General features: G+C 41.6%; 1 protein-coding gene across 1 annotated transcript; it reads right to left on the bottom strand.

Moving 5' to 3' along the window:
* Nucleotides 1-41,854: 41,854 nt before the first annotated feature.
* DLEU7 (deleted in lymphocytic leukemia 7) lies at nt 41,855-60,991 on the bottom strand. Its single transcript, XM_027064459.2, is given in 5 exon segments — nt 41,855-42,323; nt 58,529-58,661; nt 58,663-58,725; nt 58,727-58,978; nt 60,807-60,991. Coding segments are annotated over 5 exon segments (900 nt in total). The 3' UTR covers nt 41,855-42,056.
* Nucleotides 60,992-72,089: the final 11,098 nt, after the last annotated feature.

The following is a 72,089-nucleotide window of genomic DNA, read 5'->3' as shown; positions in this document are numbered from 1 at the left end:
AGTTGGAATGCCAAATAGTCATTACAGCTCTATCTCCAGCTATAGAAAGGATCACCCATGACAACTTGACCAAGAGACTGCAAAGCTAAAGAACAAATTGGGCATCTATCATTGTCAGAAAGGCTGAGTGGAAAACACTCCTGACACACCACTTTTTTCCTCTCTTGGCTATAGTCAAATTTCCTGACTTCGGGAGTTTGAGTTGTCATCCATGAAATGGAGATAAGCATCTCAAAGTATAATGGGGAAAAACTGTTTTCTTCAAGAGCAGATCATTTATCACCAATACTCGCTGAAGTTCTCAGGGGACAATCTGCTGGTAGTTCAGTCACAGCAACAGCTATCTTTCCCAGGTCTCTTTATCTGATGCTTTCGTAGCCTAAAGGCAGAGACACGGTTAGAACAACAATAGAACAATAGAACAATAGACCAATAGCTTAAATAGGAGGAAACCGCCAATTATAATTGCTTCAAAAGATTCTAGCATAAGAACCAGAATTAACGTAAGAATTAGGTATGGCAACTGAATGCAGCTACTACATTATTTTCAAGGAGAACGTGGATGCTGGAGAGTTGGCAAAAGGGAATCTTTATATAACATCATTTTGCATGTCCAACTTTCCAAATATGAATTCCAATGGCACAGGGTTCAGAAAGACACCTAATCCTTGGAATTTTCATAGGCCCTCACCCCATCATCAAGGAGCCTGCTTTTCACTTTTTCTGGTTTCTCCCTCTACAATGGCAAGTATACTCGGTTCCCCATATGCAGAGGCAGCCATAGACACCAACTGAAAGAAAAAGGCAAATTCTATGAATGCCCAGAAGAGTCCTTGCCTGACTGCTTCTAGAGCCTGGGCACATGGACAAGAGCTTGCTTTTAAGCTTGTGCTATACAGCCTTAATACAATATACCATGAAGTAGATTAATTCATAACCTGCCACATAGTAGCAGATCCATATATATTTGCTAAATGAAATAAAAAAATCTTTGCATTCAGTAGGAAGGGAAATATGGAAAAGTCAAGAATAGAGAAAAGTGTTCAATAAATATACATGGGGAATGAATAAGGAGACTTTTCTGGAACTAGAATACCTGAGTTTAAATCTCAGCTGCAGTACTTGTATCTCATTGACCTTGGGCAAGTTCCATAACTTTTCTGTGCCTCAGTTTACTCATTTGTCAAATGGGGATAATAATTTTCAAAATGCAATTTTCAAAAAATATGAAATCATTGATTTTTACATTCATTAAAAATGAAATAACTAGTAAGATGTTATGACTGGTTCAAAGAGCATCTGAGAAACTAGGACACTTACAAGAGAACTTAATAGAGAAATAGTAGGATAAGGTCATTGGGTTACATATGACCTGAGTAATGCCCAACATGTCGTAAATCACTGGGGCTATGTGTTCCACTTATGATAAATTATTTGTAAATCTCCTGGGTCAAAGTCTTCAAATGCACAAATGACTCCCTAAGTCTGGGAACTTGAATCAAGATTAAGCAATGTGGCAAACCAAGAACATTCCTGGAGAAAATCCTTGGGCGGCCTTTTCTCTCTTGCATTGAAAGGACATGTTGTCCACCTTTTTGCCTTCATTCTAACTTTTGGATAATTTTTTCTGACAGCACCTCCTTTAACGGGTTATTAGGATTAGAAGGCTATGGGGATTAAATGAGTTAATATGCGTACAGTCCTTAAACCGGGGCCTGGCATTTACTTAGTAAAAGCTATTAAAGTTACTCTCTGAGTTTGGCCGGTTAAGTCATGTCCACCTAATAATGCCCAGGAGGGGATTTAGAGCAAAACTCAGAAATGTTATGACTAGCTACATTGCCTTCGCTTCGCTCAGGAGACTCCCCACTATTTAGTCAGAGGAGAAATGAATACCATTATCTGCTCTTATTACCAATATTAAAACTAGCATTTTGGGATGGGACTAAACCAAACATCAGAAGGTGGGGAGGGTGAGCAAGAAGGGGACAAACAGAGAATCAAAGGGCCAAGTCCTTCCCCATCCAATCAGCCACCAAATCCTTGGAGAAGTCTTCCATCACCTCCCCACTATCTGCTCTGACGTTTGTTGCCCAGGGTGCTGAGGCGGGTTCCTCACCTGGCTCCCTCCTCCTGCTGCTCTCTGACCTCCCCTTCATCCTCCACACACCCCCAGAGCCTCTGCCTGTAATATGGATCCATCTGTTCTTGGCACACCAGTTCCACCCTCCGTGTCCCCCAGCTGGTTCGGGTGGCCTCACTCCCCATTCACGCTGAAGTGCCTGCCACCCTCGCCTCTCCTCATCGCCACGGCCCCCTTCTCCTCCCCACAAAGTCATACTCACAGACCCACTTGAAAGCAACCTCTGCATCGAGACCCTCCCTAAGCCCAGGGAACAGGCAGTTCCCTCCTGTCTAGTCTCACGTCTCTGTTGACACCACCATCTTGCTGTATTATGCACATGCGCTTAGAGGAACTGAGAGCCGGCTCTGCCTCTGAACTGTGAGTTTCACTTCACCTCCCATTTCCCGCCTGTAGCCCAGCGCACGCAGTCACCAGCAGTAAATACTCACTCGCCGAGTGGTCTAGCCTTGCTCCGGTGCTCTCTCTAGGGCACAGCCTGGCTGGATGCTCAGCAAACGTGTGTTCTCATCTCTCAGGGTGCCTGGCGAGACCACATGGCTCAGCCTCCCTTTGGAATATGAGCGGAAAAGTGTGCCTCAGTTCCAGGCTTGCCCTTGACATCACCTACATTCGCCTCACCCCTAGTCCCTCTGTGTCTCCGTGTGTTTCTGGAAATGCTGACAAATAATACCGAGGCAGTGAGAAGAAAGGATGAAGGCAAGAAAAGCAACTCCTGGCCTCTGATTGAAAGAATTCCTCACTGCAGGTATACTCTTTAGATACTGGGCCTCTACCACCATCATGCTTTCTGTGTCTCCGGCTCCCATACGTCACTTAGAACACAGAACTCTTAACACGGTCCTCTGTTCTCCGGACTGAAAAGAGCAGTGGAACTATATCACTTTTCATGGTGTCAAGAAGTGAAAATATTATAAGGGGAGAAATATTTCCTGAGAGGAAGAGAGCATCAAGGGCCTGAGCCTGGGGTTTTCAGATGTGGGAACACCATACATGGGAAAGAACCTCATGCAGGGCTGATAGACAATCGGTGGGTCCAGACGTCTACCGGGACTAAAGACTTGCTTCTAATGCAGGTGATGTGAGAAGGGCAGTCTGCTCCCTGTTTGTCAGAGTCCTCACTGAGGGCCACAGCCCAGGGGAAAAACACGAGGAAGCAAATCCCGCGGGCTGGGGGATATCCTCTACGTGACTCTCCCAGGGACAGTTGGGGACTGCCACACCACCAACAGCACCTCACTGTCAGCCCTAGACAGAGACAGGGAGCTCGGGTTATGTCAAGGGGGAGAGCAGCTACTAAGAAGTCTGCAGCAGATGGACGTTTATCTTCCCTTGGTATGTCTGTAAATAAATGGTTTTAATTTGGGGAAACATACATCTGGAGTATCGCTGCATTGCCAAACAGACAGAGTCTTGTCACAATACGACAACAGCATCCAGAAGGTTGTCTGTTTCTCGTGAAATGTCGCCTAGAGGGTGCTCGGTGTCTCAGAATTCGGCGTGCTCCGTGGATGCCCGTCACGTGGGCACGTTAACATGTTATTTTGGGGGAAGAGTTAGCCAGGAAAGGACTCGGGGGATGTTAGGGTCAGGGTGTGGGTCTAGAGTCTCCAGGGTCCTGGAGCTGCCCTGACTTCTCAGTAACCCCATTTAACCTCTCTGTGCCTCAATTTCATGCCCGGGGAAATGAGATGTAAAGCACCCTGGATTAACATACCTCCTTCTTTAAGAAAATTGAATTTGACATCCGAGACAAATAGGGCTCTGCAAAAAGCTTCATCATGAGATTCTTGAAAGCAGAAAACCCCATGGTATATATAAAATGGATGTTGATTCCTTTTCAAAATGTAGATTTCATTCACATTCTCAAGAACACAATTGTTTCCTACAGAAAAGTGCTTTTCTGAGTTATACAGCCCTGTTAGTGGTTAATCAATGCCTGGCGACTCGATTACAAGGCACTTAAAAATATATAAAACAAGACAAATGTTAACCGAATGTCAAGATAATGTTAACATTATTCGTATGAGATCATAGAGCATTAGCCCTAGAAAGGATCTCGAAAATTGTTTTGTTCTAACTTCTCACATTGCCGCCGAGAAAACAAAGTAACATGAATCACTGGCCACTTCTATATCAAAATATGTTGCCTGTATAAAATTCTTCATGATGCTAGTTAAAGTGCTGCTCAGGTAAGCTGAAACATCTTAGAATGGAAGAGACTTCCACAAGCCTCTGTTTCCCCAAATTATCTATTCACACGACTATTGGGTGTCCACTACCATTAATATATCTTTCTTTTGCTGAAAAAACAAACAAACAAAAACAACAACAAGATCTGAAGGGGGAAGGATCCAGGGTTGTGGGGAGAGAAGTGTGTTTTTCTTCCTACAGATCCTTTTTTACTGCTTCCGTGGAACATTGTGGATGTTGAGATTTCCTCCTCAGCCCACAGGGTCGCGTGTGAACCCAAAATAATGCTCCTTGTCTAAGGAGACCCCTGTTGCTTTTGCTTGTGATCTCTGAGGCATCTGCCAGGAAGTCTGATGTCATCCTTGCTCAGAGTCAGCTCTGAGAAATGTTCGGTCTCACAGACACTAGTGGAAAGGAAACACGTCTAGGGAAAATCGGGAATGGCAGGGAGTGTGGAAAATTGGGATGGCCAGGCCATGGTTAGGCTGGGATGGTTGGCATGGGGGGTGCAGACTTGCTGGCTAGGAGAGGAAGAGGACAGTGGATGCCATCACTAAGCCCCTGTTACAGATGAGGCAATAGCAGTCAAAGAGGCTGCGTGTAGAGATTTGTCATGGGTGCTATCTTTGGGGTCTCCTGCATTCTGGAAGGAACGGCCAGGACTGAGCTTCGGTGCCCATTAGAAAAAAGTGTCCCCTCCTCAAGCTAAAAAAAAAAAGTGTTTCGTGTATTACTGGCCAACCTAAATAAACTGACTTGAGCTGTACGCAAGGAAAAGCATGGTAGGTGGTAGAGAAGGAGTCAGGGCGAGCCCCTCCTCCATCTGAATTAGTGGCTCTGGACAGTGGCCTGTGAGGGGGAAAGGAGTGGGGGAGGGGAGGGGAGTAAGGACTTAAAGGAAGAGTCAAGGGAAGTTCTGGCTCTGGGGCCTCAGGGGTAAAATTTACCATAAATGTACCCAACCTCTGCTTCCTTGAGTCACTCTCTTTATTAAATCAATATATGAGTCCCATTGGATTCAGGAGAATTTCTGCTGCATAGACACGTCCTGGGCTTGGCCAGGCTCTTCCCTGTGCCATCTACAGGGACAGGCAGGGCTATGCACGTGCCCAGGAGCACCTGAACTCTTTCCCACTCACAGACCCAGCACCTGCCCTGTGCCCCCGACCCCACCCTAGCCTCCCACAGGAGGCGACCTTATGGGGTGCAGGGAACATGGGCAGTGAGGCTTGTAGCTCCAGAAGAAGCAGCCCTGGGGCCACCTGAGGAGTAGCTGAGAGAGAGTAGAGCAAGGTGCACGTGTGGGTACGAGTGGGTGTGTGCACCCTCTCGGCCACACCGGATACACCCGAATCTCCCCTCAGCTCCCCGAGGGGCCAGCTGCAGGGGTGGATTTGAGCTTTGTGGAGTCTTAAAACTACACAGTTAAAGGGCTCTCCTTAGGAAAAAAATATAAAATTATGAATAGCAATTTGCGTGGAAATATTTATCTAGAATGAGAAACGAAATTGCCACAGACGACAACTTTAAACATCTGGCAATGAAATATATTTTTATCAGTTAAAATCTAGAAACATATTTTAATCAGTTAACAGCCTGACATCTTTATATGTTTCCCACATTTTCTTGGCTGCTTACTGATCTTCTTTTCCTATGACAATGATAATGTCATAGCATTTTCTACATAGAGAATGGGAAGATGATTCCGTTTCAGGCTTTCCTTTCTAGTTGAAAACTTCAGCTGCACAACTTGTTGGGAATATTTTACTTTTTTTTTTTTTTTTTTAGAATTGCCACATGTGGGAAAACCTCTGTGAACTTCCTTTCATATGTGAGCTGCAGGATTTAAGGTCATTTCAAGTTTTCTTGCGCAGTGGCTAAGCCTAAATATTCTTTAAATATAACATTCATTAACCAGTATATCATACATCCTGTCGTAGTGGTGAATGTATTTCCTGATTTCCTCATCGGTGTCCATATTTATGTCAAAGAGGCAAGAAATGGAAACCTTTTCAATGTGTTTGAGAAATCATACGAATGATTTACTCCGCTTCATTAACTGAATTATCAAATAATCCAAGTATCTGCCCATTACTTCTATTCGAAATTCCATCCCGGAGGATATGTCTACACAGGAAATGTACTAGCTCAATAACTACACAGAGAAGTGACCGTGTGTCACGTAAATATACCTCACCAAACCCAAACTAAATGAATCCCCGGGGCAACTTCCCTTTAGCTGCTTCCAAAAACGTCCTCAGCCACTCCATCACCGCTCAACACAGCAGAGGTGTGATGGAGGGAAAGACAGAGTGAAAATAGACAGCAGGCTTAACTGATCGCGATTTAAATACCCTCCCTTTGCAAATCGTACTAAAACGTATGACCCTGTGAACGTATTTCCTCCTTCTGGGGCCTTGGAAGTTCCCTGGAGATGTGGGGGCCCTGGGTCGCCAGCTCCCAGCTTCACAGTGAGTGTGCCCCTGGCTAGTAGATCAGCAGCAGGTAGATGATGGAACAGGCAGTCTTGGGCGAAGCACCCCCCTGACAATACAGACGACCCGTAGGAAGGAAGGGAGGGGTGGAGGAAGCCTTTCTGAAATAAAGCTCGCCCTGCTCACTGGTCACTGGTAGTTGTAGAGCCTGCTTGGGCAGAAATGGCAGTCAGACTCTGAAAGATAATTTTGTCAACAGGCAAAATGTCATGTCGACACTAGTCTCCTTCTCACACCCCAAACATGGCCTGTGGCTCTCTGGAGGGAAGATAACTCGCCTATCCTGGTAGCCGAGGCATTACACGAGGAGACGGAGATTTTAGTGACAAAGCTTGCCCCACAGTTCACCACTGGAGGTGCCCGGTCTCACGCGGGAGGGAAGGTGAGGCCACACCAAGTGCTTGCTCTGCACTGCCCCGCCCTGGGGCAGAGAAGGGTGGAACCTCCCTGAGACACGATGGCCCCTGGGCACAAGGGTTCTGGGACATTGCTGACCCCCACTAGCAGTAGTTTCTCCTTGCCCCGAGGGGGGGCTGATTCTCAGAGTGTGCGTGATAATCATACCCCTCAGAGCCTTGGTTACATGATTGCATCTAATCACGTAACACACGCAGAGGCATGTCAAAGACTAGAAGGGAATACAAGAAAAATGGAAACATCTGTGGTGGCGAGGTAGAATTATGGGTGATTTTTAAGAATTCTTTTAATGTCATTATAGTCTTCTTTAATGCCTTCTTTTCCTTGGTCTGTTTCTTCCTTTTGCTTTCCCGCCCTGCTTCTCTGGCCACTTCCAAGAAGAGAATTTAACTAATACTTGTGGAGAGTTGCTTGCACAATCACTTTCTGTCACTCTATTGTGTATAAAGTTCTAATAACCGACTATGTCCTTTGTATCTCAGCTCAAATGTCACCTCCTTAGAAAGGTCTTCCTTAACTAACCAGTTTAAGCCAGACCATTTTCTCCATATTCACTCTTCACACTGTTTAGTTTTTTAAAGTTTATTTATTTATTTTGAAAGAGGGAAAGAACGCGCAAGTGAATAGCGGAGGGGCACAGAGAGAGGGGAGAGATGGAGAGAGAGAGAAAGAGAGAACGAAAGAATCCCAAGCAGGCTCCGCGCTGTCAGCACAGAGTCCGATGTGGGGCTCAAACTCATGAATCATGAAGATCATGCCCTGAGCTGAAATCAAGAGTTGGACCCTTAACCAACCAAGCCACCCAAGTGCCCCCATGTTGCTTAGTTTTTGAACTACTCATAAGTATTTCAAATCATCCAGTTTATCTCTTTACTGGCTTATTGTTTATATCCTTCTACCCACCTTGCATCCACCACTGCATCCCAGCTCCTCAGTGGTGCCCAGCACAGCAGTTAATATTTGTTGAATGAACATGTCACCCCCCTTGGGCCCCTGTCATAAAAGTTTGGGTGATTTTTAAAGTTGCATCAAAGGACCCAGTTTAACATGAAGGGATTGATAGTAATGATAGAATTACAAGCACCGAGTCTTAGAGAAGCCCTGGGAGGTGACTGGAGCGGGGATTATGTTCTTTATTTTACAAATGAGGAGCTAAAGTGACTTGCCCAAACTCACACAATTGAATTGAAGCCAAGTTTGGTATAGAACCCTGGGGTTCTGACCCCTATTCCTGTGCTTTATCTACCACATCAGGCTGTCTGACTACCTCGGGCATGTGGTAAAAAAAGTTTAATTCTTTTTAAATGAGGATCATGGCACTGACTTGCCACTCGTTGGAATTGTGCTTGTAATAGTGGTGAATTTGTGCTCAAGAGGAAAGAGCAGGTGTTCTTTACAGGCTCTCCATCCATTCTCGCAACAACCTTTGGTGTGGACATTATTAAGTAGTTCCATCTCACTGAGGCTCAAATGGATGAATTTGCTGCAGGGCACAATAAAAGTCAAATATAGAATTCAGATTTACCCCCCACAAATGATTCTCACATACAAACAAACCCCTTGCAGATTAAGGCCTACATTTAAAAGCCGACTGGCTGACTTGGGAATTAAGTACATGGTTATCCGATAAAATAAAATTATTTGATGAAAACTAGACTGACTGTGATCTCCATCAAATTAAGAATTAAGTGTGGGGGCCCCTGGGTGGCTCAGTCAGTTAAGCGTCCGACTTCAGCTCAGATCATGATCTCGTGGTTCGTGGGCTCGAGCCCCACGTCAGGCTCTGTGCGGCCGGCTCAGAGCCTGGAGCCTGCTTCAGATTCTGTGTCTCCCTCTCTCTCTGCCCCTCCCCTGCTCACGCTCTGTCTCTCTCAAAAATAAACACTAAAAAAATTATAAAAAAAAAAAAGAAAAGAATTAAGCATGATAACACCCACGGATCTGGCTTCAAAAACAATACACAGTGGTCCCAAGCTGTGGTGTCCTTGGACTGCTTTGTGAATTACCATTATTAACCAAAAGTTGGAACTATAGCTCCTAACACCTATAGAAAATCTATGCATGCTTTCCTGGCGAAGGGGGCTGACGTGAGAAAACCAGCTGCTGGTCAACGGGTTATATATCTTTAGAACAAGATCTTCATGAGCTCCAGTGGCCTTCTCCCAAGAGTCCTTGACTGTGAAACTAGGGACTACAGTGAGATGAAAGAAGGAAATTCACCTTGAACTTGTGCTGCCACGATCCCCCCAATGCTGTCCAGTACCTTGCTTAATCTCCTAGTCATCTAATGCAGCTTGATAGTAAAAGAAGAGTGGTAATGTGGGATGAGTCTAAACTAGGAAGGGACATGACTTTATCCTGTTTTTGGTCAGCATTTCTTAATTCAAATTATAGTTAAAATACTGAAATTCTCAAATTTCGAACCATTAGGTACCATAAGGATGTAACACGTATTTGGGTTTTTATTAAATTCATTAATAAATGGCAAATGCTACTTATTTCCTTAATGTTTATTTATTTATTTTGAGAGAAAGAGAGAGGGGGGAGAGCACGAGTGAGGGAGGAGCACAGACAGAGGGAGAGAGAGAATCCCAAGCAGGCTCCATACTGTCAGCATGGCACCTGACATGGGGCTAGATCCCAGGAACCATGAGATCATGACCTGCACTGAAATCAAGAGTCGGACGCTTAGCCAAGCAAGCCAGCCAGGCACCCCACAAATGCTGTTTAATATGCTTTTAAATCTAAAACCTAAAATGTTAACTCGCGTTGAAATTCTTTCAAAGCAAGTGACGGAATTGAGATCACGTACATAAACTGGAAGTTGAAGATAATTAATATGATTGCTATGATTGATCTATGCTCACTCCTTTCTCTGTTCTTACAGTGAGAAAAACGAGACTGCAAATAAGAGTTAGGTGAGATCACAAGGCCATATCTCGTTAGGGGATAAGTTGTCTTATGCATCAACAGACACTTTCGGCCTAAAAGCGTTTGGAACTACTTAACTTTAGCGCCTCGGTTTACTAGTACTCACCAACATGGACTCTCCTCTACTTTGTCAGCATGCAATCAGATTAATACTCCTTCCATTTGAGGGTGGTTATGGAGTCAAGTTCTAGTCAATGCAGCGTGAGTAGAAGAGAGGAGTGCCACTACTTGTCCTGCTCATAAAAGACTCCCGTGTCCAGTCCTTATTTTTCCACCATCGTCTGGTTGAACGGTGAGGTGTCTGAAGACCCGCACTGAATGGTGTTGTGAGCAAAAAGTAAACGTTTTGTGTTCGGCCACTACAAATTTGGGATGTGTCGTTAGTGCAGTTAGCCTATCCTGGCTGATGCATTGAACAACGTGTGCCGCAGACATGCCTCAGGGAAATTCTGCACTTGAAAATGGGATCCATTAGAGGTTTTGCAACAGACTTGGGACACGGTCAGGTTTGAGAGGATGTAAGACCTGAACGTAGAGCATCGTAGATGGAGTCGGTTATTCTGGGACACAAGTATGCAGGCCCCAAGCTGGGCCCAGACAGTAGGCCTAGAACCTGGATTCAAACCAAGGGAAGCAGTTGGCATTACAAAGTGTGCTGAGATTCATCCCCCCGGAAACTGGGGCTCTGTAGTAAGAATCCCAGCCTGGAGTCCAGGGCAGGAACCTGGGTCACTGGGGGAGTAGGGCATGAGGGAGGAAACTCAGCCAAAGTCAACCTTGAGAGAAATCTAATCCTTTTCTGAACCATGCTAATATAATAAGGGTTCCAGACACAGGGGCCTCGTAGCACACTTTCAAGGCTTTAATCACAGAGCAGCACTTAAACAGGCATTTTTTTTTATTTGCAAGTTTTTATATTTTAGTAACAGAATCAAAGATTTTGAAGTAGGCATGGGAGATGGAAAAAAGGCAGGTGTTAGTTTCTTTTTTGTAGTATTTAAAAAGCATTTTTTTGCGTTTGGTTGGGGCTTGAGTTCGACAACAATTGTTTACTCCCAGGGAAGGAAAGATATGAAAAGATCTTTAGTCATGTAACTAAGGAAAAGGGACAGAGATGCAGATTCACTTTCCTTTGAAAAGGGCTGAGGACACCAAACACCCCTTTGGCACCACATATTTTCTCTCTCTCTCTTTTAAATTATTTGCTCATTCACTCAACACATACTGGACCCTGATTCTGTGTCCCCAAATCTGCCAGAATATCATGGGGTGCAAAAGAATTATAAGGATAAATCACTGTCCCTATCATGGGGAAGATTCTTTAACTCATTTAGCAAAGGCCCCCCCTTCTGGGTCACACTCTCTGAGCTTAGGGAAACACATGACTAAGAACTAAGAAGTTTGTACTCTATCAGGTGGGTAGATGAAGAATTAAGCGATTATAAAAAAACAGAAACAAACAAAAACCACAAGCCTCGTCAGAAACTCAATGGTGCAAAACACAAAACTTTTTATATCTTTAACTACTTTACTTTATACCCTAAGTCCCCTTTCAGCTAGTGGGACATACATTGCAACCTGGGCAAATTGTGATTCCATGTACGTTCAGGGCAGCAGGGCGGGGGGGGGGGGGGGTCCAGTGCAATGCCAGGGCTCCCACAGAGCACTTGGTTCTTCATCATCATGTTCTGTGCTGGCTTCCACTGACATGGTCACCATCCATCAGTCATGTGTACAAGGTCTCATCCAGCCCGGAGTCTCTTTATGCTGTCTGGGCGGTTCTTGAGCTCACGAGAAGTATTGGCTACTCCCAAACTGCACCAAGGCATGAAAAACCCTTGGAGGCTGGCCAGGTCCTAGCTCTACTTCCAGGCCGTGGCAGAACTTATAAGCAGGATAATTCTTTTGCTCACTGTCCGCATTGGAATGCGGGGGACTCCGTGCAACTGTCAAAGCCCTCATACCGCGCAGTCATTCCTTCTCCGGAATCTTCCTGCATCCTGGGACCCTGGGTCCCCACTTGTTCTGGGGTCTCAGTCTACTTGCAGAAAAGATACCTCCTCTCTAAGCACTCCTTGCTTCTCCTCCAATTCCTCTCCTTCGCCCAAGCTGGGAAAGCTTTATCTTTCTCCCGGACGGGACGTTGGAATCTTTGTTTTTGCTTTTCATTGTCTCAACTTTTATCTGGTTTCGGAAACTGAAAAGCCAGAAGAGGCTCCCCTCTCTCTGCTTTTGGTTAACACTTCCTTTCCCTAAGTCAGTAAACCACCAACAGTCAGCAGCTTTGCCTGGTCGGGGTAGGGCAGCAAATGGGTCAAGATGTAACAATATTATTCTACTTACTATAAACTTGCACACAGTACCATACTGGGGCCTCCAAATTACACAGAGATCACTGTGGTCTAGATTCACCAAGTGCCCCTCTTCACTGATGCACTGATAAAATCTACACCACGAATGACCATGTGAAACACTTGTGCCCTGTCCCTGTCTGGATTCTTGTATTTGGCTTTACTGTTTTGCGTTATTTGCTGATGTGTTTTCTCTTCTAGTTTGGTCTATGCCCTAGCTTAACCTGACAGATTGGTCAGACAAGTGACTGTCAGAGAGGTTTTGCTAACTACAGAGAATTCTGCTTCTCTGCGATGGTAAGAAGTTCTAACATTACAGTTAGTTCTAACTGTAAGAAGTTCTAAACAGTTCTAAATGTAAGAAGTTCTAACATTACCCTAAGCCTTAGATTCTTTAACGATATTTCTATAACACTTAGCTAATTCCATTCCTAGTTTATTCTGCACAGGTGTGGGCAAAGGCAGACACTGGAGGAGGCTTGAGTCTCCTCCAAAATAGATTCTATAAAAGGATTGCTACAAAATGTCTTATCTCTCTGCACTCTGATGGGGAGAGTAGTATCCCTAGGCCACTCTGATTTGGGGACTGCAGTTGAAAATGTTTCTGTTTAGAAAACTATTTAGAAAGGCTGTCTCCTCTTTCCTCCACTCATTTGGAGTCATTTACTCTCTGATTACAGCCAGCATTGCATTGTCTTCATTCTCCCAAGAGCAGCAATGGCCTGGGGGGTGGGGGGGTGGGGGGCGGGGTTGATGATCTCTCTCCTGCATTGCTGAAGTTGTGTTATTTAACTATTTCAAGTCTACACACACGTGTGTAAACACGATCGAGAAACACTCTTGGGGGATGGAAAAGGGAATGATGAATTCTGCCTGGGGACAAAAGGATTGGCAAGGGGCACTGGAGGCTTTGTGCAGGAGGTGGCATTCGAACTAAGTTTGAAGAATGGATAGAATTCCACCATTCAGGGAGGGTACATAGCTTGGAGGTGGCAAGTCATAAAGAACGCAGGAAGGTGGCCAATGGAAAGTAGTATGAGCGAAGGCACAGGAGCGTGAGAGGGAGGCTGCGGGATGAAAAGAACGGAGGCAGTTTCTGGTAACTAAAGTACGTGGTATTTGTATCAGATGAGAAATCTCTCTGGCCGGTACTCAGCCCTGGTTGACTGAACGGAGAAAAGAAACGGAAAATCTCCAAAAACACCAAAGTGTAAAAAAAAAAAAAAAAAAAGAATACCAAACTCAGAAACGAAGAAAGCATTTCTTTCCCTTCTATTTGGGGGGGGGGGGGGGGAAGCCTTTTGCTTATCAGAGTTTTGAGCAGGAATCACATGCTCTGAAGGAATAAAGAGCACTTTGTTCAGCACTCTGTTAAGTTACTGATTGCTACCTATACCCCCAGGCATTAACACACACACAGAGATGCCTTTGATCCTCCTCAGCTGCCCTTTGACTACGTAAGCATCTGAAAATATAGCCACTAGCAACCAGAAAGTTAAAAGCATACACCCTGGGGTTTTCCTGTACCCCCCCTTCCCCGCCCCCCCCCCCTTCAGCCAAATCACTTCGGTAATGAAGACCGAAATAGCAGTGCTGATATTCCGCAGAGTTCTTTATACCCTCAAGTCTCCAAATTATGGCGAGAGAATTGTGGTCCTAGGTTGGAGAGGTGAGAACTGTCAATGGCCCCTTGGAGTTTTCTGTCTCCGCATGTCCTCCCCATGTTAACGGGTTCGCCCGGGCTCCTCCTTCTTCCTTTCAATTTTCCCACACGGTGCAGTATCTAGAGGTGAATGAGGCAGGCCCACCCAGGGAGGGACACCAACAAGCCAGCAGTGCGGGTGGCTCTTCTTTTGGAATGATTGTCTGAGGAGGCTTTGAAACTTCCTAGAAATAAGGATTGTGGCCGTGAGAAACATGCTGCCTGCAAGTTACCTTTATTCTTGGGGAGCAGCTTTCAGCCTCTCCTCCCTTTTAAAAACTCACATAGATGAGGAGACTAGCATGCTCCCTTTGGATCCCCAGCCCGGAGGAATGTGGGGAATTAGTTTAAAAGGCAGGGCCGTCTCTCAGGAGCTGAAGCTGCATGTAAACATGGTCACCCCTCCACCCACCTTCTCGCTACGCAACACCCTTCATGAGGTTGCCCCAAATATCATCAGCTACTCCCGGCAATCATTCTTCAGTAGCGTGGAGTTGCGTATACACTTTGCAGGGTGTCACAGCCCCACATTTGTCATCTGTACGTGTCCTCTTTATGTCTGTTTTATGAGCAAGAACCTGTCCACCTTAGTAACTTCTGCATCTAGCTACCACGAGAGATCAGTGACTCAACACTGACCTCCACTGGCTGGCATAGAAATCCTTAATCCCTTTCTCTCCAAATGTTGCACATTGTCACAGGCTGAGCGGGGAGCCTGCCAGCGCTGCGCGTGGAGATGCTAGCATTTCACTGTGGACTGAAATTTAAAATGATTATAAATCCACCTTATGGGGGTATGTATGCAGATTCTGAAAAACTCTGGTCCGATGTTGTGCTATGGGACCACAGACCTCGGAGCGCCCAACATTGCCAAAATCAAAACAGCGTGTGCCACCATTTTGTCTACCCCAGGTTTGGATGCTCAAGGTTGAATTCACAGGGATCTGAGAAATCTAGGTCAATCTATTCTCAGGACGGTATTACTGACTACCCAATTGCCAAATGAGATTTTTTTTTTCTGTTAAATGCCTTGAACTTCAGTTGGTGATTGTAACCCCATTTTCAATTGGTATAATAACCTCAGCTACAGACTCAGCCTGCTCTAGATGCAATATTGCAAATGCCTTTGTTGGCTGCAAGGAAGGCCCACTTGGCTCAGTGCCACCAAGGTGCGGTTGTGATTCTCTTCATGGGGACCAGCCAAGGTTTGGAACCAGCCAGGGTTTTCTGGAGACATGGAAAGCCAAAGTCAACAAGGGGACCTCTGCACCCTGAAAAAAAATGCAAGCTCATTGCCTTTCCTGGAAATATGTCAGGAAATAGTTCCTGTGTACCCCTCAAGTCCAGAACAGCCCTTTAAAATTTGGGCACTTTCTGATTATAGTGGAAGCCTAGATGAGGCCCCCCTACTCAGGAGCTTACAGTAAGATTAAGGGAGCTTAATCTTGGTGGAGGAGATTCTGATTTGGAAATAACTGTCATTTGGTCACAGTGAACAGAAAACTGTAAGAAGACAATACACCAGGTGTTCCTGACTGTTAAGAACCAGAGTCAAAAATGTAACTCTCAGAGAGCAAACCTGTGTTGTTCAGGTTAGTGCCTGCATTTGGAACAAGATGTTGCCTTAACACTGCTATGTTGAGGTGAATTTTAACCAGAAATTTAAAAATATCCATTGCAGTAGATATTAAAAAAACTGAGCAAAACAGCTTCAGTAAATATCCTTATTGGTTCACGCCTTTTAACGGATGTAAATATTTTATGTAAAGGTTGTTCATTTTATGTAAAGGTTGAATAGGTAATACATGTTCATGGTACTAAATTAAAACCCATAGAAGGATACACAAGAAAAAGTAACTCTCCTTGTTATCCCTGTTCCAGAGTGAAGCAATTCTTCTCCCCTAGACAATCTCTATTCCTAATTACTTATGGAACCTTCTAGATAGATTCAATATGCCTGTATATGTATATATATATATATATATATATATATATATATATACACACACACATAATTTTTTGCACAGTTGGTACTAGCCTTGGTATTTATACTTGTCTGTGTCTTGCCTTTTCCCTCTCATATGACAGTAGCTGGAATAGCCTCCCGTAGCATCACCTGAAACACTTGCTTGTTAGTTTTGATTGCATAGTATTTCATTGTATAGCGTTCCACAATTTATTTAACCTGTACTCTACTGATACATTTCTAGGCAGTTTCCATTTTTTTGCATTTATAAACAATAGCCAATAAATCGTTGGTACATAAATAATTTCTTGCATTTGCAAACACATCTGTGGGGAGAATTCCTAGAATTGGAGTTCATAGGTCAAAGATATAGACGCTGGTCATTTTGATAGATATTGCCAAGCCTCCCTCTACTGACACCAATTTACCCTCTTACTGTCAATGTATAAGATGGCTGACTCTCCTCTTCTTCATGGACACAGCATGTTAGAAAATGTATTGATCTTTGCCAATCTGAGATGAAATGTAATATTATTTTCTTTTTTTTTTTTTTAAAGTAAACTCTTGTGGTGGTGTCTGGGTGGCTCAGTCAGTTAAGCGTCTGACTTCAGCTCAGGTCATGATCTTTCAGTTCACGAGTTTGAGCCCTGCATCAGGCTCTGTGCTGATGGCTCAGAGCCGGGATCCTGTTTTGGATTCTGTGTCTCCCTCTCTCTCTGCCCCTGCCCCATTCATGCGTGCGCACATGCTCTCTGTCTCTCTCTCTCTTTCAAAAATAAACATTAAAAAAATTTTTTTAATTAAAAGTAAAAAATAAAGTAAACCGTTATGCCCAATGTGGGGCTCAAACGTACAACCTGAGATCAAGAGTTGCATGCTCACTGACGTAGCCAGCCAGATGCCCCTGGAATATTATTTTCTTACAGTATTTTAACTTGGAATTCTCTAATTTTTAGCAAATTAATAATGTTTTGGGGCACCAAATTAATAACCAACTGGGTGGCTCAGTTGGTTAAGAAGCCAATTCTTAGTTTTGGCTCAGGTCATGATCTCCTGGTTGGTTTCATGAGTTCTAGCCCTGCATCGGGTTCTGCAACGTCAGCATGGAACCTGCTTGGGATTCTCTCTCCCTCTCTCTCTGCCCCTCCGCCACTCACACTGTTTCTGTCTCTCTCAAATAAAATTTAAAAAATTAAAAAAATATTAATGTTTTGTCCTTTTTTGTTAGATTTTCTTACAGATTTATGAGAACTCTGTGTTAAGATATTCTATGATAAGGAGATTAACTCATTAAAGTGTCAAATATGATCACCAACTGCTACATGTTGCTATTGAGCACCTGACCAGTGGCTTATGCATATTGTGATGAACAATAAGTTATAAAATATACACCAGGTATATTACTACAAAAATAAAAAGGTTGGAAACATCTCATTTATAATATTTTATTATTGATTACCTGTTGAAATGAAAATACTTTGGATATGTCAAGTTAAATATAATAAATCATTTAAATTAATTTTGTCCATTTCTTTTTACTTTTTTGATGCCACTAGAAAATTTAGACTTGCAAATGTATTTTGCATTATATCTTGATTGGATGGTGCTTTTATGAGCTGCAAAGTTTTGCCCAGTTATATGTTTATGTGGTCAGATGTATTAGTCTTTTTTTTATGACTTCGGAGTTTTGTGATATTCCATTTCCCATGGAAAGTCCTAGTAATTTTATATTTTTATTCTTTACATAAAAATCTCTGATTCATCAGAAAATTATTTTGATGCAAGGTGTGAGGTAAGAATCCAATATTACTTTGTCCAGAAGGCAACCCAATAGAGTAGCTGAGTCAGATTAAGCAACATTTATTGTTTAATCTCAACTTTTTTTCCCACTGATTTGAAATGTCACACTTATTACATCCTATGTATGGTAACGTGTGGTAGGGCTAGTGCTACATATTTTCTTTCTCTTTTTTGCTGAATTTTTCTGGTTATTCTTGCTTGTTTATTTTTCTCTATGAGCTTTAGAATCATATATAGATCCAGAATTCCATTGTTATAGTAACTATATTAATGTTTACATTAATTTGGAGAGAAATGAAAGCTGCACGATATTGAGTCTCCCTTGCCAAGAACATCATATGTCTTTACATTTATGCTAGTGCTTTTTTGTGTCCATGAGTAGCATTGTAAAAATTTCTTCATATAGCTCTTCCACAGCCGATAAATTTATTTCTAAATATTTTCTAGTCAAATTGTTATTAAAAATGAAGTCTTTTCTTCCATTAATACTTCTTTTTTTAATATATGAAGGATGATGACTTTATATATTAATTTTGGAACCAAGGGCCTAACAACATTTCACTTTGGTCTTAAAGTTTATTTATTTATTTGGAGAGAGACAGAGACTGTGTGAGCAGGGGAGGGTCAGAGAAAGAGGGAGAATCTCAAGCAGGCTCTACACTGTCAGTGCAGAGCTCATGTGGGGCTCGAACTCATGAAACCATGAGATCATGACTTGAGCAGAAATCAAGAGTTGGACGCTTAACCAACTCAACCACCCAGGCCCCCCTATTTTGTTAATATTTTTTAGTTGGATTACTTTTTATTGTAATTCAATATTAAATCATATGATCTAGGAACACGGATGCTTTGTCTTCTTTTCTAAATTGTATACATTTTATTTCCTTATTTTATGTAATTGAATTGGCCAGGATCTCCAGGTCAGTGTTTATTAGTAGTAGTAATAGATATCCTTGTCTTGTTCCTGATTTTAAGATGAATAGTTCTGAGGTGCCCCACTCAGCATGATGCTAGGTTTTAGACTGAGATAAATGCATTTAATTATATTAAGGCAGTGTCAATTGCCATTTTATTGATAGGGATTTTTTCAATTAAATTAAAAATTTTAAATCTTAATTCCAGTAGAGTTAACATACAGTGTAATATAGTTTCAGGTATACAATGGAGTGATTTAACACTTCTGTCCAACACCCAGTGCTCACCGGGACTAGTGCACGCCTTAATCCCCATCACCTATTTAACTCGTCCCCCGCCCCGCACACGCACCACGCCTCTAATAACCGTCACTTTGTTCTCTATAGTTAAGAGTCTGTTTCTTGATTTGTCTCCCTCCATCTCTCTTCTTCCTTTGTTCAATTGTTTTGTTTCTTAAATTCCACATAGGTATGAAATCATACGTCATTTGGCTTTCTCTAAGGGATTTACCTCACTTGGTATTAGATAGGGTTTTTAAAAAAAGACTCGACGTTGGGTTTTATCAAATGCCTTTCAACATATAGGCAAATGACTTTTAATCCATTAGTGTGGTGAAAAGAACAGATTTCCTAAATTGAACCATCCTTGCATCCCTGGGCTAAATCACACTTGGTCATGGTGTATTAGTTTTCTAATGTGCTACTGGGTTTTGTTTAACGATGTTTTGTATTGATTATTTTTGTGTAATATTTCTCAGATTGGTGTCTGTTATTTCAGTTTGCTTCTTTAGGGACACCAATTATGTATGCATTTAATTTATTTTGTATGTATTCCATATCTATCACATCATCCCTTTAACGTCTTGTGTGTTGATTCTTTATATTCCCTTTCTCCATTCCTGTCTTCCACATCCCCAGCTGTGCTTTCATCAGTACCCAGTCTTTATGCAGCTTCCAAGCTGCATTTGACCTTCATTTCTGTGATTTTTTTTCAGATCTTCCCTTAATCCTGTCAGCATATGTGTAATCTACTTCTGTTGCTTTGTCATTGTTTCCTGTGAAATTGCATATAGGTGACTATTCATTTATTTTTAAAAATTCAGGAATATATTTAGCCACAGTTTTCATCTACCTCATTGAACATTTTTCAGTAAATGTTTTCCTTTTTTTCCTGCTTTTTTTTCTTCCCTTAATATATTTTTATAGGTCCTGAGTTGATTCCTTTTTGGTTAATCACCCTGGAATAAGGCAAGTTTTTCTGAATCAGCTCTTTTCAAAAGACTTCTGTGAAAGAGAGGTGTGGGCCATATTCTAGCTAGCAAGAGTTGTTCTACTGAAAAAGCGGGTTATTTCAGCCTTTAACTTTGTCCAGCCAATTGATTATCAGCAGATTTGGGCCATTCACAAGGCAAAGTAACTTTCTTCCTCACCGGCAAACCAACAGATTGTTTCCAGCAAGTATGGCTTTTTTGTACAACTTTTCATTCAACTCCATCTCTTCTCCTTTTTCTAGAAACCTCACCAGCTTGAGATGCAAACTAGAGCAGCTCACACTCAAGCTGGTATACTTTTATTAGTATAAAACAAGGGTCAGCAAACTGCAGCCCACGGACCAGCTGCCTGTTTTTATCAATAAAGTTTTGTTGAAACACAGCCATGCCCATGTGTTTGTCTATGGCTGCTCGGGCTCTACAGTGGCAGGGCTGAGTAGTTGAGACAGAGACCATATGTCTACAAAGCCTAAAATATTTACTATTTGGCTGTTTAAGAAAAAGTTCACTGGCCTCTGTTGTAAAAAGCTCGGTTTACATTTCAATATGTATCGCTTATAACTCGTAAGACTTTTTCTGAACTCAGCATCCATGGACACCTTCACTCTGGAGCTTGCTATGTTTCAGTCTGACCTTCACTGATTTTGCAAGTCTTTTATTTTATTTTTTGTTTTGGGGTCTCTGTTGTTTCCTAGATTTATAAAGGGTAGGCTTTGCATTACTGTTTTTCTTGTTTTCCTTTCTGCTTTTGGGTGGTTTTTCTGAGATGTGAATGAGGAATTGCTGAGTTTACTCTGTATATTAAAATTAGAAATTCTCAGGGTGCCTGGGTGGCTCAGTTAAGCCTCTGACTTCAGCTCCAGTCATGATCTCACAGCTTGTGAGTTTGAGCCCTGTGTCAGGCTCTGTGCGGACAGCCAGTATCCCTCTCTCTCTGCCCCTCTCATCCCTGTCTCTCAAAAATAAATAAACATTTTTAAAAAATTAGAAATTCTCAAATGATATTCCAAAGAATTGGTTTTTTGTTTGCTTCTTTGGTTGGTTGGTATTTGGTCATTGAAGAGAGACCCCAGCATACAAAATGTCTTTGTCCTAGGTACATGTAGATTTTTTTCTCTTTAATTTAATTTATCATGACACGTATCATGATATAAGCATTTTCTCTTTAAATACATACATTTATATGAGGTCGGGGGTTGGTCCATGAAAGGTGAGCATATTTCTGGAGGAAATGTACCCGAATGTAGTTGCTATGAGAACAGGGATCCATATGTGTCTTGTCCGTGACTTTATCTCCAGTACTAAAAGGAGAGTCTGGCACATAGTAGGCACCCAATATGCATGTGCAGAGTGAAGGGGTGGAAAGGAAACCCTCTGGCTACAAGGTCTTGCTGTTGAGTGGGCAGGGATGCCTAAAGATAAGAACTCCAGAAGAGGAGTCAGTCTGGGATGGGTAGAAGTGAAGAGGAGGATTGGTTTACAAATTGGGTTTGGGAGTCAAAAATTAAGCTCTAGCGACTAGGAATAACATAAGGTATTCAAATGAGAAACTGTTGATATTCTTGCAAACTGAGTTTTTTTAATCAAATCACGAAATTAAATTCTTTCTTTATCTCAAAACAAAAAAAAAAATAGAAAAGTCAATAGGAATAACAAGGGAAGTAAAAAAAAACCACAAAAAGAAACTACTATGGTGTCCTTGAGGTGTATTTCAAATTAGAAGGCACTTAAGCAAAATGTCTTTTCTGTGAGGACATTTTTAAAAATAAGATCAGTTTCCAGTTTCCCAGGCAATTCCACATGTCAGGAAGCTTATCTACCTACTTGACTGACTCAAGTATGAAAATGATAGTAACAACTTGATGGATAGTCAGATAAAGCTTGGTAACTTTTCCTCACCAACCACTGGCCCCATAGGAGATATTAATCACTCCGGTTTTTATTTTGTATCTGATGTTTTAAAAGTAAAACCTAAGAAATTCATTTCCATGTGTTTAGGTTGAAAGAAAGAGAGAGAGAGAGAGAGACAGAGGTTTCACTCAATCTATTTCAGAAAATATAGGCACCTTGAGACTGAACATTTCTTTCAGTCTTGGCCCAAAGGCAATCACATTAGGGACATTGCATGCATTTGGGGTGATAAAAATTGAGCTGTGGTCTATCCTATTGCATAATTTTCATTCTAAAATTACTTGCACTGGACATAATGACCCCATCAGTCAACCTATCATCTGGTTAGTTGAATGAAGTAAAATAATCTCAGCTGGTCTCAGAGGAGTGGGGCTGAGATTTCCTGTGGGTTTGTTCTAGATCTCTGTCAGCTAGCCAGCATTGGCTCTTACCTTCCGTCTCTACGGCAAAGACTACTCAGGCCAAAGGAGAAGCCGCTTTAGATGAGGTCTGTAACCCAAGATGGAAACACTTAACTAAGCCAAGTTTTTTTTTTTTTTGTCCCCAGCCCCCCCCGTCTTCTGATAGATCTAATGCACAGTGATTGTTCCTAATTAGGGGGTCTTACTTGAAAAGTACCCCCCCACACAAATGCCAAGAGGGAGCTCTCTTTAAGTGTCTTTGAAACAAAGATACATTGGGGTAGAAAGTCAGTTTTCACTTAAGAAATCACAGCTGGGTAAACAATGTTCACTACAAGAAGAAAATTTATAGTATTTGTCAGGAAAAAATAAACACATTGGGACTGTTTGTGACAGTGTCACACTTTGTGATCCTTTGAGCCAGGCAACACAAGAAACAGATCAACAATGGAGGCAACTTTCTCATAATGTTTTGGAGCAGCTTTTTGTTTCCTTACCCATTTTCTATTTCACTTTTCAAGAGGACCTATATTTCTATGCATGTTGGGAAAAAAAGAATAGAGTAGTAATGGACCCTTTACTATCCTCATTGTCTATGTTTTCCGGAAGAGAAGTTCTCCTTAAAAACAAAACAAAACAAAACAAAACAAAACAAAACAAAACACAAAACAAAAAACTAAAAAGATAAATTCTCTTATGAATTTTAGCAGTTGTAGGCATTCACTCCTGGTCTTGGGATTTGACCCAGCCTTAGAGCAATGTTTTCCACACTAAATTTCATGGAGAGTTAAAATTGGTTTTAAAACCAATACAGAGTTTTCATCTTTTAATTTTATAAGGAAAGGTCATTTAAACAAAACAGAATATTTCTATCATCTACTATAACCCTCATTTTTTATAAAAAATGAATATTTTGAGGCACCTGGGTGGCTTCGTTTGTTGAGCATCCGACTTCGGCTCAGGTCATGATCTCATAGCTCGTGGGTTTGAGCCCCACGTCGGGCTCTGTGCTGGCAGCTTGGAGCCTGGAACCTGCTTCGGATTCTGTGTCTCCCTCTCCCTCTGCCCCTAACCCACTCACTTTCTGTCTCTGTCTGTCTCAAAAATAAGTAAACATTGAAAAAAAAATTTTAAAAAGAAATGAATATTTTAATACCAAAAGAGAAAGGACAGAAAAGCAAGTGTGAAAACCTCAAAGCAAAAGACAGAGCCTTTCACGGAATACATTTAACTCTACGAGACAACTGAATCTATTTTCCCGAATTTCTCATTTCACTCCTGAAAGTTGAAGACCATGTCAACAGCTGGCCCCGAGCCACGACTGGCATTTGGAATTCACTAGATTAGGGCAAGGCCACAGAGAACTTCTGGTGCCAAGGGCTATAGAAAGGGGAGGAGTTTTGTTGAGTGCTGCCCATGCCCTTTCGTGGTCATCCATCATTACCCCATAGCTCAGCAATCTGTAAGTGTTTTTAAGGGACCTTGGGGGAATTCAACTGTTGTGGATTTTTCAGTTTATTTAAAGGTTTGGCAAAATTTATATTAAACACCCCAAAAGTTTTAAATCTTTAAGCCCCAGTGGAATTCAAAGAGTGGAATTCAAAGAGTGGAATTTCAAAGAGCTTAATGATATTTTCTTTTTAATGACTGGACCCTAGAAAATTATTTTTAAAAGCAGGGTTACTATAAAAAGGGTTCTGAACGTTTTTAGGACAGCTTATGGTACCAGTGAAAGCACATAGACTTCTTGGTGGTTTCATGCAGGAAGGTGTGTGTCTGTGTGCACGTATGTGTGGCAGCTGGAAGCACCTGCCAAGGAGCCCCCTGCTTTTATTTGTCAAGGCCACAGAAACTTGCTACCATGACCCTAATAGATAAACTCCATGCTTTGGAGCCTTTATAGGGGGCACGTAAACAGAAAAGGAAAGGCGGATCAGAAGAGTGTAGGCAGAAAGTGAATGTTGAGGACCCAGAGAAAGCAGTGAGAAGGGGACGTATCCAGAGATGCACAAGAAGGAAAGATACCAAGGAGAAGTAGGGCCCATATCAGACCTCATACAATGAGTCCTCGGGTCTCCATGGATAATGGCTATACCGAGTGGAGCCTCATGAGTTTGGTCCTTTACATAGAACTCCTATCTGTTTAACAGAAATGCTGATAATTGGCTGGAACCTTCTGTCCCTAAAAGGATTGTAACAGTTGGCATTTCTGAGAGGGAAATCTGCTCATCTACAAAAGTTACCCAGCGGGGACTTCTGTGGTTAGGCCCAGGGAGAAAATGGACCAATTCAACAGATTTAGCATTAACGCTCCCTTCTGCCTATCACCAGCCAAGCTGAGTAGGCAAAGACTAGCTATACCGGCAGCTTGATGTGTTTGAGTTTTGGGGTCTACCACAGGGAAGCCTGAATCAGAAGTCAGAAGAACTGAATTGGTCTCTATAATCTTAAATATATTTAATTTTGTTTTGAATGTTTATTTTTGAGAGAGAGAGAGACAGACAGAGAACAAGTGGGAAAGGAGCAGAGAGAGAGGGAGACACAGAACTGGAAGCAGGTTCCAGGCTCTGAGCCATCAGCACAGAGCCTGACATGGGGCTTGAACCCATGACCTGTAAGATCATGACCTGAGCCGAAGTCGGATGCTCAACCGACTGAGCCACCCAGGCGCCCCAGTCTCTATAATCTTGAAAAAGTCACCTAAATTTTCTAGCCTTATACTTAAAAATCTGTAAGAAAAAGAAGGTTGGTGTTTGTCAGTTTTTTGGTTTTGTTTTTATTAATTACAGTATTTATTTTGTGCTTTTTTTTCGGTAGCAGAATCCTGTTTTCACTAGAAATGCTATTTGAAAATTGATATAAATAAATAACCACGAAGCCAACCTGATATGGTGGAAAATACCATGGGGATGGGTTCTGGAAGCCAGACCTGAGGCACCCCTGTGGGCTTGGCCCGTCTTATCTTTTCTGAGACACTCTTGGTGAAATTGTGGGGTAGATGGGATTTGACATCCTTCCAGCCCCCACAGCAGCTGACTCTATGCTCCAGCTACAGAAAATCCATTTGGGTGTGTATGTGTGTGGTTAACGTTTCAAAGATGAGTGTTAGTCTGTACCTGGAGATATAGGGTAAAGGGCAAGCAAGGCCATGGCAAGATAAACAGCTTACTCCTAAATAAGCACAAGAAAAATAGCTATGAAGGTCCTGAGGTCTAGCACAGGGCAATACCATAAGTTACATCAGCAGAAAGGCATAAACTTTCATCTACTGAATAAAAACAAGTGTCTTTCAATCAACCACAGTTGGGATTCAGGGCGTAACTTGTTGATATATGCGAAGTTATATATAGTTTTACGTGCATAAATCTACTTCGTAGATAAATATGTTTAAAACAGTGGAGAAAATCTTGATATGAATGTAGCAAAAGCTATGGAATTAATGCAAAAACAATATGTCTTAAAATTAAGACTTCTTTTCCAAGTTTAATATGACTTGTTGCCTATGAAAAGCAAATGCTCTGAAGGGATAAAAATGAAATAAATTATTCCTTTCCCAGAGTAATCTACAGATACAAGAACTCTTCAGTGCGGTGGTATGTGTCCGGCGAAAAACACACTTAAATTTATGCATCTGAGGGGCGCCTGGGTAGCTCAGTCGGTTAAGCGTCTGACTTCGGCTCAGGTCACGATCTCACAGTTTGTGAGTTCAAGCCCCGCGTCGGGCTCTGTGCTGATAGCTCAGAGCCTGGAGCCTGCTTCAGATTCTGTGTCTCCCCCTCTTTATGACCCTCCCATGCTCATGCTCTGTCTCTCTCTCTCAATAATAAAAACGTTAAAAAACTTTTTTAAAAACAAAAAAAGTTATGCATCTGAGTTTTACCAAAAGTGTTGTTAACCTTTAGAAGAAGGATTTAAAGAAGAGTTTAAATATTCTTTCTTGATTAACTAAAAAGTCTCCATAATTTCTTTGAAATTTTTGATATCAAATACATAAACACTTTAAGATAAATAATAGAGATCTGTGGGTTAAATATTAAAGTGATGATTCTGGAATAATATGGTAAAATAAGCCAGTGCTATGTTTTATGACTCGCCATCTTAGGAGACAAAATGCATTATTTATAAATCTAGTATTTATAAATAAATAAGTTCTATTTACTCTCCATGATACACTTACCTTATATAAATTATACCAAATCTCCCACTGATTAGATTGAATAGATTTTCTTTTTTTTTCTCATTTGTGTTTTTATTTATTTTTTTAATATAATTTTTGTCAAGTTGGCTAACATACAGTGTGTAAAGTGTGCCCTTGGTTTTTGGGGTAGATTCCCGTGGTTCATCGCTTACATACAACACCCAGTGCTCATCCCAGCGGGTGCTATCCTCAATGCCCATCACCCACTTTCCCCTCTCCTCCACCCCTCCATCCACCCTCAGATTGTTCTCTGTATTTAAGAGTCTCTTGTGGTTTGCCTCCCTCCCTCTCTGACTGCGGGTGAAATAGATTTTTAAAGAGATATTTCTGTCCATAAAGGCATTCTTATTATCTATTTTACAATGAAATAGTAAATGCCATATTTTGATCTTTGAAATAACCAATTTATATTAAAGAGATTGAGCTTTTCTATTTCATGGCTAGAATAACAAAAAAAAAAAAACAACACAAAAGATGGCATTTTAAGCAATGTGTATTTTTAAATTGAGTTTCAGCATGGAAAGTGTTGAAATTAGCAAAGTATTATCAGCCACACCTGGTAAGATCAAACAGGCAGTTTTTTACAATCTAATTTAAACTCCAGAAAAATGTATTAGAAATGTAAAAGGCTGGCTCTGCACCTATTTGAACAAGGTCATTGTCACCACTATAATATTTTAACAGGCCTCTTGTGAAGTGAAAATATGGGAAATCACTTAAAAGGAAGAGTCACACTTGGAAATATTTAGTTCATAATATGTGTTATATGGGTTGGGGGAGACTAATACACATATGGAAATTCATTCTACCTACCCAAGAAAAGAAAATACTTCCACTCTAATGATTTTGATGAGGATTATGATGGCAGTCATTTTCATTAACTAGAATTTACCAACTTAGCAGAAGTTCCAGTTATGAACATTGTATAAATTTTACAAAACTCCTTCATTTAGGAAATGAATTTTGAAAACAAGAAAGTGAAACAAATAGAAGCTGACTTCATGAGTCCTTAGCTCTCTTCTACAACCCAACTTAGTCTCAGTCTAGAAAAAAACAGGCCCGACATTGACAGAACACCAAATAACACAGGCTGTCCATCCATGCAACCACCCATCCATCCATCTATCCAACCAACTATCCAGTCAGCCATCCACCCATTCAATCATCCACTCATACTTTTGAGAGAACTAATTTCGTGACTGAATTGAGTTTTAAATTATGTGGTTTATTCATTAATACTCAATGAATGAGTATTTATTGATATGCTGTTTATTCCCATAAATTATGTTGTTTCTACAACAAACTAATAATAAACAATTATACCTAACATATGTAAATAAATCACAACTCTTCCTTTTGTCCTGGTCATCTCAGCTAATCCATGCTTCGTAACAGTGGGATCTAGAATGGAGTAATTATCATTCCCTTACAAGATTGAAAAGCCAGAAGCTAAGGGACATATAGAGCACTCTGTAAGTTAGCCCTAGAGCCAGAGCTAGAACTCACATTTTCTGACACATGAAGCTCTCTACTTTTTATTTTGATTCCCTGGTTCCATCTTTACTTCAGGGAGACAAAAGAAGCCATACCATCTCTCCCATGTCCCCTTGTGAAGAGGGGAGAAGAACCAGCCATGAGCCACAATGAGCAAAACAATGTGACATGGGAGAAGACCACAAGCATTGGAATCAGGCAGAAACAGCTTTATATCTTGGTGTCCACACTGTTTTCTGCAGGAGTTTGGGCAGGTTCCTATACCTCTCTGAGCCTCAGTTTTCCCAGCTTTATGTTTTTTAATATAATTTATTGTCAAATTGGTTCACATACAGTGTGTACAGCGTGCTCTTGGTTTTGGGGATAGATTCCCGTGGTTCATCGGTTACATACAACACCCAGTGCTCATCCCAACAAGTGCCCTCCTCAATGCCCTCCGCTCATTTTCCCCTCTTCCCACTCCTCCCCATCTACCCTCAGCTTGTTCTCTATATTTAAGAGTCTCTTACGTTTTGCCTCTTCCCTCTCTGTTTGTAACTATTTTTTTCCATTCCCTTCCCCCATGGTCTTCTGTTAAATTTCTCAAGTTCCACATATGAGTGGAAACATATGATATCTGTCTTTCTCTGACTGACTTATTTCACTTAGCATCACACTCTCCAGTTCCATCCACGTTGCTGCAAATGGCAAGATTTCATTCTTTCTTATTGCCAAGTAGTATTCCATTGTCTATATAAACCACATCTTTATCCGTTCATCAGTTGATGGACATTTAGGCTCTTTCCATAATTTGGCTATTGTTGAAAGCACTACTATAAACATTGGGGTACATGTACCCCTATGAATCAGCACTCCCGTATCCTTTAGATAAATTTCCAGTAGTGTTATTGCTGGGTCATAGGGTAGTTCTATTTTTAATTTTTTTGAGAAACCTCCACACTTTTCCAGAGTGGCTGCACCAGTTTGCGTTCCCACCAACAGTGCAAGAGGGTTCCCATTTCTTCACATCCTCGCCAGCATCTGTTGTTTCCTGAGTTGTTAATTTTAGCCACTCTGACTGGTGTGAGGTGATACCTCAGTGTGGCTTTGATTTGTATTTCCCTGATGATGAGTGATGTTGAACATCTTTTCATGTGTCTGTTGGCCATCTGGATGTCTTTGGAAAAATATCTGTTCATGTCTTCTGCCCATTTCTTCACTGGATTATTTGATTGTTAAAATTATTTGATTATTAAAATGAAGATAATAATGCTATTTTTGCAGGCTTTAAAATAATAATTAAACTGTGTTTATAACATATACATAGCTTCTGGCACATGGTAAATAACAAGTGAATAAGTGGGAGATATTTTTTGTTAATAAAGGGGAAGACTATGCCTGCTTAAATTAGATAATAAACATTTTATTATAAACACCTTTGTAGCGTAGCTCACTGGTCTCTATAGATTTCCTCTGCAAATCCCAGCCTTGTGGTCACCAGACCCCTTGGGTGACACACAGTTAAGGCCAAACAATAGCCACTCTGCCAACCCAACTAAAGGCCCACAGCATACAGTGCCCATAACATGATCCCAGGAACATAAGATGAGCACTTAACACTGTCTAGACCAGAAGTTGCAAGCTTGGGAGCCAGCCTCATAAATTAAATGAAAGAAGCAGGCTGAGGCTTGACCGTGGGAAAGTTGAAAGCATGCATCCTCTCAGGAGGGAGCAGCCCTGAATTCCAGGAGACTGGAAGCCTCATTTAAGGGGGGTGGAGCGGGGATAGCAGAATGGGGATAGCAGTGTTTCCACCTCAGTGTTTCAAGAGAAGCTGGAAGTCCTGATTATATGAACTCTCCCAGTGTCTGAATGTGGCTGACAAAATCACTCTCTCTGGGTCCCATAAAAGATATTCACAGCCCAGTTGGGCCCACAGACTATTATTTGGGACTCTATTCTGCACCTCCAGGTAAGGGGAAAACTCACTGGACTTCAAAGGAAAGCATAATAGCTTTTCAGTTCATATTTGTCTGCCCTTCCGTTCACATCCAGTCACATGAGTGACTTTTTCTGAACACAGACCAGAATATCTACATCCCTGTTGCCCTAAGATACTAGAGTGAGAAAGTTGGGATGATCAGAATCTTGAATTGTGCAAGAAAATTCCTTGTGCTGTTAACACGCATCCTTTGGTAGAGTCTTGTCTTATTTCCGAGTGAGGTGTCCTCTGGCCATAGCCTCCTGAGCCTGGGAAAGAATCTTCCCTCCAGCTGGAGTGCCAAAAGTGGCAGAGCTGGCCCTGGGAAACTGGTTTGCCTACATCTTTAGACTATGAGATGCCTCGCCGGCTGCTTTTGTCTTGTGGTAACTGCCAGGAAGCTGAAAGCCAAATTTTCTAGCAACTGTTTACCTGTGTTTCATGTGCTTATCTTAGTCCTGACTTCATTTTAATTTTCCGTTTTAAATTTTAAATTTACCATTGAAGTATAATTGGCATACAACGTTATGTTCGTTTCCGGTGTACGACATATTGATTTAACAATTCTGGGCATTACTCAGTGTTCACCACGACACTCGGATAAGTATAATCACCATCTGTCACCATTGAAAATTATTACAATATTATTGACTATATTCTCTATGCTGTACGTTTCATCTCCATGACTTATTTTATAACTGGAAGTTTGTATCTCTTAATACCCTTTATTGATTTCACCCCCTACCAACCTCCATCTGGCAACCACCGGCTGGTTCTTTGTCTTTAAGTGTCTGTTTATTTGTTTGTGTGTTCATTTGTTTTGTTTTTTATATTTCACATATAAGTGCAATCCTCTGGTATTTGTCTTTCTCTGACCGACTGATTTCACTTAGTATAACACTCTCTAGGTCCATTTATGTTGTCACAAATGGCAAGATTTCTTTTTTTTTTATGGTGAAGTAACATCCCACTGCATATATATATATACAACATTTTCTTTATCCATTCATCTATGGATAGACACTTGGGTTACTTCCACATCTTGGCTATTATAAATAATGCCGCAATAAACACAGAAGTGCATATATGGTTTTGAATTAATTTTCACTTTCTTCGAGTAAATACCCAGTAGTGGCCTTACTGGATTATATGGTATTTCTATTTTTAATTCTTTGAGGAATCTCCATACTGTTTTCCACAGTAGTTGTAACAATTTACATTCCTACCAACAGTGCCTGAGGGTTCTCTTTTCTCCACGTCCTCACCAACACTGCTATTTCTTATATGTTTGATACTAGCCATTCTGATAGGTGTGAGGTGATACCTCATGGTGGTTTTGATTTGCATCTCCCTGATGGTTAGTAACGTTGAGTATCTTTCTCTCGTGTCTGTTGGCCACGTGTATGTCTTCTCGGGAAAAAGAAATGTCTATTCAAGGTTCTCTTCTCACTTTTTTTAATAAAAGTTGATTTATTTCTTTTGAGAGAGAGTGAGAGAGTGGGGAAGCAGCAGCAGCAGAGAGAGAGAGAGAGAGAGAGAAAATCCCAGGCAGGCTCTGTGCTGGTGAGCCAGACGCGGGGCTCCAACACACGAACCGTGAGAGCATGACCTGAGCCAAAACCAGGAAGGAGTTGGATGTTTAACCTACTGAGCCACCCAGGGGCCCCTCTCTTCTTACTTTTTAATCAGATTTTTTTTTTTGGTGTTGAGTTAGATATGTTCTTTATATATACATTGGATATTAACCCCTTAACAGGTATATCATTTGCAAATATCTTCTCCCATTCAGGTTGCCTTTTTGTTTTGCTGATGGTTTCCTGTTCAGTACAAAAACTTTTTATTTTGGTATAGTCCCCAAAATTTATTTTTGCTTATGTTTCCGCTGCCTGAGGAGACATATTTCTAAATACGTTGCTAAGGCCAATGTCAAAGATTGCTGCCTATGTTTTCTTTTATGGGTTTTGTGGTTTCAGGTCTCATGCTTAGGTTTTTAATCCATTTTGAATTTATTTTTTGTGTGTAAAGTATAAGAAAGTGGTTCAGTTTCATTCTTTTGCATGTAGCTGTCTAGTTTTCCCAACACCATTTATTGGAAATTCTGTCTTTTCCCCATTGTATATTGTTGCTTCCTTTGTCATAGATTAATTGGTCACATACACATGGGTTTATTCCAGGGGTTTCAATTCTGTTCTGTTGATCTCTGTGTCTATTTTTGGGCTAGTACCATACTGTTTTGATTTCTATAACTTTGTAGTAGTTCTTGAAGTCTGGTATTGTGATAGCTTCCGCCTGGTGCTTCTTTCTCAAGATTGTTTTGGCTATTTGGGTTTTTTTGTGGCTCCATACAGATTTTAGGATGATTCGTCCTAGTTCCGTAAAACTACTATTGGTATTTTGATAGAGATGACATTGAATCTGTAGATTTCTTTGGGAAGTATGGACATTTTAACGATATTAATTCTTCTGATACATGAGCATATTAATTCTTTATACCAGATTCTGATGTTCTCACTTACATTTTTTATTTTAGTGAGCCCCCCAAATCCCATGTTTGGAACGCGTTGTGGCAAAAATCAATTTGAAAAATACATAGAGATCGAATGCTGCTCAGCAATTTAAAGGAAGAAACTATTGATACATGGAACAGTTTGGAGGGGTCTCAAGGATACTTTGTTTAGTTTAAAAAAGACAATAACAAAAGGCCATGATTCCATTTACATAAGAGTCTTGAATGGCATTATAGAGATGGAGAACACATTAGTGATTGCCAGAGGACAGAGATATGGTGGGTGGAGTGGGTGCATTCAACTACAAAAGGGTAGCACAAGAGAGTGCTTTGGATGGAACGGCTCTGTTTCTTGATGGTGGTGGTGGTGACAGAAAGTTATAATGGAATCAAATTGTGTAGAACTACACACACACACACGGAAACACACGAGCATATGTAAAAGCTGATGAAAACTGGGTAAGGTTTATAGTCCAGTTAGCAGTATTGTACCAATGGTAGTTTCCTACTTTTGCTGTCGTGTCACAGTCGTATAAGATGGCATCACTGGGGAAAGTGGTGTGAAAAGTTCCCAAAACCCAGGTACTATTTCGCAACTTCTCATGAATCTGTAGTCTCTGGATAATCTGTGAATATAATCTATAGGCCTATAACTATTTTAAAGTAAAATATTAAGAAATAAGTAGATGCATAAAGACTTACCTGGATGCCTATAAAAGGGCCCAAGTTATTTATTTGGCAAATTCTTTTCTTCCCTAGTGATACCGATTTGCTAAGGGCCACCCTCACTTTCCAAGGAACTCACTTGATTCGTAATGAACAGTTTTAAAACCTGTAGCCAAAGGACCTCTGGGAAATTATGATGTAATCATTAGTCAGTGCTCAAAAAACCCACTTGGGAACACGTTAGATATGTAACGATTGCTTAGAACTGAATGTCCCTCAGAAGTTTTCATTTTTACCCGTTGCTAATAGAGAAATCTCTCCACTCAACGAACTCTTTAGCCTACTGAAACAAGTAAAGGAACATGAGAGGGGATGCCTAGAAAGTATGTGTTTATTAATATAGAGAATTACGCATATGCACATGCATACACACTCCTACTGAATTGATGGGATTTGCTATCAATTATTTTCCAGTTATTGCCATACTAACCAGATCAACTATTGATCAGATTGATCAGATTCAGTCATCAAAACACCTGGAAACCATGGAACGGCTGCAGTTTGCATCTAGAATAGATGGTGTTTTGCATAGAGTTAGATCAAACTTAATGAGTACATTTGAAGTGAACTGTCCCACGGGCCCACTTAGGCTGCAGCGAGTTGTGAATGTTTTGTGACTTAATGTTGAAGCAGGCCCCGAGAACAGGAGCAAAACAGTATTCAGTGCAGCTTCCTAACGGTAATTCCAGCCCCATTAACTTTATAGCTCCTGATACTACTACGTAGCAAAAGTTCCTACCTTTTTAATAAAAAATTCAAAAATTTGGTTTTGAGAGCAGAAAATACTATTAAAGTGCCTACAAAAATGCAGAATTTCAGAATATTGAGGAATATAGGTAATGAGGTAACCATTTAAATTTGATTGAGCAGAAGCACGAGGGAAATTTCATCGAGTACGATTATTCTGAGCACCAATTCACTGTGTGTGTATGTTTGCAGGGGAGTGGCTCCCCACGCCACTGAGAAATTCTCTGACACCAGCGGTGTGTCCCACAATTCAACTGAATTCTGACACTATCTACTAGAGGGAATATCAAGTTAGCCCACAGGTCAAGGGCTCAGTCCCACAAAATGCCTCCCCCACTTCCGATGCCAATCACAAGCCCCAGGTGATACCTGTGCTTCAGACCCACCTTATAAATCAGATGTTCCCATCACTCCCTCCTTGAGTTCTATAAATCTGTTAGTGTGGCTCACAGAACTCAGGATACTAACACTCACTAGATTATCAGTTTATTACGAAGGATACGAAAAGATATGAATTAATAGCCCAGTGAAGAGATCCACAGGGCAAGGTCCCAAGCAAAGGAACTCTGCCCTCATGGAATCTGGGACCTGGCACAGTAGCACATGGACACCCTCTCGTTTGCCAACCTGGAAGCTCTCAGAACACTGTCCTTTTGGGGTTTTATGGAGGCTTCCTTACATAGGCATGATTGGTTATATCACTGACCACCTGCTATTGATTCAACCTCTAGCCGCTCTCTCCTCCCAGAAGGTTGGGATGGGACTGAAAGTTCCAACTCTCTAAACACATGGTTGGTTCCATTGGCAATCAGCCCCCATCCTTTGGTGCCATTCAAAAGTCACCTCATTAACATAAGACACCTGTATAGTCTCAACAGTGTGGAAATTCCAAGGTTTTTAAACCTACAAGGCTTATCTCATTCTGCCATTTTTTTTTTTTTTTTTGTCTTTTAATCAACATTGCCTCAGGACAGGCAGGAAAATGGACAGAAAAGTTTTATTCATATTCCTCTAGGAAGAACTATTCATCCAATGTGAGTGTAAATAGTGTTCCTGCTATATACGCTTACAGCTTAATTCTGAGTTACACAGGAAATAGATGACTGACAAATGTCCTAAAGTCTGAAACCAGAAGAGAGGCAAGAGAATATATGAAAAATGGAAAGGACCGGAACCAGCCTCCATTTGTTTTTGCATAAAATAATGTTTAGATATAAAAGCCATACTGCAATTAACAGTCTTATGAATGCCTTCGCCCTCAAACTCTAGGAAAGATGGTCCAAGACGTGGAGAAGGTTGAGACTGAGAGAGGAGAAGGTACTGAAGACAGACTAAGGATTGAGTGAGATCGTGTATAAAACACCTGTCATGTCGGGTATACAGGTGGCATGAACAACTTCATGTGAGACAAGTTCTGTATTTTTCATTTGGGCAAATCAGCAAACCAAACAAACTCATTGGATATGCTCTTCAAGGTGAGTCTGGATACCCCCAAGGACGTTAACATTCCCAAATTATTCCACAGCTTTCTTCATGTGTGAGATTGCAGCACCTTGGGTGTACTTCTTTGCCTTCCTTCTAGTCCCTCCACCCCCACACACTCCAGATTGTTCCAAGAATATCCTGTACGCGTAAGCTACACTCAGAGATACAGTGACACATGCAGGGAAGAGAAGGGGGTTTCGTAGAACCTCTTTTCTCCTCTTTGCTCCAAATTTAAGTCAACACAGTTTTCTGTGACTTGTTTCTGTGATCACTGTGAATTTATTTCTCTGCCAGATACCTTTTGCACTCCACAGACATTTCATAATGCTTGTTTAAGGAAAAAGAAAATGAAGCCACGATTATCAAAGACTTCATCAAAGCAAGGGGAACAATCACTGTTACTTCTGTGCTGGAAAAATTTCTGCCAGTCTTGAAAGTGTCTCCTGACTTATGACTGTAAACTCAGATATAAACTTGTCTACCAGAGGAGAAATTTATAAACTATGGGTCAGCTTTAAATATCACTTCTATTGAGCATAGCAGTAAACAAGTCACATCAGACAAAGGTAAGCTCTACTGGTAACACATGCCAGGGCTACAATAGCCCAGACCTTTGCTTCTGTTGTATATTTAAGTGCAACCAGGACTGTGGTAAATTTTTTTGGCTGTAAAAGAGAACACTAGGATCCCTGAGGAGGATACCCAGATTATATGGAACACTTCTTGTTTGAAGTTCTGCTGAATTAAATGTGTCTTAAAACTCATGAATCCCAAGAATTTATACTCCTCTCAGATAGATTTACTACATAAGTATCTGGCACTGGAGCATGAAGAACAATGGAACTGGTGCTGACTGTTGGAGAGAATTTTTAGACGTGGAAGACACATCTTTCTGGCAATCCTCTGGTCTATAGGAAATAAGTATCTTACAGTTTTCTACTCTCCGAAGGCCTTCATCTAAACCAAGAAAACTAATCTACTTTGGGGAGTAACTGCCAGTTAGAAGAGTAAGAGAGCATTTATATGGGGAAAGGGGACCAATTCTGAAGAGGCAAAAGAAAATGGAACACAGCCAAAGGGACCTGAAGATAGTTACTATGTCAGCATAAGGCATGCAGTCAAAAGGATGTAGGAGCAAGCTGATCTGGAAGCTCGTGGAACTTCCAGAGAAGTAGAGAAGGCAGTGAGGAGACCATCTAAGGAAAAGAAGCGTGTAGGTACCATGTTGTCATTGCTTGTCTACCTCTGCTTAAAAATTCCCAGCATGGCCCCTATTTTTATTCCATAAGCAAATGTGTTTCCACCGTCCAGAAATCTATTGTTGTGGAGCATTGAAACAGAAGAGTCCAGGGGCGCCTGAGTGGCTTGGTCGGTTAAGCGTCCAATTTCGGCTCAGGTCATGATCTCACGGTCCTTGAGTTCGAGCCCCGCGTCGGGCTCTGTGCTGACAGCTCAGAGCCTGGAGCCTGTTTCAGATTCTGTGTCTTCCTCTCTCTCTGCCCCTCCCCTGTTCATACTCTGTCTCTCTCTGTCTCAAAAATAAATAAACGTTAAAAAAAAAAATTAAAAAAAAAAAAAGTAGATGAAACAGAAGAGTCCAAAGGAATGGGAGCATGAAGCATCCAAAGAAATCCAAGAGAGAAAATATCAGATGGCTCAAGTTTTTCTCAGCATTATGAAGAGACATCCAGAACCTCTCCTTAAACAAGTATCATGTACTGCCCAAGGCACTATATAGTCTTAAACAAAAACCACCGCCTGACTCTGAGATGATCAAATCTCTCCAAACATTGCTGGAGCCACAAAAATGTGGGAATTTTATTAAGATTGTTGTCGTTGATGATGATGATGATGATGATTATAGAGCTATGGAAGAAAGTAGCCCACAATCATAAGTTTTAAAATGTGCCTTTTTAAACATACATTTATGTAGCATTTGGGGTAAAGGGAAGAGGAAAAGGACTACATGGGAAATCTGAGGAGAAAAAGACTACTCTTCAGAGTGACTTGGACTGGCCCCATCATTGTTACAATGAACATTATGATTATTAACCGTTTATTAACGGTTAATGACTTTTTAACCCAATACTTAACCAAAATGTTCTGGATAAATTAATCCTTAAAATTGCCCTTTTAACTTTTCTCTTGGTGTTTAGATATTTGCTGAAAGATGGAAGGCTTGTAAGAATACTGGAGGGATCAAATCCCTCAGTAAAATGCCACTTCTGATGGCATTTAGGGTCCACTCAGATGACCTTAAAGAATCTAATCTCATTATCTGTGATGTAATCACCTCTCTTACTATCCAAGGTCATATTCGCTTTTTTGGGAATATATAGTAACGGACACACATTCTACTGACTAAGACATGGACATACTCTTCGGGGGCCACCATTCGATCCACCTCACTGGTCAATAAACACATAAATTTAGGCATTAGAAGATGGCTTTATGAAGAAAACAGAGCAGGGAGAAGGGATAAGAGAGTGACAGGGGATACTATTTTTGATAAGGGTTAGAGAGAGCATCTGTAATGAGGCGCATTGTAGTGGAGACTTACTTGAAGTAGATGGGAGAGAAGTCTTTCAGGCAGAGGAAAGAGTAACACAAAGGCCCTAAAACTAGTTGTGTTAGAAGTGAGAACAGCAAAGAGACTGGTATTATGAGAATAGAAGTGTAGTAGGAGACGGGTCAGAGGCAGAATTTGAACTTTATTCTGAGTAAAAGGGGAAGCCATTGGTGTATTAAGCATAGAGGAATAATCAGTCTGACTTTTACTACTGTGCCTGACATACAACATGGAGAGGGCAGCAAAGTAGCGTGACCATTTAGGAAGACACCGTACTATTCCAGGCAGGAATAGGGCTAGGGGTAGTAGCCATGGAAGTGGTGAGAAGTGATTCGATTTGGGATATACTCTGAAGGCTGAGCCATTAAGATTTGCTGATTGAGGGGCTATATGTGAGAGTGATAAAAAGAGTCAAGGATGATTTCAATGTTCTTTTTGGGCATGTGGCTGGATGGATATAAGCCAGCACCAAGTGAGACTTAGAAGATGGGGAAGAAGCAGATTTGGGAGCGAGAATCCTGTTTTGGATTTGGAAATTCCTTTTAAACATTCAAAGAGAGATACTCTTCTGTGAGTTGGCTATAGGAATCTGGAGTTCAGGGCGAAAGCTATATATCTTGGCATCATTGGTGGATAGCTGGTATTTAAAATCACTGTAGAGTCAGTGTAATATAGAAAAAGGACTAAGACTGCAGAACCCTAAAATCAAGAAGCCAGCGTGATGTGGAGGAATTAAGAAACAGATCCGTGAAGTGAGTTAGTGGTGTAAAACCATGAAAGTCTGCTGATCTGGAAACGAAAATAAGAAAGTGATTCAAGGAGGAAGTAGTCAACTGTATCAAAAGCTGCTGATAGATACAATAAGATGAGGATTGAGGATCTGCCATGGAATTTATCCATGGCCAATCGTTGGGAGTCATGAGAAGAACATTTTTGGTGGAGTGTGGACACAAAACCCATTTAGAGCGAGTTCAAAAGGGAACTGGGAAAAAGAATCGTAGACGACTAATTTGGGCAATTGTGATGATTTTTGCTTTTAAGGGGAGGAGAGAAATCGAGTAATAGCTGGGGGAATTGTTGTTTTAAGATGGGAGGAGACACTATAATACCATGCTGATGAAAATGCTCCTATTGAGAAGCAAAAAATGATAATGCAGGAAAAGGAATGAGTACAAGAGGGATGTCCTCAAATAAGTGAGAAGAGACAGCGTCCAGCGCCTGAGTGGTCAGTCAGCTTTGGAAAGGAGCAGGACATGTCTTTCTTATAACAAAAAAGGAACTCGGAGTATATAGTTGATCTATTAGTGTGAAGATGTGCCTTCTAAGGGCTTTTATTTTCCCTGTGCAATAAAAAGCAAGGCCATCAGCTAAGAATGAGGAGAATGGAAAAGGACCAAGTGTGAAAAGGTGTGGAACAGCCGTCCTAAGGGAGTAAATTGTCAAGCACAGCACTGAATTGTCTAGTGAATTTTCTAGGACACCACTATCCTATAGATACACGATGTAAGCCAAGAATGGAATTTCAAACTTTCCAGTAGCCACCTTAAAAGGGTAAAATAAAACTGGTGCAATTAATTTTAATAATATATTGTATATAACCAAATATATTCAAAATGTTATTTCAGCATGTATCAATATAAAAAATTGAGAAGATTTTAAAAGCCAAAAAGAGTGCATTTTACGGTTTCAGCATACCTCAATTCAGACTAGCCATATTCAAGTGCTTAATAGCCACATGTAGCCAGTGGCTACCATATTAGATATTGCAGTTCTAGGGCATGAAATAGTACTAATGGATAACATGAGGGCCCCTTGAGATTAGTAGCCATGAACTGAAGTGAAATTTGCATGACTATGTGTTGTTCTTAAGTCACATTCAGAACTCACATAGAGATGGGGAGTAAGCAGAGTCGGTCTTGACCAGGGATGGAGTTTTGTGAGCAGAATTCAACCAAAGGAAAATGGGAGAAGGGAATTGGTGGCATGTACAACCAGATGATTATACAAATTAAGCAAAGAACATAAGCCACAGAAGTAAGGGAGGGGGCAGTGTGAAAAGGTGATAGAGACAATGGGAGTTCTAGTAGGGTCAAAGAACTTTCAGAATTGTAGCTGCTATGCAATGTACAAATCTGTCCAAGCACAACATGTGTTTTATGTGAGTTCAGAGGAAGAAGAGACCATGCCCTACCAGGATGATCCAGGAGAGTTCAAGGAGGAGTTGATGGGTAAATCAGGGCTTGAAGGATGAAATAGGGTTTTTATTGCTCTATGCGAAACATTGCAAAATGAGGAAAAAACACAAGAACTGATACAAAGAAGCAAAGATATTCAATATTTCCTGGGGATGAGAGTTTAAAAAGCCTTAATATTTATTGAGATAGCTATTGATTACAATGGGCAAAGTGGCCTATAATGATGGGTCTTTAGAGAAAGAGTCCTGGGGTAATTTCACTGAGGAAAGAAAGACTTGACTATATAATATGGTGATAGTCCCAGAATACAATGTTTCTTAGGAATTGGAGAACCAAGGGCTAACGATTGTTTCCAAGAAATACATGCTCTTCTTTTCTGGCCCAACTCACCCTTATACACACACACACACACACACACACACGCATGCACGCACGCACACACACACGCACAAACACACACCTTTCATCTTTCATTTAGAATTCAGTCTCATTAATGTAATTCTCTTCTATGGAATAGTCAGTTACATCCAAAGAGAATCAATATATATACCTTTCATCATTATATCCTGGAATAAATTTTGGAACCAACTAGGATTAGAACATGTGGGATTAAAAAGGCTTTGATTACTACTAATACTTTATTTTTTAATAGCACATCAACTCTCACCATACAGACCTAGTTTTTCATTCCTTCAGAAAACAAGGTGCACTATTTACAATATGCATTGTACTCTTTTTTTTTCTAAATCCAATGCCATTTCTATTAAAATTTTAAGGGTAAGGCATCACTTTAATTTACTTTGGTTCTCAATACAGTCATTAAATGATACAATCATTAAGCAATAGGAAATTTAGTTTTTCCTAGCATGTTCAGATCATTGTTGCAAAAAAAGTTAGCCTCTCTTTTCCCAGCTCTAAGTATTTAGGGAAACCTGCCAGTATATCCACTCCCTCCTTTTTTTCACAAGAATTTCCTACTTCAATTGGAATATTTAGAAACAGTAAGAAGAGCTACATGTTTCCACATGAGACTTTAATAATACTGTACTTTGTATTTACATATCATATATCCTTGGTACTTCATAGCTCATTATCATTATAAATTTACAAATCAATACATGAATGCACAAGGCTTAGAAGCAACTCTTTTCTTGTCCAACAGTAAGTTATTAATGCCAGGATTGGAACTCCTAATTATTGACACATGTGGTCCTACAACATCTAAAGATCATTTTCATAACATGAAATGAAGTGCTCAGTAAGTAGAACATATCAATTATCAAATATCCTGTTTATTCAAGATAATTTTAAGAACCATGAAGCTTTAACCACATAACCATGTATAAATAACCATATTAAATAACCATATTAAACCTCATAGGCCCACATTAATATAAGTATAGATTAATGTATCATTTGATCAAAACTAATCCTTCTGTGGATTGGTAAATATAAACATATATGATACAATCAGCTCTGCCAAGTGGAATACATTTCAATCAAACAGTAAGCAAATATATCAACATACTTAAAAATGTGGACTACTGCTTTAAAAACCTGTCACCAACATTCTGTGATTCTGAAGGGTACAGATGCCACTGGTCAGACTGCTATATATGTCATCACCTCTCTCCTTCCTGGGAATAAAAGCAGCCACTGTCTGCTGATTCAATTAGGAATGTCAGGTACCCAGTCCTCTTAGCAGTACTGGCTGTGGTTCTAATTCTGGTGTCTTGAGCATCCATATGTCTGGGAGATTCTGTAAGATCTGTCTCAAAGAAGCACAGGCTACCATGTGGGCATCTGAAGGAAGATTAGCAAGTGACTGAATCAGCTTCATGACTATTGTCTTCAAACACCGGTGGGCAGTATCCAGATCTCTGTCAAACTGTTGTCCTTGAATTTGTAGAGCCAAATGACTGCAGATGTGTCTAAACTCAACACGATCCTGAAATAAACAGCAAACACATACAATTAGATAGGTTATGGGACATTTGTTATGTTTTGTGTACCTAGCTTCCATTCCCATCTCTTCTCATCACAGGACCTCATTTTTTCTCTCAGAGAACCTCTCCCCTCCATTTTCAGCCTATGTGATTTGACTAAAGCTGACCCCAATTCTACAACTCCAGGGACCAGACCAATCGGAGACCACCCCCCTTCGGCCACTTGGAGTGGTCAGGAATGGACAGGTCTAACACAGACCAATAAGCCGCAGTTCCAGAGTGTCTGTTAGATTGTGAAAGAGAAGCTCTCTTTAACTGGGGCTTTTGGAAAGCATCTTGTCACTCTAAGGGGAGAATCCAAATGAGAATGAAGACAGCACAGAAGAAAGTAGAACAAAGGGATTAAAAGCGATTGATTCTAATTACATTGTCTGAGCATACTGACCCAGCAATACTTGAACAATAAACCCCAGGATTTTGGGGGTATCTGAGTCAATAAATATGCCTTTTTACTTAAGCCATTTGGAGTTGAGTTTCTGTTATTTGTTCCTAGCAGAGCTTTGAAGAATACACAGATAGCCTTTGTTGCTATTATTCCATATTCACTGTCTTCAAAATTCCAATACAGGGTTTGTATTTGATAACATCATCTCAAGAAGTTTCCAATACAAATTTAGAAAGAACAGTTCCCAGGTAGTTAAAAATAATGAAGTAACTAAACAGATTTTTAATCCCCAAATGGTTCACATCCTAAAATCCATTATATAGACATGGTATACTAAAATTATTCCAATAAATAATCAAAATTATTCCATCTCAGCGATAATGTTAAATAGATAACTTATTTTAAATACATGTAAATGACTCTCCACAGGCTTCCAGCTCTGGTAACAAGGCACACTTAGTTTCCCCGAAACTTTTGCTAACCGAATTCTAAATAAAATAGAACAAACATCCTTTCTGATATTGCAAGAAAGCAATGGAAATTCCTAACAGCCCAAGATAAAGGAAGAGTAGATTATTTGAGCTGTGCATCAATACTCATCAAAAAAAGAAAGTCGGTCTCGAGCTGGGTTTGGGATAGAGGATAAAGTCGCCCTGAGGATGCATAACTATTGACCTTTACTACGCAGCAGCTTAAGTTTGGAGCTGCCCTCTACACTCCATACCATATATACGTTATGGAAACACTCATGCTAAGAAATTAACTTAAAAAATTGGAACTGGGCTGAAATATCCACAGACACATTGGTAAAAGCAAACAAGAGCCTAATCCATGGGGACACATCCACAGCCCATGCCCCACAGTAGTATTCTCATAAAGCTTTGTCAAAGACAAACTCAGAATATGAAATTTAAAACATAGTCCACCATGATACAGTAGATACCAGTGCAGGGCAGGATTAAACTCCGAGTATTTCAGCTAGAAACTATACAATCTGTTTCAAGTGATTAAAAATATAAAAAGGAATCAAAACTATTTTAAGTAAAAACAGGCTTGAAAAAGAACCAAACGCCATTTCTAGCATGACAACTATCATGACAAATTAAAAACTCAATAGACAATTTATTGACCTGAACAATTTATTCACCTGAATAAACCTCGGAAGTGAGGAATGGTAACCTGGATGGTTAATAGGAGAAAATTACTCAGAATTCAAGATGAAAAGTCAGGCACGGGAAATATGAATGAGATGTTAAGCAACATGGATGACAAAATGATGAAACCCACCAGATGCACTTCCAGGAGAGACGAAAGAGGCTGGGGGAGAGGTGGGGAAGCAATATTCAAAGAGAAAAATGGATAAGAATTATTTGAAATTGATCCAAAACATGAATCCAAGTTCATGAACAGAGATTCAGGAAGTAAAATAATCCAGGAACAGAATAAGTTAAATGAGATTAAAATCTAAACTTATTAAGGCAAAAGTACTTTAAAAAAATTTTTTTTCAATGTTTTTTTTATTTTTGAGAGACACAGAGTGAGTAGGGAAGGGCAGAGAGAGAGGGAGACACAGAATTCAAAGCAGGCTCCAGGCTCTGAGCTGTCAGCACAGAGCATGATGCGGGGCTCGAACCCAGGTACCATGAGATCATGACCTGAGCCGGAGTTGGACGCCCAACCGACTGAACCACCCAGGGGCCCCAAGGCAAAACTACTCTTAAAGGCAACCAGAGAGAAAATGGCTGATGGCTTCAGGAGATGACAAGTCAGACAGCCAACTACTGAGCTACAACCACTGAAGACAGAAAGGAATGAGATAATTTTTCAAATAATTGTCAACATAGAGTGGTTTTTTTAGTCCAAATAAACTATTATTTAAACATCAGGGCAAAATAAATATACCTTCATTTAATAGCACAACAAGAGTTACCCCACTGTCCTATTTTTCTAGAGCTCTAATTCAGAAAGGAAATTTAATTCAAAAGGAAAGAATGAGATATAAGAAGCAACAGTGAACAAAGGAACTTAAAAATATGACGTGGATCTAAAGAACTGATTAGACAGTTAGCTAACAATGAAGTTGGGGCTTACAAAAGCAAGATGCTTCTAAGACGCTGAATAGGAGTAGCATGTAGGATGGAGTGGCATTCTGAGGCTTTGTACATATTCAGAGAAAAGTGGCAAAATTGATAAACATCAGACTTGTTAAGTATGCATGTGGGAAATGTCAGTGCTATCATTAAAGCACAGAAATAATACGTAAAGTTAAAACTCAGCAGACTTAAGAGGTATATTAAAACTTAATTGATCCTATCATTCGTCAGTAAAAATGAAGAAATATAAATCGAGGTGAAAAGAAAACATCAAATAAGCCACCTTTTGAAATATAGTGTTCACCAGATTGGATTTTTTAAAAAAATCTATTGGTATGTTCTTTATAAGAAACACATTTAAAACTAAAAACACCTAAAAACTTAAAACAAATGGATGCTAAAATATATACAAAGCAAACAGAAGCCGAAACAAAGCCAGAAAATTCATTATTGGGGATAAAATAAACAACAATTAATAAAAGAAATTATACCCCAAGATGTTACAACAGTTTTGTACCTGTGTGTGCCTAATATGATAATGTCAATTTACATTCAATCCACAAACATAAAAGCTGATTCTTACCCAGCTTCCTCAGAAACTAATAAGTCAAACAACAAAACAATCAATCAACCTTGAGAGAAAAGATGGAAACACTAATCACAAGATGGAAACACTAATCACAAGCTTGGTCCAATAAAGATAAGCAGATACACTTATTCTCAAAAACATACAGAAAAATTATGAAAGCTGATTATATTATAATAGGCCAAAAGCAAATTCTCAATGAATATCTAGAAGTCTATATCATACAAATCACAATGCAAATAAACGAGAAATCAGTAACATAATCTTCCCAGTATATATATGACTTAAAAGTCGACTTCTAAATAATTCATAGACCAGTGAAAGAATAACTGAAAATTTAAAATGTTTTATACTGAACAATTATGGAAACAGTAGATCGCGAATTTGTGGGATCCAGCTGCATTGAGAAATACATACACTTAAGGCTATAGACAAGTAAAGAATAATCACTGGAAAGTCATGAGCTAAGAATTCAACTCAATAATTTAGGAAAAGGATAATCCCAAAGAAAATGAAAGAGAGAACTGAAAGCTGAAATTAGAGTTTGGAACTAGAGTTTTCTTCCTAATTCTGTACAGAAAGAGAAGGTATTCTTCTCCCTAACAAAAAATGCTGTCACTTGGGTTAGAAGCACTTGGGCTTCTGGCAAAGTGTTTATTACAGAACATCTTCTGGGAAACAAAACAAACATTCATCTATTCGATTCAGCAAACCATGGCAAACCATGGCAGCAGGACCCAGGTGACTTAGGTGCTGGGATAAAGATAAACACAAGACACCACAGTTCCCTTACTCAACTATTCACGGACTCCCATGCTTCTTGTTTTGAATTCCTCTTTAAAGCATTCTCGTGCCCCTGCCTTTGTGTGTTGCTCCTTTCTGCTCAGAAGGTATCAAGGGGCTACTTAGATAATCTGTCCCCTACTTTATGGAGCAACCTATATTCCTGGAGCATATTGCTTGGGAATGGGAAAGTAGAGGGGGAAAAAAATGCCTCTGGACTACTTCCCCTAGATCCACATCAAGGGAAATTGTCCGCTTGCTTTATAGAAGTAATACAACTCTAAGTACAAAGTGGAAGGATCAAAGACAACATGCAAAGGGAAATTCAAAATTGAAGGAACCACCGAAATGTGTGCTGATGTGCGCCTATTAGTCAGTCTGCAAAGGCATTCATCACCCAAATAAGATTAAAATGCCTTTAAAAATATGTTTGTGGGCCTAAAATCTGAAGTCAATTTCACGTTTACTGTAAAGAATCAAAGAAGGCATCGTTTGAGGAAAGTATACATATAATAAAATTCCACTGCTGGGCTGTACTGGTCCCTGAGGCCCTGGGTAAACTTCAAATCCCTGGCAAGCTCTGCAAAGTCTCTTTATTTTACTCTTTTAGTACAGTATTTCTTTTTAATCCTTTCTCAAATATATTCACAGTCAAAGAAAACAAATTAATAGGCAAAGGCTTTCCATGGGACTCTTAAGCCAGGGGATGGAAAAATAGAGCAGGTGGTTGCTTCTCTTCCTTTCTGAAGGGTCTGAAGGCCAACTGTGGATCCAATAATCATGGCCTCCAACTAAACCTCTACTGATTCTGTTGCACAGGCAGGGGCCAAAAATTCACAGCATAGAGGCAACGGAATATTGAATGGCTCATGGGCTTTCAGTAGAAAATCACATCATCAATATTCGTGATGATTTCCTGTATGGTGCTTTCCGTTCAATGACAGAGCACATCCTCCCGGCAGCCTTTATTTGACAAGTCCCAGATGCTTCCAGAAATGATGTAATATCCTACGTGGGGTTTTGAGCACATTGTCAGCATTAGCACTATGAGCAATCTAAAAGCAGGTTTTGGAGCTTCCAAAGCCTTGTGTAATTTCAGACTCTGGATATGAAATGTATTGATTGCTACAGTGGTCCAAACTGATAGCCAGCATCTACATTTTATACGGACTCAACTAATCTACTGGGGTAATGGCCTCAGCCTGTTTGGCTCAGTTAATTTAAGTTAATAATTACGTTTATTTCAAACGTGTAAAATCTCCACTACATGCTTGCCCTCACTGGGTAAAAAGCATTAAGACATGAGTGACTTCTTTCTAAGGAGCTTCTAACCTAATAGGAGGATTGAGACACATAGAGCATATATCCAAATGTCTAGGGAAATGGGATGGGGGCTATGGTAAAAACACGGAAACCCAATCCTACAGAAGACAAACATTTATAGACTCATAATCCAAGCACTGCAGAGGGTTCATACGAAGCTCGTTCCGATGTGTGAATCCTTTCTATGGCTTACCTGGTGTCCCACCGCTTGCCACACTGGAGGCAACCTGTGGCTCTAGTCTTCAGAACATTTTTTCTTAATTCCTAGCCAAAGTCTGCCCTATAGTAGACAGAAGAGTGGCCTCCCGAAGATGTCTATGTCCTAATCCTCAAAACCAGTGAGCATGTTACCCTATGCGGCAAAAGGGACTTCATAGGTGTTAGTTAGGATGGGACAGCCCTCCAGGTATCTACAAAGACACCTGGAATGTGGGGTTGACTCCTTCATGAGCACTGGATTTGCCACCAGAGCCCTGGTTCTGCCCCTCTAATCGGCCATCTGCGGACAAGACATTTCATCTATGGAATAGTCAGTATTCTAATCTGTAAAATGGAAACAGCGACCACGTGGAGAGACCGTGAAGGTCAAATAAGCTTACGGTCCCACCAACTCTGCATTTATAAGGCACTCCATCAACCTAAGCTTGTGCATAGGGTACTCCTCTAGATGGTGATATCAGCAAGAAGGACAGAAGGGGAAGGAAGGACAGCAAAGCAAAGAAAAATATGTCCCATAGGAGTTGGGAATCTAATTGGTGAGATGAAACTATTTAAACTGTTCAGTAGAGATGTCACACAGGATAAGATTAAGGCTCAAATAGAGTGGTCGAGCTCACCTCATATCCATTAGGATGACCACCGTCAGAAAAACCTGAACACAACAAGTGTTGGTGAGGATGTGGAGAAGCTGGCACCTTCGGGCACCGCTGGTGGGAAGGGAAAGTCACCGAGCCACTCTGGAAAACAGTATGGAGGCTCCCCCCAAAAATGAAACAAGGAATTACCATACGATTCAGCAATTCCACTTCTGGAACATACAAGTACAGCCAAAAGACGGAGTCAGGGTCTCAAAGAGATACCTGCACATCCACATCCACAGTGGCACTCTCCACCAAGAGGGGGAAGCCAAGAGGGGGAAGCAGCCCAAGTGCCCGTTGACAAATCGATGGATAAACAAACTGTGGTATATACATAGGAGGAAATACTATTTAGCCTTTAAAATGTGCTATGACGTGAATGAACCTGGAGGACATTATGCTAACTGAAATAAACCAGACACAAGACGATAAATACCGTACGATTCCACTTATGTGTGGTACTTAGAGTCAAAGTCACAGAAACAGAAAGAATGGTGGATGCCAGAGCCGGGGCAGGGAGGAGAAATGGGGATTTGTTGGTTTGTTTTTTTTTTTTTTTTTCATTTTTAAAAAATGTTTATTTATTTATTTTTCATAGTAGAAGCCTTTATTTTTTTTTAATTTTTTTTTAACGTTTATTTATTTTTGAGACAGAGAGAGACAGACCATGAACAGGGGAGGGTCAGAGAGAGAGGGAGACACAGAATCCGAAACAGGCTCCAGGCTCTGAGCTGTCAGCACAGAGCCTGACGCCGGGCTCGAACTCACTGACCGCAAGATCATGACCTGAGCTGAAGTCGGACGCTTAACCGACTGAGCCGCCCAGGCGCCCCATAAGCCTTTATTTTTTTAATGTATTTTTGGGAGAGAGAGGAGAGAGCGAGCGAACGGGGGAGGGGCAGAGAGAGGGAGGGAGACACAGAACCTGAAGCAGGCTCCAGGCTCTGAGCTGTCAGCACAGAGCAGACATGGAGCTCGAACCCACCAACTGTGGGATCGTGACCTGATGTGAAGTCGGAGGCTCAACCCACTGAGCCACCCAGGTGCCCCTGGGGATTTGTTGTTTAACGTGTACAGGGTTTCGGATGTTCAAGATGAAAAAATTATGGAGATTAGTTGCACAACAATGTGAACGTTCTCTATACTGCTGAACCATACACTTAAAATAGTAAACTTTATGTTATGCCCTTTTTTTTTTTTACCACAATAATCTTTTTTTTAAGTGGTCAAGACCATCAGAGTTCTGTCCTGCCAGCCCTTGCAGAAGAAATGAGGCATCAGAGAAGTGGTGGGAAGACTGTACCGATATAATGAGACAGGTGATTCTAGGGAAAGCAGTATCGGCTCCCCAGGGAAAAGACGGCCCCCGCAATCAGAATGAATAACATGAGCTACGGCCTGAAGTCAAGGAGGGGCTGGGACTGGGAAGGGGCCAGTCTGAAAGATCTTTGTGCTCCGAACCAGGACAGAAATTAGTGTGCGAGCCTTGAGCGCCACAGTAACGTCTCTGGACTCTTCCAAGCGTGGGGATAACAGGGCGAGCCAGAGTTTTAAGAACGCTGGTCTGGCCTAACCCACTAGATGCAGGATCCAAAGCCAGGCTCCCGACACACCCTGTCTCACTCAGTCCTCACAACAGTCCGTGAATGACAGGGGTTTAGAGAGATCAGGCAATGTACCCACCTCGCACAGCAAATGAGTGGCCGGGCTTGAGTTATCCTCTATCCCAAACTCAGATGTTCATCAAAGACCCGCCCCCAGATCAGAAACCGGGCTGGTACAGCAGTGATTCGCAAAGCAGAGTTCACTCTCCAGGGCAGGCAGCAGAAGGGGGTGGGGGCCTGGATCCCCCCCCCCCCCCCCCATAGACGCCACAGAGGGCTGAGCAGGGATACCATGAAAGCACGCAGGAGAGGCACCGCACTAGCTTCGGGATGGAACAACAATGTCTGCAAGTGAATGTTTCTTCTTTGGCCACAGTCACTCTATTTTTCTTAAGGCTGGGTGTTACGAACCTCAAACTGGCATTGGTCACATACAAATTGAAAATTGGTCCATTGGCCCATCCCTCCTCCCTGCAACATAAATGAGAGGGTTTGGCTGTCTGGAAGACGTTCAAGGTGTGGAACCTTCTACACCCCATGCAAAGCCAACCCGTAGCTAATCAGACACCTCCTAGCTGGAGCTCACTCTTCCGCTGCTTGGCCCTCTCCTACCTGGGAGAAAGGGAGGTCTCTTACAAAAACTGCCCACTTGCCCTTTGCTGCCTTCTGCATTGCATTTATTAGGAATGCGTACATCTGGAACCCTGGAGCAACTGTAAATGCACCTGCAAAATCCAAAAGGGAAGAAAAGCTAAGCCTTTTTTTAGCTTCTTACTGAAAAGAAACACTCCCATCGAAACTGAAGGCTTGAAGGCAAAAAGAATCTGGCAGCAGCAGGTTCAAGGCTTGTTTTCTGAAACCAACACCAACGGATAGTAAAGTCAAAAACACAATATGACTTTATAGGCTCTACAATTCAGATAACTTTTAAGCAATCCATGAGGAAGATTTTTGGCTTTTTCCCTACCTCATCACCTTCAAAATTACTTCTAGATCTATAAAAACTAAAAACCAGTTCATATAGGCTTAACCTCCGCCTTTAAAATAAGTCCATTCTTTTGGAAACAGCAACATTTTAAGCTATATTCTCTTACAAGGGCCTCCGCAACCTTGTTTCTTTTCACATTTTCCTTTCTTGCTCCCCATGAACCTAATGCCCTCTACAGAGAGGATTGAAGAAAGAGCTTTTTCCCAGCTTTCTGGGATGAAGCCTGACCTTAATGAACTTCAGCTTGGCCAGCAGGCCGCTCTCTGCTAAAGGAACACAAACCCCCTCCCCCAGACCCATCACAACCTTCTGCACTGGATGTATTCGTAAAATGGGAACGCCATTTCTTTATTTAGAGGCGTGTTGTGAAAACCACGCTATCAGAAACAGTATACTACAAATTGCCCCTTGGTTCATCAACATCTGGCTTTGAACTACAAATTCACAGGGTCCAGAGCAGCCTCCAGTTGCCTGGACCCCAGGTCAATCTCAAATAGATATGCAACTGTGTAATAAAACACTCAGTGAAGAACCAAAGTATCTGCCAGTCACCATAAAAAGTCTATCGTCCACAGGAAATTAAACATTTTTACGTGTGGGGTACCCAGTTTCAACACTCAAAAGTAACTAAGGTTCCTTATGCATTTGCTTTGGGTATGGTGCCGTTTTCATTAGAAAAATCCAGTTAAAAGCACTTTGCGATGGATACAAGCACTTGATTCAGGTACGTTCACAAGGCAAACCCCAAAACTGTAAAATAAAGCACGGCAGCATTTCCAGCAAGATATTATATATAAGTAGTTTTGTTTTAGGGCCTTCCTGCCCTATCTTTCCCCAAAGTTTCATTTTGGAAGCATAAGTGCCCTGATTTTCTTATCATTCAGTATGAGCAATAACAAAGCTAGAGTTAAGCTACTTGAAGAGCAGTCACTGGGCCTTTTTGTCACAGGAAAACATGATTTTATCCCCAGTGAAGGGCAATTCTGTGGCTATGCTACTAACCCTATAACCCTGAGCATTTATTTCTTCAATAGTATGTTCGTAATTTTTAAAGGCACAGTTCCCACATTTGCAGAAATTGGCTTCACAACTCATGTTAATGAGGAAAAAAGCAGTCATCACCAATGTCTTCCTCTGAGTGACCCAACATTCACACTTGCAGTTTGCAAAGAACATTAGCAGAGACCGTGAAGCCAAAGCCAATGGTTTTATGACCACCACACTCGGTATGTAGAATGAGAAAACCAGCAAAGACTACTGAACATGAAGGAATGACTGCTAGTGGAATTAGCTCATTGAAATGAGTGAACCCACAGGCAGGTTTTTTTTAAGCTTTATTTATTTTGAGAGAGAGAGAGAGAGAGAGAGAGAGAGAGAGAGAGAGAGAGTCCCAAGCAGGCTTCACAGTATCAGTGCAGAGCCCGATGTGGGTCTCGAATTCATGAACAGTGAGATCATGATCTGAGCAGAAATCAAGAGTCTGACACTTAGCCGACTGAGTCATGCAGGTGCCCCTCCAAAGGCAAGTTTAATCTGTAACAGCAGGAATGTTCTCTTGCCTCCGAAAGTTGGCATCAGCCATAGTTTCCATGAAACTTGCTCCAGAGCAGAACTCTTGGAAACTGTAAATGGTTTTAACTCCTCAAAGGAAGACAGACAAACTCAATCAGAGTGACTTCATAATTGGCTTGGTTAATGGTGTCTATGTGAGTTGGTCATTTTCAGCAGCTCTTAAAATCCTAGACTGCGTGTTTCTATGTTTCCTTTGAGTGGTGAGTGCCTAAAGCATCCTTGATAGTTATTACCAGTTTGATAATGATTTCCTACATTTGTCTGGTGCTTTTTGTCACTATGTAAAGTGGCCATCACATAAAGAGACACACAAATGACCCAATATAATGAGCTAAATTGTGTCCCCCCACAAAAAAACTCATATGTTGAAACGTAACCTCTAGCGTGACTGTACTGGAAAAAGGACATCTAGGGAGGTAATAAAGGTTATATAAGCTCGTAAGGGTGAAGTCCTAATCTGATAGGATTGAGGTCCTTGTAAGAAGAGGAAGAGACATCCAAGATCGATCTCTCTCTCTCTTTCTGCATGTACAGAGGAAAAGCCATTCATGACATAGCAGGCAGTCTACAAGCCAGGAAGAAATCCCTTAACAAAACCCAAATTTGCTTGCACCTTGATCTTCAACTTTCCAGCCTTCAGGACAATGAGGAAATAAATGCCCGTGGTTTAAGCCACCCAGTCTATGGCATTTTGTTACGGCAGCCCACGCTAAGATACCCAGTCTACAAGGTGACTATGTAGTCCAAGCAGTGTGCAGTGCACGGCACATACAACCATACCCCGTCAACTGTACACACTCATGTACTTGATTTCAGCATGATATTCATAGCCCCTCTCTAATTGATTTGGTAGAAAAAGTCAGCTAAAACCATGTTTGGATCGTGGGCCATGACTTCCCGGCTATGAGATCTTTAGCAAAATCCTAAATTCCTCTGAACCTCAGTTTCCTCTTGTAACAGGTATTTGTCAAGCTGATTAACTCTAGGCTCTCCAACAAATTTAACAAGACTCAGTACCGTGAAGCATTTTTTATCCACTATAAAGAATCTCACTTCATGTACGTTTGGCGTGTGTTTGATAATCTCTAAATATTCAAAAAGAATATTGTGTTGGATTCTTTAAGAAAAGACTAAAATACTATAAAAAATATCCATTAGTATTGTGCTGAGAGTTTCTCTGCCTTCGAGCCTAAAAATTTCACTTCCTTAATTAATCCTCAGTGGTTTGATCAGGAAGTCATTCAGTGATAACGTCTCTACGCTATTCATAAGAGACATGGGCTAAAGCTGACCTCTGGAGAGCAGAGGCTTCTTAAAAGTCTCCTAGGGTCATCCTGACTCTGCTTCTGTAAACTCAGAAAATTAAATAGAGTCCATGGGTCAGATCCATCAATATCAAGAATGCAACACAATAATAACAGTTGACAAGAACATGAGGCATCAACTTATTAATAATAATAATAATAATAGCTCAAAGGTATTGGGACTTTATATGGGCAGCCACTAGCTAAGACTTCATGTGCATTATCTTAGTAACCCAGTTAGGTTAGATCCCTCTACCCCCACTTTACAGGCAAGGGGATTGAGGCACAAGAAGGATACTCTGTCCAAGGGCCTACAGCAGGCAGTGGCATAGTAGGTTTGAAATATTCTGGAAGACCAGATCACCGAGCTGTGCTGCACTGTCTCTGCTTTGGGTCCCTGCTGCCTATCACCTGGGCTGTGGGCTTCAGGCCAAGTGAGTCCTCCTCTCTGTGGCAAGTAACACTGTGAAAGAGACCTGATGTTGGAGACATTTCCACACACTTCCAAGTGACACACAAGTGTTATTTCCATTAGTACAAGTCCTCCTGAAATCATTCTGTGTAGAAAATCAATCTGCATGTCCTTAATTTGAAAATATAGAAAACATGAAAGGAATTGGAGAAGACACACATAAATGGAAATATATTCCGTATTTAGGGATTGAAGGAATTAGTACTGTTAAAATAGCCATACGAACCAAAGCAACCTACAGGCTCAGTGCAATCCCTATCAAAATTCATGGCATACTTCAAAGAACTAGACCAAATAATTCTAAAATTTGTGTGGAGTTACAAAAGACCCCAAATAGCCAAAGCACGATTAAAAAAGAACAAAGCTGTAAGGATCATGCTCCCTGATTTCAAGGTATACTACAAAGCTATACCACAATGCTGGTGCAAAAACAGACACACAGATCAATGGAACAGAACTGAGAGCTAGAAATAAATCCATACATATATGGGCAATTAATCTATGACAAAGGAGCCAATAACAATGAAGACAGGACAGTCTCTTCCATAAATGGTAATGAGAACCTTGGAGAGCCACAGGCAAAAGAATGAGACGGGGGGGGGGGGGGGGGGGGGGGGACAAAACATAGGCAGTAAGCTCCCTTGACATCAGTCTTGGGACACATCTTTGTGGATCTGACTCCAACAGCAATCGAAACAAAAGCAAAAATAAATGTGACTACATCAAACTAATGAGATTCTCCTCCACAAAGGAAGCCATCACCAGAATAAACGAGCAACCTATTGAATAGGAGAAGATATTTGTAAATCAAACATCTGAGAAGGGGTTAATATCTAAATATATATAAAGAACTCATACAACTCAACAACAAAAAAGTAAACTACTGGCTAAAAAACGCGCAGAGCATGTGAATAGACATTTCTCCAAGAAAGCATACAGGTGGACAGCAGGCACAGGAAAAGATGCTCAACATCATTAATTATTAGAGAAATGCACATCAAAACCACAGTATCTCCTAACACCTGTTACAATGGCTAGTATCAAAAAGACAAGAAATAGCAAGTGTTGGTGAGAGCGTGGGGAAAAGGGAACCTTTGTGCACTGTTAGTGGGAATGTAAATTGGTGCAGCCACTTTGGAAAACGCTATGAGGATCCCTCAAAAAATAAAGAACAGAACTGCCATAGGAGTCAGCTCTTCCACTTCTGGGTACTTATCCAAAACATATGAAAACACGAATGTGAAAAGATACACGCACCCCTGTGTTCACTGCAGCATTATTTTTAATAGCCACGATATGAAAACAACCTAAATGGCCATTGATACATAAATGGATAAAGAGGTGGCTCCACACATACACACACACACACACACATAGCCATAAAAAATAATAAAATCTTGCCATTTGCGACAGCATGGATGGATGTCACTAAGCTAAGTGACATAAGTCAAACAGAGAAAGACAAATATTGTATGATTTCACTCAGATGTGAAATCTAAAAAACAAAACAAAAGGACAAACAAAATAAGGCAAAGAAAAAATCAGAGATACAGAGAACAGACTAGTGGTTCCAGAGGGGAAGGGGGTTGAGGGGTGGGTGAAATGGGTGAAGGTGGTCAACCGTGTGGTGATGGGTTGTAACAAGACTTATGGTGGTGATCACTTTGTAGTATATACAGATGTCAAATGATAAAGCTGGGCACCTAAAACTTACGTCACAAAAAATATATAGAAAGACAACTCTTCCGACTTTTTCGAGTTAACACCAGTGATAATGAAACCAACTCTGCATAACCAGCCCCCTGGAAAGACAAACTACTGTGTCCTTAAGTCTGAGTTCTTTATAATCATTACTCCACAACCAAATGGAGATACTACCTTCTCTCCAAATAGAAAACCAAGAAAAATCCCAAGATGTTAGTTAGCCAGGAGGCAAATCATCCAGAGAAACCTCTGCCTGTTTCTCTCCCTTCTGAAAGTACTGGCTCTTCTCAGGAGCTCTAAGAACTCACCCTTGCAGGTGAGCAGCAGACTCCGGGAGTAAGAAAGTTGACAGCTCTGTTCCTAATGAGCACTCTGGACACTTCTAGAAAGTGGAAGCAACACATGCAGATGTCTACTTGTTTTCTCGGAAGGTGAATAAAGGACTGGGACTCAAGGTGCAGGGAGGTAAGGGAAGCTTGAGCAAGTTTATGGACTGAGGAACCGGCAGAGTGCAGGCAGCAGAGACTATATGGATGAGAAGGGAGTTGATAGAACGAGGTCCAGGGCAGATGAAGGATTTGCTCTAGCAGCTAAGAGGAAGGCTACTTTGGTTGGGGGTCAGGGGGACCAAACAGCATTTCTTTATTAGCGACGAGAAGGAGGATGAGTGGAAATGAGATTTTTCAGGTCGAGAGGAAGCTATTTGTGTCTGTCGGCCTCCATTTTCTCGGAAAAGGAGTGAGGGGGTTGAGGTTTGGATAAAGAAAGCTTGAGGACGGTGGAACATGTTGAGGACAAAAGTCAAGTCGAAAGCGTTAAGAGGGTCACCAAGTAGAAGTGACAGCTGGGTAAAGTTCTGGAGGTGTGATCTGTAGGCCAGAGCAGAGAGCTCAGTGCGTCTGAGCTGGGTCAGGCCCTCGGACCACGGTCTCTGACCTGACCCCCAAACTGCGACCTCCCCAGCTGTGATTTATCCAGGGTCAGGTCCTCGCCTCAGTCATTTCAACAGTTGCCTTTGCCTGCAAGACGATTCAACGTCCTCTGCGTGACACACAGGCCTTTTGCCACCTGACCCCACTTACATCTCCAGCATCCTTTTATACCTTCTGCCATAGCGAGCTCATTTCAGTTCCCCCAAAGGCCCAGGCCCTTTCCTTGCTTCCGGGCCTTGGATCACACAGCTCCCCTGAAATGTTTTTTCCCTTTCATGTCTGTGAGGCAAGCACTCATTTTGTTTCTTAAAGATCACTTCCTCTGAGAAGCCTTCTGAGATCACCTAAGGTGGAACTCATCACTCGGCCTCTCCTCTTGCCAACCTACCTGTGCCCCAGATAGGTTCCTGACATCACACAGCACTTCCTATTCGTCAGTTCTAAGATGCACCTCTTTTCACGAAGTTTCAAAAATCTCGGAAGTGGCAATACATCTCAGAAACGGCGCATCATAGTTTAACTGGCAGGAGTTTTTATTTCTTTGGGGTACCAAATACAAGGTGCATTTCGCACGAGAGAGCATTAGTGAAATGCAGCTGCTTTTTTAACTTTCTAACATGAGTGGAGCAGCACTTCCCATTTTTGCCCCAAACCCTGGCTTGTAGAGCAAGAAAAGCAACTCTCGAGGAGGGCTCTAGGCTTTCTTCAACATCCCTCCCTCATTTCCTTCCGCTAGCCGCCTGGGAGGCAGCAATGAAGCAAAACTGGAAAGCCAGAAGATCTCAAGATCCGTGACCTTCAAACAATTAAGGTTAGTTAATGACAAAGCGGAGACTGGATCCCAAGCCCCCCCAGGTTTCCACAGCCCCACTCGGCCTGAGAGGCGGCCGCTATGTTCCCCGGCTCGACTGACTTAACAGTTTGGTACCATAAGAGGAAACGTGCCCTACAGATATGAGCTGCGTGACTTAGCAGGAGTTTAGCATTAGTATTCACGCTTCAACACCCGAAACCCACCCCGCTCTCACCCCACTTTATGAGAATTTAGGTTGACTCTGTAAGGCCTCCGAACTCTGCAGGGAGTTGGATTTATGCAAAAATAATCGTGAGTCTTAAGTGTGAAGGAACTTTAAATAAATCTAGGTGATTTTGTCATGCAAAAGACAGAGGGGACCTCATACGTGTATGCAAGGCTCTGGAGAAAGGGCTATTAATTTAGAAGGGGGGGCAGGGGGAGCGGTCCTCCATCCACAGACCGCTGCACATGTGGAAAGGGCCTTCAGCTGGAGCAGGAAGCTGATTTATGTGAGAGACAGAAAGGAGTTCCAGAGGCAGGTTTTGGCAAGGCTTCCCTGCGTCTCGGCTCCGCAGTCAGGTGGGCTCCAGGTGGGCCCGAGTTCCTGGACTCAAGTCCCCGGGGGTGTCGCCTCCCGCGTTCTCTCTCGCTCCGGCGGAAGGTCTGTGGCCAGCGCGGCCTCGCAGTGGGCGGCCCCGCCCTGCCCGGGGATCCTGCGCCCCACGCGGGTGCGGGAGGCCAGACTCGCCTTCGGATGGTTGGGGAAGGACCTCTCCTGCAGGAGGGGGCCCAGCAGCGTCTGCTCCACGCTGACCAGCTCCGAGGTCGAGGCCACCACGCGCGCCAGCGCGCTGCGCATGCCCATCTGGGCCAGGGTGCAGCTCCGCGCCCGCCTCGGCGCCTCGCACCGCTTCCGCTTCTGGGGAGCTGACCCGCTCCCCAGAACCCCCCATTCCTGCCCTCCCCCCATCCTGGCGCCCCAGGACAGGCCCGGCCGGCCGAGGGCCTGCCTATGCGACGCGCTGGGGCGGCGGACACGTGGTCTGGATCGCGTGGGCTCCCGGGGTCGCTGGGACCGTCCCCTCAGCTCCACTCCTGCTGCAGCAGCTGCAGAATCTGCAGAGCCACCATTTGGTGGCTGATGGAGGCCACTAAGGGCGCGGGGCTAAGCCGGCTTCCCTGTCGGCGGCTCCGCGCGCTCCGCGGGCAGGTGCAGCAGTGAGCGAGAGGCGGGGGCGATTGGGGTCGCCAAGGTCACATTTCCTAACCCGCGGCCTCGCGGCCCCCTGGCCTCTCCCGGGTGGGGCCGGCCCCGCCCGGCCCCGCCCCCGCCCCCGCCCCGCAGTGGGTGACCCGGGCTGGCCGCTGAATTCGCTCCGTCCGAATGGGCGTGGGCAGACCCAAGGCTGCCCGAAGCGCTGCCTCTGTGCGCTCGAAAATCAGCCAAATGCTGAGCGCTGGTTTTACATCGACTTTGCCGGGGGGGGGGGGGGGGGGGGGGTGGGAAGCGTGCTGCTTTGAGCGGATGCATCTACCTGCAGGGATGGCCCGCCCCCATCTCCTTTGAAAGAGGCCTGTCAGTGACCATTCGTGCTGCGGGTGCTGGAGGTGGCCGGTGAAAGACCCGCCCCGATCAAAAGTGCGAAGAGCCAGAGAAAGCTCACGAAAGGAAGACTGTGCCTGATCATGCCCCCCCACCCCCTTTCCCAACCCTGAGAATTTTCAGGAACTTCGTCAAGGCCTTGTGTTCCCCCAAACCAAACAAGGGGACTCGGGTATGGGAAGTCCTGCCCCTCTCTGCCTTGCCCCATGCCACGTGAGCTCAGAGGATCTGACCCCTAAAGTAGCATCAGGGCACAGCATGGGGGTGGGGGGGCGCTCCTGAAGTGACTGGGGAAGCGCGGGTCTGGTCGCTGCCCAGATGAGGGGCCTAAATGGCTTTGTGTGAAAGTCCCAGAGGACAGGGGCAGGGAGGTTTGAAGCTAAATCCTTTTACGAGCCATGAACCCCGAGACAGCTGTACAAATAGTTGCTGCTTTTAATTAAACTTAACTTCGCCGCGTCCTTGACTTAGGAGAGAAGACTGGGACATTTAAGCTTTGATAGATTGGAAACTATTGGTGTGTGGTTACATGTTAGGAGGGGGGAGAAAAGCAACACACGCTTGAGGAGAATGGTTGGAAGAGTGTTACAGAGCAGCATGGTCTCCGCTTTCTTCCTGCATGGGAAACTGTTTGCATAACTTAGCAGGTAAGGAGGGTACAAGCCCAGGGACAGACACATAGACCCTAGCCCCGGGGGAGGGGGGGTGATGGAAAATGGGATTTCATTCTTCCTTTAGAAGGGAGAGTCCACTCTTGGTGCCGTCCAGTAAGAGCTGGAGAGACCTTTGTGTGGGAAGGCTGCTCCAATGAGTCTGTTAGTCTAAAGGGGAGTCCTCAGAGCTATGGGGTGAGATTCAGGGTCCTTTAAGGTTTCTTCAACTCTGGGATAACATGACCCCATATAATCCTCCCAATTCTCCAGCGAAGGTTCCTTCTAGTTCTCAGTGTTTTCTTCGCCTATGAAAACAAATCTGAATGCCAAGGTAAAGAAAACCTTTCTTAAACAAAAACGAGCATGTTCACACTAATTATAACTAAGTAAAAATGCATGTCTGTGCATTGACAGAAAGGAAATTACTTTGGAAGGAAGTAAATAGCTTAACATTGATGAGATTCTCTTGATGAAGTTACTTAAGTTCATGATGAAAAATTAAAAAAAAAAAATCTTTGAGTTTGTGTGTGTTTTAGTCCTCAAACATTGAAATACATTAGGTTTAGCGGAGACTGACCAGGAATAGCAAAAACTAAGCCCTAATTTGCACAGAGCACGTCAGAACTCCAGGCGTGCTCCTCTTTCTAGATAGGCAGGAAATCCAGCCTCGTGGGCTCACTCGTCTGCTATCAAATGGCTGACTGCAAAACCTTCTTGACAGACGAAATTCCAGCCAACAGCAAAATTGAAATGGCTAGACACAGCCTGACCTGAGGCCCCACTGTTCTACAGAGCAGGCTGATTCTGAGACCCAGGAGACCAGCTGAACTTCAGGGACTATGAGAGAAGGGGCCACAGAACCGTGGGGTCCAGGGGCTGGTACATACTGCTTATACTGTCTGGGTTTCCTCGTATCTTTTAGAGAGCCCTGGATCGCCCGGCAGCTCAAGGCCATCTCCGGCATCTGTCTTAGCCATGGACCACATTTTTCTTTGCTATGACCTTCTAATGGCTGATGTCCCAAAGCTGGAGATATGATGCCCTAAGTGAGGAAAAGTATTCATAGGCTTATTGAGATGGGTCAGCAGCACAGCAGATCTACCTTTGGTTTAAACACCCCCAACGTTACACATGCTAGGCTACCAGACCAAGCAACTAATTACACACTCCCAGCTCACTATGGTGACAGTTTGAGGCCACTGTGTAACAGAAGGCACACTCAAATCGGATGAGGTACTGGACACCAGATATTGTTGCTTCACAGTATCTGTTTCACTCTTTAATGGAAACAACACCCTCATCACCCAGTAGCTATCCGTCCTCCTCCATGCTCAGTCCGTGTAGTCAAGTAGGATGAAGCTGTCCCACTGCACAAGTGGACAGGGGCATCTTAGGCTGGGGCCACTTATACATCACATTCTCATTGTGAATGATCAGGAGTGGGCACATGACCCAACTGGAGCAAGTATGACAATAATATTTAGGATGCCTTCAGCTGAATGTACTATGTCAAATAAAATGATGGAACTAGAGGACAGTGTGGACCAAAAGATGAAATAGCAAAAAAAGGTGAATTCCTCTTTTAACAAGAAACCAATATAAAGGCATTTAATCAATCAGAATAAGCTATTGTCTCAGATCACACACCTTAAGGTAGGATGGCTCCAGGGTTGGTTAATCTCTAGGGGTGTCACATCTCCAGGCATGCTCCTCTTTCCAGATACCCTGGAAATCCAGTTTCATGCAGCTAATCCTTCTTCTATCAAATGGCTGACTGCAATGATCCCTTGTGGATGTGGAACTAAGAAGAAGTAAGCTCTGGAGCTTCTGCAGCCATCTTGTGAGTCTGAGGGATGAGCCTGTCCAGGAAGGAGCCAACACTCCAGAAAGAAGAGCAAGGGGTCCATAGAGAGAAGCCAGTGGCCTTACAACACACGTGAGCCCTACATTTGGCAGCATAACAAGATGACCCCACCTCTGAGCTCTTCAATTATATAGGCCACTAAAATCTCTTTTTGTTTGAGCCCCTTTAGGTTGAGTTTATGGCCTCTTGCAACAGAAAGTCACAATGAAAGCAAATTGCTTCACATAGCTTATAGGGTGGATACGATGTTACAATGTTAACAGGAGTGATCCTGTAACCCAGTGCCCCTCAGGCAAAACACTGCTAAAAGGTCCTTCCAACCAGTTCCAGCAACACCTCTGTCATTCACCTCAACTTTCTATTACTTCAGCACTCGTGGGGAAAACTCTTGGAGCAAGTCCAGTATTCCGGACAATTGATAGGAGCATTATGAAATGAGCAGTGGAAACACTCATGACCCTGGGTGATGTGGGGTGAAAAGGAGAAGAGGATAGAAAACTTGGTGAAATGAGAAGCAATATTCTATCTGTTAAGAAACATGATAGAGTGTGGTTAGAGGAATACGTATTCCGGCGCCTCTGTTCATCCGAAGGTCCTTTTCCACGTGAGCAAAAGATAGGAACTTCTTTCTTCTTTTCTCTCTCTCTTTTTGTTGTTTCTTCTATTGGCATACAGTCAATGCACAATGTTACACTTGTTTCTGATGTAAGGCGAGTGTTAGACATCTCTACACGTTCCACTGCGCTCACCAAGAGTGTAGCAAGATACGAACTTGGATGTGGAATCTTGAAGAAGCCTGGCACAGTGAGGGGAAGGGAGGTGCAGCTACATGAAGCCTTCCTCAAAGGACTTGGTAGAGCCCAGATACATTTGAGCTCTCCTTATATACTTTGGCACTTTTCTCCAAAAGGGATCCAAGAGCATTCCAGAAATGGAGCTGGTAACCTTCAACACACCCTGGCAAAGTTCATAGGCGGGAGCAAAACAAAGCATGTCCAAAGAGACCAAAGAGTTATTATTTTTGAATGAAAATTATGGTTGAGGAGAAACAGATGCTGAAGAGATATCCCAAGATAGGAAAATGTAGCGTAAAAGAGAAAACAATGGCCCTAGAAAGGATGGAAACCTGAAGAAGAAAGAGCAAAAAAGATCAAATTCCCTTTGTAAACATACAATTGTAATGTTTGAATATGCCAGGTCATAAAAATGCACGTGCAACTCCAAGTTTGGCCCAAACATTTGATTTTCAGAAAAAAAAAGAAAAATGCAGTCCCTGCCACGAAACCTCTGAACTGCCAAAAACAATTGTTTACATAGGGCAAAGTGTTTTCAGGACATCATATACGCACTGCCTGCCCAGACCCTATTAAGCTGGTGAAGCTAAGTGAAGTTTAGTAAAACTGAGTGGAGAAAAAAAAGGGAAGTGTAGTAAAGGGAGGGGGAGAAAGAAGAAGTTTAAAATGCTGAGTCTCACCTGACTGTGCCGACATAATCTGATGTGCAAGTCACATCCTCACCAGAAAATGCAATTCTTTCTGGACATGTAAATCATTTTACTTGGTTCTGTCTTTCTGATAAATTTACCTCCAGGAGGAATTCTTGATGTTGGCAGGAAAAAAAAAAAAATCAAAAGTGGATTTTAAAAAGCACAGATAGGATTTTTCCTAATTCTTGTAGCTTTGGTGGATGATTTTATGTTGAAGAGTGACAGAGTTGTTTTGGATTTCATGCTGCCTACACATAATTTCAACAAGACAACCTGGCTGGGTTTCCCCTTCAATTTCTGATTACAGAATGTAACCCTTGAAGAATAACCTTTCCCTTGGAGGAAAAAAGTTAAAAGCTGCTTAATTCCCTGAACTATTTGCAGGTTCTTTAATGTTAGGGGCGGGGGGCTCGTGAGGATGTGACCACCCTCATCACTTCCCATGACCATCCTGTATTTCCAGTAGGTACTCTCTTAATACGATCTAAAGAAATACACTACTCCTTTCCTTATATTTATCCTCATTCCCCGATGCATTTTTTTTTCTCTAAGGAATTTTCTGTTCCTGTTCCTCAATTCCTCTTCTGTCAGGCTTTATGGTGGAGCAGGCGTTGGCGTTTTTATCTACGTTCTCATTTCCTCCTCTCTCCCTTCTATTTTTCCGGAGCTCTCTTTCCTAAGACAAATAAAAGAAAGGAGGGGCAGGGAGGAGGGATTTGGGGAGGTACACAGTTCTGTACAGCGTTCGCTGCAAGATCACTATGCTTATGTCTCTGCGAAGTCAGAACTTCTTACTGGGAGCTTCAATCCGGTTTCCAACTCTTAAACCCTGCGTGAGGGGAGGGGGATCTCGATCAGTTTCGAGAACTGGATTAGTGCCTTCCCACATTGGCAATCTGTGTTAGGGAAACAAGAGAGGCTGACAGATCTGCTTGTTTTATTTGTTTGGTCATTTCAAACCTTTGTTTCAAAATATTATTGAGAACAGTCAGGAGAGTTGAAATAAGGTAAAAGACATTTTAAAAATAAAGATTTGTTGAATATGACTGGAAGCAATCCATTTTCCCCCCCTTGGAGGAAAAAGATATAAACTATTTTAAAACTTCTGTTTACAGAAAAACATGACATTGCGTATTTTGGCATTACGAATGTCTGTATTTTAATCCTCATCATCTGTTTCTTTGTTTTTGTTTTTTTTTTACTGTTCACTGTTAATTAGCAAGTGGGGTTTTACGGATGCTAATCTGACCATAAAACACAAATGGTCCATAGAAGTGATCAAATTTCAAGCATTTGTTCAAAAAACCCATATATAAATTTTATTTGGTCTGTACTTCCCATTTGAAAATTGAAACCACATCCAACAGGATCTATAATGCTTCTGTTCAAATATCTAAGCTTACTCATAAGCTTAAATTGTAGTCTTTAATGGATCATTCATAGATAACGGTAGATAATTTGTTAAAGAAGCATTGAAGGAATTCTTAACATCTCCTTCATTTCAGCTAAGAATGAAATTTAATGCTTTCTGAGTAAATGTTAATTTTAATACATGATTCTATTTTACAAAGGCTTCGTTTTCTTTTTCTTAATTTTTTTTTTTTAGCATTTATTTATTTTTGAGAGATAGAGTGTGAGCGGGAGAGGGGCAGAGAGGGAGGGAGACACAGAATCCAAAGTAGGCTCCAGGCTCCCAGCTGTCAACACAGAGCCTGACGCGGGGCTTGAACCCACGAACCGTGAGATCATGACCTGAGCTGAAGTTGGACGCTCAACCGACTGAGCCACCCAGGTGCCCCAACAAAGGCTTCGTTTTTAAAAAAATTTTTAAGTAAATATTATTCCAAAGTCAGCACAAAATATAAAATGCGTGTGACGGGATGCCTGGGTGGTTCAGTCCATAGAACATGTAACTCTTGATCTCGAGGGCATAAGTTTAAGGCCCATGTTGGGCATAAAGCTTACTTAAAATAAAATAAATGCATATGATGAGCAAAAAAATATACCCTAAAAACTCTTATTTATCACAATTTACACTATGCTTCAAAATAAAACCTCTTTTAGCTTTCTAAAATTTCCATGTTAATATTTTAAGTTCCCAAATTTAACATCCATGGAAGCTAACAGATTGGGCTTTTGTGGATGATAGAAACACCTGCCTGTGGAATCCAAGAAAATCAACTTAAAACTATAAGAACAAATGAAATTTATTTCAGATATATATAGAGTCAACATACAAAAACTGATTAGCTTTCCTATATACCACAATAACTGATTAGAAGTGTCAGGGGGGAAATGGTCCATTTCATAATAACAACAAACCTAGAAAATAGCTGGAAATACAGTAAACATGAACATTTTCAAGACTTATGACAAAAATTATATGTAAAACAAAATTACTAAAAAACTGTAAAAGAAGATGTAAATTACTAAACTGTAAGAGAAGATCTAAAAAGAGAAAAATACTCCCTTACAGATTGAACAGTCCAAATGTATAGTTATAGATTTTCTCTAAATTAATCTAATAACTCAATGCAATCCCAATAAAACCTCAACAGGATTTTTATGAAACTCAGCCAACTCATTTGCAAGTTCATCTGGAAGAGAAAACATCAAAATAGCTTAAGAAAATTTTATTTAAAAACTTTTTTAATGTTTATTTATTTTTGAGAGACAGACAGAGCGTGAGCAGGGAGAGAGAGGGAGACCCAGAGTCTGAAGCAGGCTCCAGGCTCCGAGCTGTCAGCACAGAACCTGACACGGGGCTTGAACTCACAAATCGAGTGATCAAGACCTGAGCCGAAGTCAGACGCTTAACCGACTGAGCCACTCAGGCACCCCAAGAAAATTTTAAAATGAGAAAAGTTAGGAGGGACTTTCTATCCTGTGTATCAAAATGTGCTATAAGCTATACTAACTTTAAAAGTGTGATAATGGTACTAAAATGGACAAATGGATCAACAGAGTCAGAGCCAGGTATGTGTATATATACTAGAAGCTGCACATATGGTAAGGGCTTTCAACAGGAGCAGGGAGCTGATTTATGTGAGAGAGGAAAGCGTTCCAGAGGAAAGCGTTCCAGAGGAAGCTTTTGGCACGGACTTCCTGCATCTCTGTTCTGCAGTCAGGTGGGCCCCACGTGGGCCCCAAGTTCCCTGCCTATCTATACTGAGTTCCCATAAATGTATACAAGGTACAGTATATATACACCACAAAGGAAAAACTGGATAGATTTTATTACATAAAATTGTAAAACTTTTATTTGATGAAGACCATAAATAACATTTGAAAACTAGTGAAGTCTGAGAAAATATATTTGCAGCACAAAAAACAGGCAAAGGATTAATATATGGACACACAAAAAGAAACTATACAATATTTTAATGAGACAGATTTTAATAAAATATAGGCACAAGAGGGGCACCTGGGTGGCTCAGTTGGTTATGTGCCTGACTTCTTGATTTCAGCTCAGGTCATGATCTCACAGTTTATAAGTTTGAGCCCTATGTCGGGCTCTAATAGTGCAGAGCCTGCTTGGGATTCTCTCTCTCTCTCTGTTTCCCTCTCTCTCTGTCTCTCAAAGTAAATAAATAAACTTTAAAAAATATATATATACATAGGCAAAAGAGATAGAATCAATGGTCTAATAAATATATGAAAAGATGGTCAACCTCACTAGTTCTTAGGACAATGCAGGTGCAATCAACATTGAGATATGGCCTTCTACTCCTCAGCCCCTCAAACTGGCAGAAATAAAAGCTGATTATAATACATGTGGCCAACAATGTAGGGTAATGCCTACTTTCATATACCATTAGTAGGAGTATACTAAGTCAACTGTTTTGGAGCCTCACTTTTATCCTCCAGAAAGAGTCACACGCGAGGACAGTTGTACATACACTGCGTGCAATAAAGGAGGAAAATGCAAATAAACGAAATGCTTATCTGTAGGGGAATGGGTAAAGAAAATCATGGGACACTGAGAGTATATGTCTCTGTTACAAAGAATGCTGGTACAAAACATAAGTAGAACTATAGCCCTTAACATGGAAAGAAGGAAGTCGCAAGGCAATGCCCTCACCTGACAAATATTAATACTGATTGAGCTTCTCAACTGGTCAGGCACTGTCATAGACTCTGGGGCACAGAAATAAGCAAAACAGGTCAAGTTCCTTCCCGGAGCAGCTTACACTCTAATGCAAGTTTGAAAATAAACAAATCAACAAATAAATGTCACCAGTCGTGTTCAATAAGTGCTGTGAAGAAAAAGCAAGCATTGTGTGTCATTTTACTGCGTTCAGCTGTAGGAGAGAAACCCAAGAAGCCAAGGCTTGAATAAATAAGGATTATTTATTTATCAACGTGTAACAGAAATTCAGGCTAGGGAGAGGGAAGCTGAGGGTAGCTTACCAAAGAACGACGTTCCTTCCAGCTTTCTGTTCTACCATCCTCATTGGTGGCTTTCGTCCTCTTGCCTACAAGAAGCATACTGGCTGTGTGATTCGTCAGCATTCCAGGCGGGGACTATTCTTTCTTCAGTAAGCTCTACACCCAGCATGGGACTTGAACTCACGACCCTGAGATCAAGAGTCACATGCTCTACCCACTGAGCCAGCCAGGTACCCCTCATGGGGCCTATTTTAGATATGGCAGTCAAGGCAGTGACATCTGAGTAGAGACCTACGTGAGGTGGAGGGAGTGAGCCTTGAGATGTCGGGCCTGAGGGAAAGGCTAGCAGTGAGGCCCATGGCAGGAGCAGGCCCATGTGTTTGAGATCAGCAGGCTTTGTGGCTGGAGCAGAGTGAGGGCTGGGGTCAGAACACACAGGGTGTTCTGCATGGACCTTGGAGGTTTTTTTTCTAAGGTTTTTATTTTGGAAAATATTCAACAGAAAAGTTCTAAGAATAATGAAAAGGACTCACGTACTCTTCATCTAGACTCTGGATCAGTTGATGGCATTTTTGCCCCATTTGATTTATCTCTCACTCAAATCTCTCTTTCACTACACGTATTTTGTATAACCCATTCAAGAGTAAGTTGCAGACATCAGGACTCTTAATCCCTACGCACTTTTCATGAGTCCATTAAAACAAGGACGTGTTCTTATATAATCATGGTGTGATTGTCAAATTCAGGAAATTGAACATTGATTAAACACCACTGTCTGATACATCCAAATTTCGCCAATTGCCCCAGTAATGTCCTTTTCTTTCTGAATCAGGATTCAATCCTGGATCACACATTACCTGTAATTGTCATGTGTGTTTAGTGTGTGAGCTGGAACCATTCCTCAACCGCTTTGTCTTTCATGACATCAATCTTTTTTAAGAGTACAGGCAATTTTTTGGGAGGTTTTCCCTCAATTTGGGTGTATAAACGTTCTCTCATGATTAGATTCAAGGCCTGTGCTTTAGACAGTGATGCTGCACAAACCACGTGTCCTCCCCGGTGTGTTGTATCAGGAGGCACGCAATGCCGGTTTGTCTCGTTGCTGGTGGTTTATGCTTCCGATCACTCATTGAAGACGGTCTCCTCTGCATAGACACCTTTTCCTCTTGGTAAGTAATAAATCATTTGTGGGGAGATATTTGAGACTCTGTAAATATCCAGTTCCCCCCTCCCTCACCACCACCACCAATAAACTTTGATCCAATGGATCCAAGGACTTTAGACTTTGTATTGTGGGAAGCCACTAGAGGGTAATAGTGTGATTCCAATAGTTTAAAAAATTACATCTGTATGTAAGTGCTCAGTGCTAAAGGCTGGGAGCATTGTTAAGCAAGTGATTAACTGTAGACTTCTACATTATTTAGGTATTTGAGAAGAATAACATGTCCTTGAACTACCTGGGTAACTTTTTTAAAAAATGTGTATTTTTTTTCATTGAAGTGTAGTTGACACACAATGTTTCAGTCGTTTCAGGGATACAACAGACTGATTTGACAAGTGTATACATTATGCTGTGCTGCCAGTGTCGCTCCCATCTGCACCATAGAATGCTACTAAAATGCCACCGACTATATTCCCTACCCTGTACTTTTTATCCCCATGAATTAGTCATCCCCTGACCTGAAGCCTCTATCCCCCACTCCCCTTCACCCACTTTGCCTATCCCCTTACTCACTTCCCCTCTGGCAACCATCGATGCCTTCTTTGTATTTATGGGTCTGGGTCTGCTTTTTTTGTTTGTTTGTTTCTCTGTTTGTTTTGTTTTTAATATTTCACATGTAAGTGAAATCATGTGGCATTTGTCTTTCTGTACCTGACTTATTTCACTTAGCGTAATGCTCTCTAGGTACATCCACGTTGTTATAAATGGCAGAATCTCATCTTTTTATGGTTGAGTCATATTCCATTGTATATATACCATGTCTTCTGTATTCATTCATCTATAGATGGACACTCGGGTTGCTTCCATATCTTAGCTGTTGTAAATAATGTTACAGGAAACACTCAGGTGCATATATCTTTTCAAATTAGTGTTTGCATTTTCTTTGGGTAAATACCCAGTAGTGGAATTGCTGGATCGTATGATATTGCTTTTTTTTAATGAAATTAATTTAAAATTTAAATTCCAGTATAGTTAACATACAGTATTATATTAGTTTCAGGTGTACAATATAGTGACTCATCACTTCCATACATCACCCAGTGTCCATCACAAGTGCACTCCTTAATCCCCATCACCTATTTAACCTCTCCCTCCGCCCACCTCCCCTCTGGTAACTATCAGTTTGTTCTCTAGTTAAGAGTCTGTTTCTTGGTTTGTCTCCCGCTCCTTTTTCTTTCTTTGGTCTTTTTTTTTTTTTCTAATTACTGTACACGAGTGAAATCATATGGTATTTCTCTGACTGAGTTATTTTGCTTAGCATTATACTCTCTAACTCCATCCATATCATGGCAAATGGCAAGATTTCATTTTCTATGGCTGAATAATATTCCGTGTGTGTGTGTGTGTGTGTGTGTGTGTGTGTGTAATCCATTCATTTTCTTTATCCATTCATCTATCAATCAATGGACACTGGCTGCTTCCATAACTTGGCTATTGTAAATAATGAGGTATCATAAACATAGAGGTGCATGTATCCCTTTGAATCGGCGTTTTTACATTTTGAGGGAGTACATCCCAGTAATGTGATTACTAGATAATAAGGTAGTTCTACTTTTAACTTTTTGAGAAACCTCCATACCGTTTTCCATAATGATTGCATCAGTTTGCATTCCCACCAACAGTACAAGAGGGTTCATTTTTCTCCACATCCTTGACAATACTTGTTCTTTCTTGTGTTTTTGATTTTGGCCATTCTGACTGGTGTGAGGTGATATCTCAAGGTAGTTTTTTTTTTTTTTCCTTTCATTTCCCTGATGATGAGTGATGTTGAGCACCTTTTCATGTGCCTGTTAGCCATCTGGATGTCTTCTTTAGAGAAATGTCTATAAATTTCTTCTGTGCATTTTTAAATTGGATTATTTGAGGTCTTTTGGTGTTGGGTTGTATAAGTCCTTTATATATTTTGGATGCTAACCCTTTATTGGATATGTCATTTGCAAATATCTTCCCCCATTCTGTAGGTTACTGTTTAGTCTTGTTGATCATTTCCTTTCCTGTGCAGAAGCTTTTTATTTTGATATAGTCCCAACAGTTTATTTTGCCCTAGGAGATCGATCTAGAAAAATGTTGCTATGGCCAATGCCAGATAAGTTACTGCCTGTGCTCTCTTCTGGGATTTTTATAGTTTCAGGTCTCATATTTGGGTTCTTAATCCATTTTGAGTTTCTTTTTTGTTTTTCTTTTGTGTTGGTGTAAGAAAGTGTTCCAGTTTCATTATTTTGCACGTAGCTGTTCAGTTTTCCAAACACCATTTGTTAAAGAGACTGTTTTTTCCCATTGAATATTCTTCCCTACTTTGTTGAAGATTAACTGACCATATAATTGTGGGTTTATTTATGGGTTTTCTATTCTATTCTATTGATCTATGTTTCTATTTTTGTGTCAGTATCATACTGTTTTGATTACTAAGACTTTGTAATAGAACTTGACATCTGTAATCCTGATACCTCCATCTTTGCTGTCCTTTTTCACAATTGCTTTGGCCATTCAGGTCTTTTGTGACTCCATATAAATTCTAGAATCATTTGTTCTAGTTCTGTTGAAAAATGCTGTTGGTATTTTGACAGGGATTGCATTAAATGTGTAGATGCTCTGGGTAGTATGGACTTTTTAACAATATGTGTTCCTTCAGTCTCTGAGCAAAGAATGTCCTTTATGTGTCATTTCTTGGTGTCACCTTCAATTTCTTTCATCAGTGTTTTATAGTTTTCAGAGTACAGGCCTTTCTCCTCTTTGGTTAGGTTTATTCCTAGGCATCTTATTGTTTTCGGTGCGTTGTAAATGGGATTTTCTTTTCTTTTTTTTTTTTTTAATGTTTGCTCATTTGTTTATTTATTTGTTTGTTTGTTTAGAAAGTGCAAGGTGGGGGAGGGGCAGAGAGAGAGAGAGAGAGAGAGAGAGAAGAGAGGAGAGAATCCCAAGCAGGCTCCACACCGTCAGCACAGAGCCTGACACAGGGCTGGAACTCACAAATCGTGGGATCATGACCTGAGCCGAAATCAAGATTCAGATGCTTAACCTGCTGAGCCAGCCAGGTGCCTGGGACTGTTTTCTTAATTTCTCCTTCTGCTGATTCATTGTTAGTATATATA

Source organism: Acinonyx jubatus, chromosome A1 (assembly GCF_027475565.1).
Source record: "Acinonyx jubatus isolate Ajub_Pintada_27869175 chromosome A1, VMU_Ajub_asm_v1.0, whole genome shotgun sequence".
Lineage (NCBI taxonomy): Eukaryota > Metazoa > Chordata > Mammalia > Carnivora > Felidae > Acinonyx > Acinonyx jubatus.
The sequence above is the reverse complement of the archived record's forward strand: the minus strand, read 5'-3'. Positions and strand labels throughout refer to the sequence as shown.